The 72,089-nt window shown below is 33.8% G+C and overlaps 4 protein-coding genes across 4 annotated transcripts; 2 read left to right on the top strand and 2 right to left on the bottom strand.

Annotated features, from left to right (window-relative positions):
* Nucleotides 1–18,832: 18,832 nt before the first annotated feature.
* Nucleotides 18,833–20,279, bottom strand: LOC129316462 (F-box protein At2g02240-like). Its single transcript, XM_054960889.1, has 4 exons — nucleotides 20,145–20,279; nucleotides 20,013–20,063; nucleotides 19,591–19,709; nucleotides 18,833–19,404 (listed from the first exon to the last, which is right to left on the bottom strand). Exons 1-4 carry the CDS (start codon nucleotides 20,277–20,279, stop codon nucleotides 19,014–19,016), a joined length of 696 nt encoding a protein of 231 aa, XP_054816864.1. The 3' UTR covers nucleotides 18,833–19,013.
* A 1,629-nt stretch (nucleotides 20,280–21,908) lies between these two features.
* On the top strand, nucleotides 21,909–26,099 carry LOC129316461 (uncharacterized). The gene is made up of 3 exons (XM_054960888.1): nucleotides 21,909–22,247; nucleotides 25,557–25,661; nucleotides 25,740–26,099. Exons 1-3 carry the CDS (start codon nucleotides 21,909–21,911, stop codon nucleotides 26,097–26,099), a joined length of 804 nt encoding a protein of 267 aa, XP_054816863.1.
* A 36-nt stretch (nucleotides 26,100–26,135) lies between these two features.
* LOC129316460 (ubiquitin-like-specific protease 1A) lies at nucleotides 26,136–27,408 on the top strand. Its single transcript, XM_054960886.1, has 6 exons — nucleotides 26,136–26,275; nucleotides 26,348–26,429; nucleotides 26,503–26,820; nucleotides 26,910–27,013; nucleotides 27,102–27,192; nucleotides 27,277–27,408. Exons 1-6 carry the CDS (start codon nucleotides 26,136–26,138, stop codon nucleotides 27,406–27,408), a joined length of 867 nt encoding a protein of 288 aa, XP_054816861.1.
* A 3,315-nt stretch (nucleotides 27,409–30,723) lies between these two features.
* LOC129316459 (uncharacterized) lies at nucleotides 30,724–31,626 on the bottom strand. The gene is made up of 2 exons (XM_054960885.1): nucleotides 31,111–31,626; nucleotides 30,724–31,038 (listed from the first exon to the last, which is right to left on the bottom strand). Exons 1-2 carry the CDS (start codon nucleotides 31,624–31,626, stop codon nucleotides 30,724–30,726), a joined length of 831 nt encoding a protein of 276 aa, XP_054816860.1.
* Nucleotides 31,627–72,089: the final 40,463 nt, after the last annotated feature.

Raw genomic sequence — 72,089 nt, 5'->3', positions numbered from 1 at the left:
GAGTGTGAGTGTGTGTGTGTGTGTGTTTTTTTTTTTTTTTGGTTGGTACCAGCTAATTTTGCAAAGAAACAAAAAGAATTAAGCCATATTTTTTTTTTGTTTTTTGAGCTTTTAAGTATCAATTAGATTTGTTGCAGTTAATTTATAATTTTGGCAATTTTTAGATAAAAGTATAAATAATAATAATTTTGGAAGAATTGATTTGACATGTGAAATTAATTTGAGCTACGCCAAATTGTCATCTTGGATGAGATTCTTGATGGAAATATGCAAGACATGAGTGAAAAATAAATAGCTTAATGACACTGATGTGAAATAAGAAAGAGGAAAGGGGAGGAGAGAGAAGAGATAAAGGAGGAGGAAGATAAAACTATATTACTCTTATTCAAATACCAAAAACTAAATATAATAGAAGAATCTTAGAGCTATTTATAAAGTCTTAGAATTAATAAAAATAATAATAAATTTAAATCTAAATCAAATTATAATATAAAAGATGAAGATAAGGTATCTAGCTAGGCTAGATATCTTATTTTATTTGAAATAATACTTAAAAATAAAATAAATCTAAGATATTAAAGAAATAATAATAATTCCTAGATACTAAATCAAATCTTAATACTCTAAATCAAATCAATTACAATTCTCATCATTTTTCCCCCGGTTGAAAGAGCTCTCCACCAGAGAGATAAATAATTGGTAGTTGCTGAACAAAGTGGAGTCAATGGTGCAGAACTCCTCTACAGTGATCCATGTGGCATCTAAATTTGAATGACCCTTCCAATGGATAAGGTATCGTTGGATAGGACCTGCTTAAGTGAGAATCATCTGTTCGTCCATGACAGCATCAATTGTGTCGGTAGGTGGTGTAATAATATGCAATGATAGAATTGGGGCATGGTGGGGTTGTGTACCTGCAGAGTCATTAGAGAGCAAAAGGGGTGGCTCAAAAGTACCTCAGTAAGGAACAAGATCCTTGATATTAAATATTGGACTGATAGACATATTTGGAGGTAAATCTAACAAATTAGCATTGGGCCCTACTTTTTTTGCAATGCAAAAGGGGCCAGAAGCACGAGCATGTAACTTCTTCAGCGAATTTCTCGAGAAGCACTCTGGGCATATACGACCCATAACATAGTCTCCAACATCAAATTTGTAGGAATGATGGTGTGCATTGGCAATTAATTTATATGCATTATTACTCATTGCTAACTTACGCCTAATCTTAGCAAGAAGGTTGTGAAGGCGATGGGTAAAAGCTTCAGCTAATTCAGATATACAGGTCGTAAGAGGGATGGGTAAGATGTCAATGGGTTGTTTGGGGTTGTACCCTTAAACAATTTGAAATGAACTCTTACTAGTGGACCGATTGATTGAATTATTATAGGCAAACTTTGTGACTGGTAATACCAAATCCTAACTTCCCGATTTATCACCGACTAGACTCTTGAGCAAGTCACCTAAACTATGATTAGTTACTTCTGTTTGACCATCGGTTTGAGGATGAAAGGCAGAGGAGAACTTTTATTGGTATCAAAGAGCTTCCAAAGGTTTTTCTAAAATAACTAACAAATTTGACATCCTTATCCAAAACAATAAAAGTAGGTCACCTATGAAGACAAACAATCTCCTGAAAAAATAGCTTAGCAAGATGGGAGGCATCGGTAGTCTTGCTGCATAGTATGAAATGAGCCATTTTTTAGCACCGATCGATGACAACTAAAACCAAATCGTGCCCTCAAACTATCTTGGGCAAACCTAATACAAAGTCCATACTAATATCCTTTCAGGGTGCCTCAGGAATTGGTAAGGGCGAATACCACCTTGTATTTCTTTTTTTCACCTTAGCAGTATGGCATGTGTGACATTGAGCTAGGATTCTCACAACATCTCACTTGAGGGAGGGCCAATAAATCCTATCCTCTACTAAGGCTATAGTTTTTTGAATATCAAAATGCCCAGCTAAAAGCGCCAGCATGTAACTCTTAGATGAGAAAATCATGCATTGAAGTTCCAGAGATACATAGTCTAAAGCCTTAAAATAAGTACCCATCGAGGACCAAGAAGTCTGCATGTTCACAATGACGACTATCATTAACTTCTTGGTATATAAGTCCAAAGTTAGAGTAGGAGGTATAATCATCCTTCAGTCTCTCAAATCCTATAGCACTAGCAGTTAATGTGTTTAGAAGGTGGATTCTTCTGCTCAAGGCATCTACTACCTTGTTCTCAACTCTAGCTTGATGCTTTACAATGAAAGCAAATTCTTGCATAAATTCAACCCACTTAGTATGTTTGGCATTCAAGTGCCTTTGAGAGCTTAAGAATTTAAGTGCTTGGTGGTTTAAATATAGAAGAAATTGTTGAGGTAGGAGATAGTACTTCTAATGCTCAAGTGAATGAACAATGGCATAGAATTCCTTGTCATACGTTGAGTACTTTTGCCTTGCTTCATTGAGTTTTTCACTAAAGAATGCCATTAGGTGACCTTCCTAGCTAAGGACACCTCCAATTCCTACACCCAAGGCATCACAGGAAACCTTAAAGCACTTATGAAAATCAGATAGTGCAAGAATGGGGGCACCCAACAACTTCTCTTTGATGGTTTGGAAAGCTTTAGATGCAGCGGGATTCCAACTAAATGTCTCTTTCTTCAAGCAATCAATTTTGTGTGTCATAATGATACTAAAGTCTCGTATAAAGTACTTATAGAAGGATGCTAGGCTATAAAAGCTTCGTATTTCATGGAGGGTCCTCATTTCAGACCATTCTCAGATGGCCTTGACCTTATCTAGATCAGCGAATAGGCCATGTTTGGAAATAATGAATCCAAGAAAAGTGACTTGGCCTTATAGGAAGGAATATTTAAGGAGGTTAACATAAAATTGTTCCTCACATAGAATAAGGAGGACATGTCAAAGGTGGACCAAGTGGTCATCCCTAGATTTACTAAATATCAATATGTTATCAAAGTACACAACCATGAATTTTCCTAAGTAAGGTCAAAATATATGGGTCATAACTCTCATAAAGGTGCTAAGGCATTTGTTAAGCCAAAAGGCATAACTAACCACTCATATAATCCCTCTTGGATCTTGAATATAGTTTTCCACTCATCCTCAAGCCTAATTCGAATTTGGTGATACCCATTTCAAAGATCAATTTTGGAAAACCAAGTAGACCCAAAAACTAAGTCTAGTATGTCATCGAGCCTTAGGATTAGCTGATACTTAACGATTATCTTATTAATTGCTCGACTATCCACACACATCCTCAAAGAACCATCTTTCTTTGGGGTTAAGAGGGCAGGTACAGCACGGGGGCTAAGACCATATTGGATATAGCCTTTCTCGAGTAATCCATTAACTTATCGGTTTAGCTCATCTCTATTTGTTAGGTTCATCCTGTAGTGTGACAAATTAGGAAGTTGTAATATGGGAACTAGTCTATCGCATGTTGGATATCTCTCATGGGTGGCAATTCTGAAGGTAATTCCTTGGGTGCCACATCTTTAAATTCATTTAATAATTGGGATACTTCGATAGGTATGAGAGTTGGTGTGGGTTGGTTAATATCTTTTGAAACAATTACAAGGATAATGTTAGCATCCTTACTTTCTTGCACAAACTACTTCTCTTTTAGTAAGTGGAGGTTATGACATTTCAATTTTGAACCCTTAGAATTAGGAGAACTCTTGCTTCCTGTTTTTGGTTTGGCAAGGCATAAAAGAATAGTTTTGCCATCATGTTTGAATGTATGGGTATTTGCTTGACCATGAATAGTGAGATTATGGTCATAGATCCAAGGTCATCCTAATAAGATGTGCAACACATCTATGGAAACAACAGCACAAAGGACTTCCTCTTGATAGTCACCTAGATGAAGAGGCAATCAGCATTGTTGTATTATAAGCAAGGAAGTGTTATGAATCCAAGCAACATGGAAAGGTTTAGCAAGAGGCTCTGTATTAAGTCCAAGCCGAGTAACATCGCAACTGGAGATCACATTTTGCTCACTTCTACTGTTTATGACTAACTTGCATGACTTATCACTGCACTTCACGAATGTGTGGAAGATACTATTCCTTTTCCATGATTTATCAAGTGATGGAATAGCTAATAGACATCACATTACCCCAAGGTGACCTAAAGGAACTTCGTCGATAATAATTTCTTCATCCACATCAGTGGGGCTCTTGACAATGTCTACTACAATGTCGAGTGTGCACTCAGCTAATACCCTTTCTTCTTGAGATTCGAGGAATAGAGCACGTTGAGGGCATCTAGATGCTATATGGCCCCTAGAGTGACATTTGAAAAATCGATTGCAAAGCCACTAGGACTAGCAATGGACCCTAAGGATTCAGTATTTTGTGACACATTTGGCCTAATGAATTAGGAAGTTGATCATTAAGGAGTAAGGTTGCTAGGGTTACTCACAAGGCTACGATTATGGCATAGATCCATGGTTGAGAAATTGGTTCATTTTATAGATAGGTATTGAGACAAATTATCTATCTTTATAGATTTATGGTATGCTTCTTTGAGGGTATCTAGATAGTTTATCCTAAATTCATGTTATATATCTAGTCTAAGGTTGTTGATGGATCTTTCAATAGTTATCTAAGAAGTCTCAGACACGTTGTTCCTAATAAGGAGGTCATCGTATCATGACGTGTACTCAGATGCTATAGAGGTTTGGCTAAGGTTAAGTAGTTGATTGTACAGCTTGCTCTTATAGCTAGGTGGCACGTACTTCTCCTTTAGCTTCAGCTTTATCTCAGCCCATGTGTTTACAGGGAGTTGACCTAAGTACTCTAAATTATCTTGGACATTCTACCAGTATTTCTTAGCAGATCCTATAAGCTTTATTTTTGTGAAGTGAACACGCTGCATGTCACTCATGTTGTACCAGTCAAAATAGTCATCCATAGTAGCTAACTAATCTAAGAAGTCACTTGGGTTTAGCCTACCATCAAACTTTGGTGCTTTTACTTTAACCTTTCTAGTGATATCATCATTTCTTCTTTCTCATATGGTTAAGGATTAGTCAAAAGGTAAGATGGTCTAGTATTAGGATTGTTAAGACCTGTAAAAGATTGACAAGTGACCGTAATTGCAAGCCTTGTATCGACATTCCTACTATGCACCGGACCCTTATCATTGGGGTTGTCTATTAACCCATCTATATATTTTTTGGTCATTTGTCTTTTTAGTTCTTGAAAGGCATCCCATAATTCCTAATTTTTGCATTCAGAGTTATGCTAAAATGCCACAAGATTTCATTCTATTCCATCAAGCCTTTTAATAAGGTCAGTCAAGGTCCTGGTAAGGTCCTCAATAGAGAGTTGATAGGTGTGTTTGTCTAGGTCCATTTAGGATTTAAGGAAGCCTAGTTGAGATTTAATGGAATCAAGCTCTTATATAAAGAAGGATTGGTTATTGTAAAGGTCATGAATGGTCATGCAAGAGTAAAAGAAGACTAATGTGCAAGTTTAGGTAGTTCTATCCAAAAGGATAAAGGCTTCCAAATTGCCCTTACTAAAAGGTAAAGACCCTGTTTAACAAGTTTAATCCTATGGGAACTTAAAAAGTCCTCAAAAATTATACTTATTAAATAAGTAACAACTTGAGTGAAGGTTTCAATATGATATTAGAGGGTTTAAAAACCCTTCAGAAAAACCGTTACAAACTTTAACTAGCCTAGGGTAAAAGTTGGCCCGAGTACAAGGCCAAATGTGTGTGAGGAATATTTGTAATCCAAGAATGTGGAGTAGGCGTAAGTCAATAATGATAATGAAAATATAAATTAACTAAATAAAGAACAAAATAATGAAAAAAATTGCGCACATATGTAACTTCTTGTTTTTCCTTTATTCTTTTTTTGCTCTTTTTTTCTCTCTCTTTTTTTTGCTCTTTTTTTTTTTTTGCTTTTTTTGTGCTAAATAAAATTTAGACTACTAGAAAATGCTCAAAATAAATAAATATTCAAATTAAACCTCTAAAAATTCTAAAACTCACAATAAATAGAGGGTCAATTGAGGCTTACCAGTACAACTTAAGGAAGCCGATAAATAAGAATATTTACCCTAATGGTCTCGTGAAATGATTTGCAGCTTTGTAAAGATTTGAGAGAGTAGATTTCATGCACAGGAAAGGGAAGTGGAACCAGTAGGCTCTGGTACCAAATTGATGTGAAACAGGAAAGAAGAAAGGGGAGGAGAGAGAAAAGATAAAGGAGGAGGAAGAGAAAACTGTATTACTCTTATTCAAATGCCAAAAACTGAATATAATGGAAGAACCTTAGAGCTATTTATAAAGCCCTAGAATTAATAAAAATAATAATAAATCTAAATCTAAATTAAATCATAATATAAAAAAATGAAGATAAGGTATCTAGCTAAGCTAGATATCTTATTTTATTTGAGATAACACTTAAAGATAAAATAAATCTAAGATGCTAAAGAAATAATAGTAATCCTTAGATACTAAATCAAATCTTAATACTCTAAATCAAATCAAATACAATTCTTATTAGACAGGCTTATCAATTCTTAATTTCTCATTTTAATTCATTTTCTTATTTTTATTTTTTATTTGAATTATCATGCATCAAACATGCTTATAATTCAACCTTATTTTGATTTGTTAATTATTTTTTAATATTTAAATGAATTTTTATAAATATTTTATGATACTCACGTATATCCTTACATATACATACACCAACTTAGGATACTTATATGTGACGACGCGATTTAGTCACATTTTTCACTGGCCAAAACACGTCTTGAACATTTTATTTTCCCAATGTGTAGATTCAAATTGAGTTTGCTTTTGAGTTTTGACTTTTCAAAATAGCACATCTTCTCCATGTTCAGATTTTCTGCAATTTTCATCACCTTCTCGCTCTACATTTCAGTGCCATCCCTCCTTCATATCTCTACATCAGGGGGTGAGCCTACAGTCCAATCTAACCCATTTATTTAAAGTCAAGTTTTAGCTTTTTATTTAACATATTTAGTTAAATAGGCTAAACCTATATGTATATTATGTAATGTAATATATTATATATGTATATATTAGTCTCATCATTTGATTTTTAATGAATTCATATTCTTTCTTATTTATAGTTGTTTTCAATCAGATTAGATTTACAAATTGATTTTAATGTTATTATTTGATTATTGTATTGTATTGTATTGTAGTTGGTAAGTCCTTTTAATTATTATATATTGTAATTAATATTATATATATTTACTTTAATAATCTTTAAACATATTTGAGAGATTTGAAATTCATATGTAATCCTATTTAAAAAGCTTACTTTTTATCTATGCTTTTAAATAGACTTCTAAATCAGGTCAGGTTTTAGGTAGGTTTTTAAATACCTCCACAAACTACAGAATCATGTCATATCCCTCTCTAGGAACAAATCATGAGGTTCTAGCTTTGTTAACTAAAATAGTAAAAACATGGCTTTGATACCATGGTGGGCAAGAGATGGTTTTACATAAAAATTAAAATAGAAGAGATTTATAATTATTAAAACAAAAGGAAAATATAAACATATGATTTTATTATATGAAATAGGGTGAAGATAAAGAGTTCTTACAAGAGTTGAATAGCAAAAGAGAAGGGAAGTTTTGTAAGTGGTAGGAGAGGGAGGTAAACTAGAGAGAGAGAGGGTTTAGAAAAACCTATGCTTATAAAATAAAGAGTCTTTTGATTTTATAGCATATTAGATATATCATGGTTAATCGGTATATCATATTCAATCCTTGAATTCTAAAATGTTGGAATGAGCAATGAAGAAATTAGTCTGTAAGAGTATTCAATAACCACCGGTCCAACCATACAAACTTTGAGAGAGAAGCTCCACCTTCTCTCTAGTAATCTGGAGAGAAGGTTCATCTTCCTCTTTGCCTCTTCTGCTCATTCTTATACTTTTCTCAATGAATTCTAAGTCACCACTTGAACCAAACTTCATTTTTGCTGCAACAACAAACTATGATGAGAATTGGAATCCTCTTTCTTTGATAGAGGAAGCTAATTTACTGCTCAGGAATGTATCTAAATTAGATGAAGAAATAATTGATAAAGGCCCAAATATCCAACAACAGATCAAACTCTCAACCAAACATAAACTATACATCTGGACAAGTAAGCCAACCTCAACAATTTCTTCCTATGCATACTCAAGTAAAGTCTACTTAGGCAAATGCAAAAATCACAAACAGGGAAGATTTAATTAATGGCATCAAAGCATTCAAGGCTCCCATTTCTTATAAGGAATCCTTGATTGGCTACAACTGATGCTATGGAATCAATGAAGGAAGCGACACTTGCTATATAAATGATTGTCTAGCAAAAGAGCTTGAACAAGAGTGGTCACCTACTGAAGCTACCAAGCAATTGATGAATCAGTTTCCTAGTGCGCCTATATCAAATGAGGAGTGGAAGAAAATATGAAATCAATGAAGGAAGAGACACTCGCTATATAAATGATTCTCTAGCAAAAGAGCTTGAATAAGAGTGGTCACCTACTGAAGCTACCAAGCAATTGATGAATCAGTTTCCTAGTATGCCTATATCAAATGAGGAGTGGAAGAAAATATACACACGATGGATGGATGCTCTGGTTATCAATAACTTAGGTATACAACTAAATCCAAAATCTCTCAAACCCAGATTAGCAAGAATGTGGTAGCGAAGAGATTTTGAGTTGATTAATTTGGTAAATGGTTATTATATTGTCAAAATAAAGAATCAACCAGCCTATGAAAATATCCTTAATGGTGGCCCATGGACAAATTTTGATCATTGCATTTTGGTTCAATGTTGGTCCTTAAGTTTTAATCCTAATACCAACATATTGGGTAAAGTTGCACTATAGGTGAAATTTTATGGAGAATAGAAAATTGCATTGGCAAAACCTTGAAAACGGATGTCAACACTCTATTCGAACCTGGGTCTCAGAATAATACGAGAAATATTAAAAGGGGAAAGTCTATTAGGATCAATATAGAAGAGGATCTCTAGAAAAAACTCATTCCCAAAATACTCATAAGAGATCAAATCTACAACGTGGAGTATAAAAGGCTGAGTCTTATTTGTTTTGGATGTAGCTGTTATAGGCATAATAAAAACATTTTCCGTCAATGACCCACAAACTTTGGGTTTTCAAAAAACACAAAGGATGTAGAAAGAACATCAGGAAAATCAAACATGACTAGCAAGCAAAATCCAATCACAGAAAAAAATCCCACAGCTCATACATAAAAAATGATAGATAACGGCAAGTCCTCATCGAAATCCAATGTACCAATTAATATTTTTGGAAAGTGGATGACATTTTAGCGACCTTCCCATTCACGAATCGAGGATCTGCTTCTCAACACAGATCTAGATTTGACATCCTAGCTGATCTAGACCAAGAAGTAGATAGTAAGAAGGACTCTACAAATCTCAGAAATAGTGTATCTTATAAACCACCTACCAAGGTTGTCAGAAAGGTATGGAGGAAGGAAGAATTGTCAAGAAATAAAAGAAACAGACTGAGCGAGAATGAAGGTAAGGAGGAGACAACTAGAAATGAAACTAAGGAAGAGGAAAAGACTGACTCAAGCAAAAGGAAGATGAGAGCAAAAGATGGGCCTCAATTCATTTAGGATGGCCTAAACACGGTTAGTATGGACATAAATGTCCAAAATGCATCTCAAAGGCCTAGCAAACGTGTTCACAACATTGTCAAGGGAAATAGAAGAGAAGTGGGCCAATCAAAAAAGCCTATTAATGAGCTAAAGAAAAATCATGATCTGAATAAAAATAAAGCTAGAATTTCATACTCATCTAATCTAAAAATTTAGACTACCACGAATGTTAGAGAAGAATCGAATAATCATCCAATTTTATCTCACAACACAACTGGGCTTTTTGAAAAGAATAAGCCACTTGATCTTGAAAATTCTATCAGTGCAATCCTAAAAACTCAATTCTCCACTGATTCTCTCATGAAGGTTTAAAGTCAATCTTCACCAATTATTGGAGATTCTGATGATTTCATTAATGATATGAACTAAGATGACATAAATGAGGATGATCTTTTAGATGAGCACTATAGAATTCACCTTTAAAATGATGATCTTGAAGATGATGAGTTTAATGACGATGAATAAAAGAATCAATCATCCTTCCAAAAGCCTAACCTCCTTCTAGGTTTTCCAATTTCTTTTACTTATTTATGGATTTAATTTGCTGGAATTTAAAGGTACTTATGTTAAAAGTTTTCTCAGTTGTATAAGAGATATCACTGGAACTTATAATACTCAAATTCTTATTTTAATTGAAACTAGATCTAGTGGTACTAAAGCTGATAAAATTGTTACTATGTTTTTCTGAATGGATTCGTGTGGAAGCTACTAGTTATACTAGTGGCATTTGGCTCCTTTAGAATAACGATAAGGTTAATATAGAGTATATTTACTCTAATGTCCAACTTCTTCATTGTAAAGTCAAATGCTTATCAAATAATATCTCTTATATGTTATTTTGTGTCTATGGTGACCTAAACCCTTCTAATTGCACTCTGCTTTAGGATTCCATCAATACTCTTGCTAAAAATATATCTAATCCTTAGCTCATTGTTGGTAATTTTAATTCCTATCTTTCTTGTGGAGATAAAATTGAAGGAAATGGTCTTAATTGGAGGTCTATGAAGAAATTTAGACAATGCATCAATTCTTCAAACCTTCTTGATTTAGATTTCTCTGGAGAAAGATTTACCTGGGAAAAAGGAAACATTAAGGAAAGACTTGATTGGGCTTTTTGTAATACTAAGTGTAGACTCAAATTCAATCAAGCTAACACTTTCCATCTGCTCAAATATGAGTTCAAATTTTTAATAGAGATTGCCAAACCAACACCAAAAACCCCTTAAGTATCACGCTGCTTGGAGTTTTTAGGATTCTTTCTAACCTCTTATTAAGGAATCTTGGGGTACAAATAACTGGAATGAGGGAATGACAAACTTTGCAAAATTTACTGTCATTTGGAATAAAAACAATATTGGAAACATATCCTCCAAGAAGAGAAGGATCCTCCACCGACTGGAAGGTATTGATAGTAAAAGGAATCAAAGGGATGACTACTTCCTTATGAAACTTGAAAAATCTCTTTAGGAAAATTACAACAAAATCCTTCTCCAAGAAGAATTAATTTGGTTTCAAAAATCTAAATGCAAGTAGTTAAAATGAGGTGATCATAATACTAAATATTTTCATGCATTTGCTATCATAAAAAGGAAAAGGAATCAAATTCTTTCTCTCAAAGATGATGATGATACTTGGATTCAAGATCAAATTTCTCTTAAACATATGGCTACTTCTTATTTTGAAAATCTCTTTAAGGAAATTGATTATGATAAACCAAAACTTATCACTCAGAGAAACTTTCCCCTATCAAACGCTCAGCTTTTCTCTTTACATAGGGAGGTTACTGATGAAGAAATCAAAAATGCTTTTTTTAATATAGGAGCTTTCAAAGCTTCAGGTCCAGATAGTCTTAATGCTAGCTTCATACACACCTACTAGAAAGACCTTAAAGCTAGCATCTTCCAACTTGTTCAAAAGGTTTTCAGGGAACCGGATGCAATTGCTGAGATTAATGATACTTACATCACTCTTATCCCTAAAATTGATAACCCAACTAGCATGAAAGATTTTCATCCTATATCTCTTTGCAATGTGAGTTACAAAATCAGTACTAAAATTATCTTTAACTGACTTCGTGATTGTATGAGCTATTTTATTGGAGATAACTAATGTAACTTCATTTGGGGCCATCAAAGCAATGACAACATTATAGTTGCCCAAGAAATCATCCACTCTATGAATAATAAGACAAAAAAAAGGGTTTCATGGCTCTCAAGGTAGATCTTGAAAAGGCTTTTGATAGACTTTCATGGGATTTCATAGATGACACTCTCTAATATGTTAGGCTCGATTCTCATCTAAGAAGAATCATCAAAGCCGCTATCTCTACCACTTGAATGAAAGTTCTCTGGAATGGTAAACCCTCAGATGAATTCATTCCCACACATGACATTAGACAAGGGGACCCTCTTTCTCCTTATCTTTTTATCCTCTATATTGAACGTTTAAGCCACTGTGTTCATACTAGTATTAATAAAAATGATTGGAAACCTATTAAACTTACATCTACTGGCCCTCTCATTTCTCATTTATTTTTTGCTGATGTTCTTTTATTTTTTGTAGAGATGTCTCTTACTCAAGCTTTTATTATTCAGAACTGTCTCTCAAAATTCTGTAATGCTTTGGGGCAAAAAATAAATATCTCTAAATCTAAACTTTTTTGCTCTAGAAATGTCAATATTAAAAAGGCTACTCAAATTAGTGATGCTTTAGGAATTCCTTTTATTGAAAATCTTGAAAAATATCTGGGAATACCTCTGTTTCATGAGAAAATTATGAAACTCACCTTTGCTCCTTTACTTGATAAAGTTGCTTCCTGCCTTCCTAGTTGGAGAAGTCATTTTCTTAACATTGCTGGCAAATCGGTTCTCATTAATTCTATTCTCTCAGCTCTTCCTATTTACACCATGCAGACCATGTTCATTTCTAATAATGTTTTGGCTGAACTCAAAAAATGCTCGAGGAATTTTTTTTGAAACTCTTCTGATGGAACTAGAAAACCTCACCTTCTTTCTTGGGATTGTGTGACTAAGGATAAAAGAAATAGGGGTCTTGGACTCAAAAATCTCAAGAGTCAAAATATCGCTTATATTATGAAATTATGTTGAGGTCTTGTAAAATCTCACTTCACTAAATACAATTAACTAATATAGTTCATGGTAATCAAAGATTTAACTCAAAAAGGTGATTACCAAACTTTAGTTCAAATTCAAGGGATCCCAAGTTTTTTAAATAACAATGAGTTTAAAATAATCAAATCCTTTACATTAGAGTAAAAACAAGTTTCAAAAGCATGGGATACCTTAGAGGAGTGAAAGAATTCAAAGACGGTTGAAAAATGAAACATATGTTGTGATACAGGGTAATGCGCCATGACTCGTGTCACGCTACGCCACACTGTGTTGCTCTCTGCGCCATGCTCCATAATGTGTTGCACGAAAATTTAACTAATTCTACTGTTATTTTAACAGTAGAATCGAGGAACTTTTGACGTGCCCCGATTCTCCGTTCGACGTCTAATTGATGTGATCTAGGTGTCTACAAAAAGCTCTTTACATGAACTAGCTAATGGCATGAGTTTCATTTCTAAAACAAATCACACTAGAAAGTTAGACACCCAAACGTATTTTAACCACTTTTCACAATTTTCATACAAAATGAGTGTCCAAAACCTTTAACATGTGCTAAAAGCCTTTCCTAACACCTGGACCATATCCATTGGACTCAGGACTACCAGTACAGCACATCACAAGCACTAAAATCTTAGTATAACAAAAATTCACTCCTCAACCCCTTTTTACCAAAAACAAAGGGGGAGGCAAATTATCATTACTTTACACCCAAAACAATCAAAACATACTCAAATGTCTATTTTTACACTTATACTAGTATTTTAGCCCTATTTATATATATATATATATATATATCAACATACACGAAGACTCAAGACCTAAAATACGAATCTAACATTTTCAACAACAAAATAGTGCAAGTGTGATGGCATGCCTCCTAGAATTAGCCAACATATACTATTACACAAAATAAACTAAGCTAGTGGCATACAAAAAAGGAATATGCTAACTCCTAGCCTTTTGAGCGTTCTCCCTCTCTGTACTAGGTCTAGAGTCTAAAAAGTGTTAAATAGAAGGGGTGAGTCTAGCCACTCAGTAACCAAGGTAAAACCTACCATATGCAGTTATATATCAATCATAAACTAAGTACATGCATAAGAAACCAAGTATGTAAAACATGTTCACACATATCATAACTCATCATTTCATATTTAGTAACTTCTTTATCTCACATGTACTAGGTGCATTGTCACCATATTCTCAAATATGTGACATAACCCTTCACTCAGACAACTTGCCACAACTCAACACGTGTGACATGTTATATATTTATTTAGGTAATGATCAATCAACCTTATATCCTTCTTATTTCCTCAGACCAAAACTATAGGCTATAATACTAATTAGGGCTCTATCTGTGTGACTAGACTACCTAAGCTCACTAATCGTGAGGTGTAACCAGGCTAAAGATCACATGACTCACTCTCGGATGACGGCTTCCCCCATTCTCGAATCTCTAGAGTGTCTCATACCTTAAACTATTTTTCTTATTAAATCGGTGGAGATAGCTAGGTTTTAGTTTCTCGACAAATTATGGGACAGTCCTTCAACAAACTGTAGGACAAGACTATACTCCGATGCATTGGAGGGCAACCTAAATACCATATGGATTTTTCTCTACTCTCAATCCCTAGGTGAACTCCCGCCACTGATCATGCCATGATCAATACTTACTCGTTTTCACATTTTTATTTTCATTTACTCATTATCACCATAATCATGTTAGGCTCATGATCGTACGCTACCCAAGTATGTAAATTCTCATTATTTTCTCAACATTATTCACAAGCATGTTCATAGTTTAAAAGCCTCTTGATTTTAAATTTTGCATTTTAAGCCAAAAATAGCATTATGCACATACAAATTTTCATGCACTTATTAAAATTAATACATCGTTTCACATTGAAAATTAATTTCATGCATGGAACATTCACAGTTCATATTTTACAATCAATTAACAATCAATTAATATATAACTATCTAAAGTAGGGTTCCCTCAGTTACCTCAAACCTTTGAGAGGTTAAAAGTTTACCCCTTAATCTACTAGCTTCCAAGCTTGAATTTTCCAATTCAATAGGTGATGAAGAGCTAAACATTACAATCAACCAAGTTGAATTTCATCAACATCACTATCTCAAGCATTAAACCCTCAATCTTCACTTCTAAATTAACCAACATTCACTCTACAAGAATTGGAGCCCATCCTTTGGGTTTATTTATTACCTTTAGTCTCCAATAATATTAATGAACTATAAATTCTCATTAATACCATCACAATCTTCCAACCACCCATAATAAATGAAATTTTTGTATATTAATAGTGCTCAATTATCCAAGACACTAAAAATCTATTATACTAGATTTAAATACTCTAATCTACTCCCATTAACTCCATTTGAGTCAATAAATTTAGACCCATAACTCATATGGACCGAAAATTCACTTCTGCTATCAAACCCTAATTATAAACTTATAAATGTGGAAGAAATGGTGAGATTAATGAGTGTGGTACTTACCTTGTAGCCTCCAAAATACTCCTAATGTTGTCTACAAGCAAACCTTAACAAAGCTTGGTGCATCTTTTCCGTTCTCTCTTTTATTTCTCTTTGTTTTTCATATTAGTTTGCTTATTAATTTTTCAAATTTTACACCGTGTGCCGCGGTGCCTATCCTCACATGTCGCGGTATATGGTACAGAGTAGGAAGTTCTCGCCAGATGGCCTCGTGCACCGTGGCACACTGCGCACACATCGAGGTATGTGGCACAGAAGCTTTTTAGCTTGTTTTTCTCCACTTTTTGGTCCCTAAGTGACCCAATTTTACTTTAGACCTAATTTATACTTGAAATTCCAACTAAAAACAATTATTATTCTTCTCTGACCACACACCAAATTAACTTAATTATCTTTATTAATCTTAGTAAATCAGGGAATTAAAAATAGGATGTTACAGGTCTCATCACTCAACCTAAATGCCTTTAGGTTCAAATTCTTTGGGATAAATACAAACACAGCAAAACCACTATTCCAATGGTCTATAAACCAAGTTATTCATCTTACACATGGAGTAGTATTTGCAAAATTTGGTACAATTTCATGTCTTAAGTTGGATGGAAAGTGGGTAAGGGTAATCAAATATCTTTTTAGTATGACGAATGGGCTTCTCTCCCTGAACCTCTTGTCAAATATGCCCTCTCTAGTGCTAATTCTATTCTTCATGCCAAAATCTCTGATTTATGCACGCCTGCAGGAAGATGGAATTTCAACCTTCTTGGAGGCCAGTTTCATCATGATGTGATTAATCAAATTGCTCTTGCAAAACCTCCTAACCCTCATGGTGAAGATGATGTCCTTTGCTAGAGACCTTCCTTTGACAAAAATTTCTTTATAAAATCTACCAACAAAATGTTTGAATCTCAAAATGATCAAAACAATCCTAATATTTGGTCTAAAATTTAGAAGCGGCCTACTTATGAAAAAATCAAGTGTTTCCTCCAGAAAACTTCTTGGGATTGCCTACAGAGCAATATTATAATAGATGTTATAAATGATATGTGGCTTTTATCAAGAGTGAATATTTTGAATAAAGACAAACTTAGATATGAGGCTAAATAGTATCCTCCTGAAGTAGGGTGGGTTAGACTCGATATAGATGGTCTTGTTAACTCCTTTGGTGCTACGGCTTGTGGTGGAGTCATCTATGATGAAAAAGGAAATTGGATTATTAAATTTTCAAAATATCTTGGTTATCAACCTTGTACGATAGTCGAATTATTAGGCATTTTAAAAGGCCTTCAGCTTGGTTAGAATGCTAATCTTACAAAGATTAATTTACATACTAACTTTATGGAAGCCCTTACTTATTTAACATAACTTCTTTGATCATCATCTTTTAGCAGTTACCATCGAGAAAATTAGGGAGCTTACTATGAGAAACTGGACTGTCAATTTTGATCATATTTTTATAGAGGCAAACAAATGCACTGACTTAGTCGCACAGGAAACTTCTTATGAAAGCTATAACCTCTCTAACTACAACGAACCACTTATGGGATGTAGGATCATCTTGGATTCTGATATATCCTGACTCTTGTAATCCTTGCATATTTTTGTCCGTGTTTTTATTAAAAAAAAGAAGAAATATCATGGTTGAGTTGGCTTTTCTTAACTCTGATTAATTACTTTTCTTGAGACTAGTTAAATTTCTTTCTACTTTCAGTGCTTGGATTATTTCTTTCTTTTAGCAAGATTCCACCCATGACTTTCTTTTCTTTCTTCTTCCTTATCTTTTTTACCATATTTTTGTCCTTTTCTCCTTCATCTTTTCACTCATGACTATTTTTTCTTTTACTTGTTGACTAATGGCCACATTTGTTTTTTATTTTATTTCAATTACTTTTATTTGTTGGCAACTAGTTGATAATTTTCAAGATCGCCACCGAATGTATCATTATCATTTATGTCTTGTGTGGTGGATCTAAAGATGCTTGCAAAGCTTGGGATGCTACTTCTTCGATAAGAGAGGCTCATTGCTCTTTTATCTTGGCAGTTGCCAACTAGGTCATCAACTTGTTCTTTTTGCTAGAAAAGCTATTGATGCAGTAGCTGGTTCTTTAATTTGTTGTCAAATTGTCTTAACAGTGGGTTTAATCCACTCAAGAACTGCTTTTGGACTTGCAAATTGTTGGTTGCATTTATTCTATCATTTTACTCTAAATCTTCCGATCAAATGATTGTAGGACAAGGTGATTTTTCAATTATTATTGAAAAGTGCCAACTCATAACCTATGGTACTTTCATATGATTATTGTATTGAAAACTGGACCAAACCAATTGGTCATACCGATGAATTGGTCACTTAACTGATTCATTCTTCCAATTAAACTGTTAAGTACGCAATTCGAATTAACTCAGGTGACCTGGTTCTAAACTAGATTAACTTGGCCAACTCAATGGGCCAAACAGGTTAGATAGGTTGAAATAAAAAATAGGAACATGGATGCTAATTAAAGAACCAGAAGAAAGAAAAAGAGGAAGAGAAAAAGAAGAAGGAGAAGATGACGATGACTTGTAACTTAGAGATGAAATTTTAAATAGAAAAATTTGTAAGGAGGATAATCTAAGAGAAATATGGAGCCAAAAATAAAAAATCATCTCACATGGGGTTTGCGGTCTCCTGCTTCAATTTTGCCAATTGTTGCACACTAATGCCAAAAATAGAGATAATGAAAAAGAGACAGTGGACGGACGGCAAGTGGGTAACAAAAGGCAAAAGAAGAAGAGAAGGGATGATAATTTGAAAATGAATAGTAAAAAAGTTGAAAATAAGAAAGAACCTGCATGTTTTTCATAGATGAGACGTGGTATATGCAGACGTTAGGAAGATCATTTTGATTGACGTCCCCTCCCTATGAGCTTTTTGTCTTCTGTTTTTGTTTTCTTTATTTGTTTTGAAGAAATATCATTGCCAGTACACAAGGTGAAAAGTTCTTTTAATAAATATTTATTATTTTTTCACTACATTTTGTATCTTTATTAATATTTTGACTTTTTAACTTTTATTTTTAATAATTTGTTGAAATTTATATTATCATTTTTAGCTTTTCTTATTTAAAATATATAACCTAAAAATAAAAATATATTAATTTAATTATGACCAATTTGATTTTGAATAGACTCTTGATTGAACTATTAACTTTTTAATCTACTATCTTGATCAGTTCAATGACTGATTCAATTTTCAATATCTAAAATATGATAAAAAAAATAGAATAACTTTTCACTCTCTTTAAAGTTGGTTTTTTTTAAAACAACTAGATATGGTAATTAGATCACAAGCAAATTTGTGCATAGAACTTATTATACTTTGAAGACCAGAGTGCAATATCATGTGATTTGATCTGCTTTGAGTTAATGCTAGTTGATCTCAATATGAAAACAGCAAAATGATTAAACAATGCAGAGCTTTCTATGGTAATTCTGGAGCTTTAGAAAATGAACTCGAAGCATTAAATTTTTCCTAAACTTTAAATTCCTTCACATACATAGCAAACATAACTATTCGTTCCATTGCAATCCATTTTCCTTCTCATTCTTAGCATCATTCAAAATCCATGAAAATCACTCCACAAACGAACCAGGCTGAAATATGTATACAATTTTCTTCTTTATTCATTCCTTGTAGGCCTGAACTCAATTCCTTCAACTAAAATGCCTCTTTTAATATGACCTTCAGTCTGCCATGCTCTAAACTCCACTAGGCCATCATCATCACCATCTTCTTCAGTGAAAAATTCCCCCACCTTAATTTCCATCCATCCGTCTTCCCTCTGCGTAACATCAGATCCTGGAGGGTCAAGCACCACTTCCCGAGGCGGGGATTGATCTCCTTTAGTGAGACTGAAACTCACCGGTGCATCCGTAAATCCGAATCTGTTGCTTCCAAACTTGAAGATGAAGAACACATCATATGATGTTTTTGAGGACAGAAGCCTAATCTGTAAGTTGCCCTTCACTTCAAACCACCATACATGGTCGAGCTCTGCTACTTGGGGAAATCTACAAGATATATGTATATGTCACCAAACACTAAGCCCTCAACTACTATAACAAAATTCAAACCATCAACACAGACACAGACCCGCTATAACACAACTTGAACTTCGAAGAATCATTAGTACTTTATACTCTTATTGACCTGAATAAGTGCTATATAAATATAAAAGAAGAAAGAATAAAGAAAACCTGGATTCTGGAATTGGAATCCAACTCCGGTAGCGAGGCGTATCTCCCCAGATAATATGAAGCCCGCTTGCTCCTATCATGTAACACTTCTTGCCACTCTCTTTTTCCAAGAAGAATCTCTGTTCCATCCACATCAATCATCAATTAATAGCACTATTTTGCATAAAATAAAGTGATTTCAAATGAAATACAATACAAAGGAGTAAAGGACCGAAAATGCATTTTAGATAATCTGGATTAATAACCTTGTTAAAAAGGGGGGAAAGTAGCTCAAACTTTTTGAAATTAAAACTACTGATTCGTTTTTCCCCGAATAAAATCATTGTTACTCAGGGGGGAAAAAATGGAAGACGAAGGTTGCCCAAAAGTTCCGATCAAGCAAGACGAAAATAGAGAAAGTTAAAAGTGGGAACTGATCTTACCTTGGTTCCATCGGCTACAAGAACGGGGTGATCAGAGAGGTGAAGGTCTCGCTGTTTGTTGGGAAGAAATATCAAGTTGGGAAAAGATGAATGGGAGACCAAGTCTCGTCAATCGGACGGCAGGAAAACTACCCAAGTCTCATCGGAATCTGCACATTCCTTGAAGTACGAACAAACGGCAGATGTCCGGCTTGCATCCCTTGGAGTTAAGCGTGAAACGATTTCCCACAACAACGCCTTCGGCAAAACCCTCGTTATGTCCGTCATCATAATCTTCTTCTTATCCTCTCTCTTCCAATCTTTCTCACTCTAGATTTTTCACCAATGAAATGAAATTAGTGCGGTGTTTATATTCCCATCCACCTTTCCTTCTCCTTTGGCCACCCGGGGGGGGGGGGGGGGGAATCTACCTTTCCCTTCCGTGCGTACAAACTTCATTGGTACACATGCGCGTCAGCCGTGGCATTGACCCAAGAAAGAACTGCAACTATATATTCCTTTTTTTTTTTAAGTGCAAGCTAATTGTCCAAAGAAACAAAAAGAATTAAGCCATATTTTGGATATTTTGAACATTTTGGTATCAATTAAATTTATTAAAGTTAATTTATTATTTTAGAATTTTTTAGAAAAAAGTGTAAATAATAATTTTGAAAGAATTAATTTTATACGTGAGATTAATTTGAGCTACATAAAATTGGCATTTTGGATGAGATTCTTGATGAAAATATGCAAGACACGACTGAAAAAGAAATAGCTTAATGACAGGCTTATTAATTCCTAATTTCTCATTTTAGTTCTTTTTAATTTTTATTTTTCACTTAAATTATCATACATCATGCATACATATAATTTGACCTTAGTTTGATTCATTAACTATTTTTTCACTGATCAAATAGGCCTCGAACATTTTATTTTTTCAATGTGCAAATTCAATCACTTTTGAGTTTTGGCTTTTCAAAACAAAGCGTCTTTGCTGTGTTCGGATTTTATGCAATTTTCATCGCCTTCTCACTCCGCATTTAGCGCCATCTCTCCTTCATATCTCTTCATCTAGGGGTGCAAGTATCAGCCTTCACTCCAATCTAACTTATTCACTAAATAAGTTAAAGTTAAATTTAACTTTTTATTAAGTATATTTAGTTAAATAGATTAGGATTATTTTTAATTCATTTAACCAACAAGCTGGCTTATATATGTCTATATATATATATATTATGTAATATATTATACATATATCACTATCACTATTTAATTTTTAATCAATCCATTCAATTTTATTTATGATTGTTTTCAATCAGATTAGATTTACAAATTAATTTTAAAATTATTACTTTATTATTATATTATATTGTAGTTAGTAAGTCCTTTTAATCATTGTATATTATAATTGATATTATATATATTTACTTTAATAGCTCTAAAGTATATTTGAAACATTTAAAATTAATATGTAATTCTATTTTAAAAAAGCTTACTTTTATCTATGTTTTTAAATAGATTTTTAAATCAAGTCAAATTTTAAGTAGGTTTTTAAATAACTCCACACAATTACAGAACCATGACATGTCCCTCTCTAGGAACAAGCCATCAAGTTTTAGCTTTGTTGACTAGAACAATAAAAACATAGCTCTAATATCATAGCGGGCAAGAGATGGGTTTAAATAAGAATTAAAATAGAAGGGAATTATAAACATATAATTTTATTATATGAAACAGGGTGAAGATTGAAAGTGCTAACAAGAGTTCAAGAGCAAAGGAGAAGGGAATTTTTATAAGCGGGAGGGAGGGAGGGAGAGAGAGGGTTTTGAAAAATTTATGCCTGTAAAATAAAGAGTCTTCTGATTTTATATAGGAGATTAGAAATATCATGGCTGAGTTGGCTTTTCTTAAGGGAAAATGACAATAAAGTCTCAAAATATTAATTTTATACCAATTAAGTCCCAACAAATTCTAAAAGGCCAATCAAGTCCCAAGGTCCTTAAGTGGTATTTTGATGTCACAGGAAAAGACCGAAACACCCTTCTTCAAGTAAAAGCTCGTTTTCTTCTCTGCCCGAACGAGTCTCTGTGCGACGCGAAGCTCTATTCTCTGGGTCTGCACTCTTTGATCCATACGGTGAACGAGGGCTTGGTTGGGCCAGGGGAGAGTGATTTTTCTGGGGGCAGCACACGTAGCCGGCAACTGAGAGTTGAACACTTGAAGGAGAAGAGGGAAACGTTGGTGGCAGTGACAGAGGTGAGGGAAAATCGGTGGCGAGGGCCAAGATTTTGGCGATAACGACAATGGAGAGCCAGGGGCGAGGTCTTTTCCGTTAAGGTTCGGATTTATATGCCTAAATTGTATTTTTTTGCCTTTATTGTTTGTTGGGATTTGAAGACTTAGATCCCTGAGCTGGGCGTTCATTTTTTTCTGGTGGAAGCAGCTGAATCCCTTCCTCTTTCCTGCTCTGTTTCACGCTATTAGAGGTGTGTGTATATGCATGTTCAGTTTTTCTTTTTTCCTTCCTTTTCAGTTAATGAAGTCCTGCTTGTGTATGTGTATTGGCTGATTGGCTAAAAGTTTGGTCTGCTTTCTTCTCGTGTATGTAAAAGATTGAAGCTCTCCTCTTCCCCTTCATCGTAAACCACTTGCTGATCCACAATCATGTTATCTTAATCTCGCATAAGATATTGAACACTGTTTGATGAATTAAATTGCAAGAGCTTGGCAAACAAATGGTCAATGACAATGAAAACACAGACTGTACCTTTAACTATTATCAAGAACAAGACAATGCTGCCTACGGCATTTATTTAAGATAAACTTTTCCAATTTGACATAAATTTAGAATCAATGGCTATTTGACTCTGAATATTTCCATTGACATGTTTTACATGCCTAAAAAATACTAAAATATTGAAGTCATGAGAAGCAGGTAAACCTAAAATTTAAGGTCACTATTTTGTGCCAATGCACTTGCAAGTAAACGAGTCTATTCCAGTGCAGCTAAGTTTAGAATATTTGGACATCTCATTTGATCTGCAGACGACAATAGAGACTGCAGAATGAATGGTAAAAGCTTACTAGTGTTAATCTTTGATGTTATTCTATCATGATAATGAACTAAATTTGGTTAATAAAAGTAAAAGCTTGAGAGTTGTTGGAATTGCTTAGTTGTTCATCTCACAAATTTGTCCATGATAAATGCTCTCAAGGTATTTGTAGGAAGGCTTGAAAGAAGTTGATGAAAATGAGATTGTTTAATTTTCATAGTAGAACCTTGAGGAGTTATCTATGCTACCTAAGAAAGTTTATGTTTGTACATAAATTGTAAAGTTGATCTACCTATTAAAATTGTGCAACATCTAAAGGGAAATTGTTAGACAAAATGATAATTAAGATTTTTTTTAAAGTTTGTAAGAAGAGTTGTGTTAATGATGGTGGTTAAATGCTTACTAGTGTTGTTGATTATTTGGTAGAAGTTGTAGAAGGGTTATTGAAGATTAAGGGATTAATGATGTTAGAAATCGAATGCCTATGGGGATGATCAAGAAAAGAAACTTCCGTTCTATCGATTTGACCATGAAGAAATTTACCTGATCTGAGTAGACTTTGGGTAGTATGAATCCTCAATGATATTTGAAGGAATTGGGCACAATGGGCTGAATGACATGATTATAGTTGTTCTCTTTGGATATTACATTTGTGTGGAGCAATGATTTTCATTTCAGTGCACAATTTACTGATGCTTGGCTGTGCAAATCTGTTGTGCTTCTTCTTTGCAAATAATTTTTCAATCAATGGAAATGCTGACAATATTTAAGTTATCTTCACCAATGCATGCAAATATTTTAATGTTCAATGGGTGGAAATAAATTTTCAATCTGCTTCACTTCTTCTGGGCAATTCCATACAGATGTATCTGTATTAATCTGTTTTGTTTTTTCATGAGTAATTTAGTGAATTTATCTTCGTCTTTCTTCCTGGACCCAGCCTCTCCCCCCACCAACATAAAAAAAACCCCATTCCCTGTAACTTAAGGTGCGTTTTTGATGCCTGTTTCCTGTGAGTGGTTATCCTACTGAAGATCCTTTTTTGGATTAGGAATTTAATGCAAAAAGAAATAGTTTCGGGAATTTATTGCAAAAAGAGACATTTTTTTAGCTGTCAAAGAAAAGAAGGTAATTTTCTAGGTTTTGTTAGTGCAATCTTTATTGCCCAAAATTTGTTTGTGTTTTTCTCAATTTCTCTTTGCAAAAGTTCAGCTTCTCTCTTCTTGTGGACATGCATGTTTGTTGTGCCCTTTGACCATGAGCAAAGTTGTTAGGCTTTATTAATGAAATTCTGCTTGTTTCTGCTTACTTTCTTTCAATTTATTGGTTTAATTTTAACCAGTGTTTTTTTTTTGGGACTTGCATCGGTGATAATTAGGTGGGAAGCTTGTTTGTTAGGGCACAAAGAACCAAGAAACTATGGACAACAAGAAAGCTACAATAAAAAAGAAGTCTGGATACGACAACTTTAAGAAAGAGTTTCTTAAAAAAAATGAAGGAAGATTCAGTGGTCTTATAGAAGCCAATGACTCAATGAGAGAAAGTTGGCGAAAATTATCAAATGTTGAATAAGAAAGATATAGAAACATGGCTTCGTTAGATGGATGAGGCAAGGAATCAGCATCTTGTTCCACGGCAACAGTATCACTAACTTGTATTTATTTTAAATTAATGAGGTTTTTTAGTATGATTGTTATGCATTGTATGGTGTTATATTATTCTTCTTGATTTGTAGGTTTCATTTAATACGCGTTGCTCTCCTGGCCAGTTCAAGGAAGTTGTGGAATACATATCCAAACATAAAAAGTTATGTACAAAGGTCAAGAAAATGGGGTTCCAATCTCTCTTGGATTTTAAATTTAATAAACTACCCAGAGAGTTATGTGAACAAGTAATTGCTGCTTTTGACACACCAACCTCAACACTTAGAATTAGAGGGAAGAAATTAAGTGTTGACGAAAAGGATGTGCATACTATCTTAGGTGTGCCTTAGGGTGGGAAAGTTGTTTTTTTAAATGATGACAGCGAAGCATGTCAAGCATTAAAGAAGAATTATCTTGGCAAACCCTTCACTGAGTTGAAGAGTTTGGTAATATCCGGCAAGGCTGAAAAAAATTTTGAAACGGTGTTTTTGTTATTCACTTTAAGAACATTTCTTTGTCCCACAACAAGTACAACTGTTAGTATGAGGACTATTAAAAGTTTGAGAAATGTTCAAGAATATGATTGGTCATCTTTTGTGTTGTCGGAGCTTATTAGAGAAATTTCGACTTATGAGACAGCATTAAGGAGTGGACGAAAGAAGAAGAATGTAGGAGGATGCTTATTTTTCTTACTGGTATAGTCTATTTGAAATCCTTCTATATTTTGTTCCAGTTTATTTGTTATTGATTAGATTATAATTATCCTTGTGGTGCAAATATTTTACATGCACCACTTTCCATTAGGCCCAACACCGTCAATAGATGGTGGAACGCCTGTGATGCATTTGTGGAACCAACACATGGTGCAGAAACAGGTTAAGCTGGAAAAAGAAAGCATCCATGGTATTCTTTACGGTGGTCAGGCTAATGAAGTGTCTGAAGTTTTACCTCTACTTGCAACGATAACTCACCCGGTATATAAATGTTTATACTTTATTGTCTATGTTTTGGTTTTCACTTACTTAATAAGCTTGGTGTTGAAACTTGGTTAGGGTGTGAGGGAGATATATGAAGACTTTTTGCAATATGCTAATACATTTGCAAGTAAAGTGCTGAAGTTGCAACAAAGTCTTAACCAGCTTCAAATATCTAATAGTAAAGCTATCATGCGGGTTGGCGAACCAAGCGAAGAAGAAGTAGAGGAAGAGGACTATGGAGATAAAAATAAAGCTGAAGAAGATGATGAAGATGGAGACAAGGGTGAAGATGAAGCTAAAGATGCACATGAAGCTGGGGATGAAGATGGGGATGAGGATGAGGATGACGATGGACATGAAACTGCAGCTGGAGCTGGATCTAAAGAAGATGAAGATGAAGGCTCCAATAGTAAGGAAGAAAGTGATGAAAGATAAGATGGTAAGAAGAAGAGGAGAATAAATGAAAGCCCAATGGTTCGAAGGTCTGAGAGGAAAAGGGTTGAGGTAAATTGGTCACCTTTTTTGAAAGAACCAATACAAGGGAGAATTACAAAAGAACAACAGATATATGAATATTGCACTAGGCGGACCAATCAAGCAGAGGGTGAAGAGTAAGTAATGTGATATTACTTTTCGATAATCATGGTGCATTATGATTGATATAACAACACATTTTTTGGTAGGTGTGTTGTTGAGATGTACGATTACTACTTAACTAGGGTCGAATGCCAAAGTCTTGGTCCTAAAAAATGGATAAGTACAGCGGTATGTCTAATAGTTTTAATTCATTAGTTGCTTAATTGGATAGCACATTGAGTGTTGGATGTGATCCTTGTAGGTCATGAGCATGGTCGCAAAAGTGATGGTTGGTGAGCAACTTCACGAAGGGAAGGTACGGAGGTACATATTTGATTCAGAATTTATGGCCACCCTAAGGGATAAAAAGTTAAGATGGTCTGTCTTTGAGGATGCAAAGATGCTCATGCCCGATCAACTTGGATATAACCTTGGAAATTGTGATTACCTCTTCTTGCCTATGCTTGTGTTCAATCACTGGTTTTGTTATTGTGCTGATTTGAAAAATGATAAATTTTTCATCCTTGATTCATTGGCTGGGAAGTTATTTAAAGAGAAGAAGATGATGGCCGGATTTATGGTATGCTTTATTAGTTCTTTTACATAACTACTTTAGGTGACTTAAATTTTTACATGGGAATGGTTATCTAACTCTAGAACTATTTGTAGAGAACTAGCATAATTGAGTTGTTACAAGCATGTGACCCGGAGAAATATGGAGAGGATTTTCAGATGGAGATGATATTTAAAGAACTTCCCAAACAGAGTAATGTGTAAGTAACTATCTATGAAAACAAGTACCTTTTAATGTATTCATTTCTAGTAGACAATTTGCCTTATCTTAATTGCTCATATTTATAGAGATGATTGTGGGGTATATGTCATAAAGTACTGTACAGAATGGGATGGTAGAAGAAGAAAAGGAGGACTGACCATGGAGGACTTTTCAAACGTATGTATATGGGATCCATAATCTTTCTAATTTTTTTCTTCCAATTATCAATGTGAAACTTAAACTTTCTTTATGTTTTTTTAGGAACAACTAAGACAGTTTAGGGTGGACATGGTGTGGTGGCTGGTAAATCACATGAGAAATGAAGTAAGAAATGAAGTATTTGCCTCTGTCTCAGCAGCTAATCGACCAAAGAGGGCAAAAGAGTGTAGATGAATTTTTAGTCTGTGACATGTTTTCACCATTCTGATTTTGTAGAAATTGCCTCTTCTACAATTTTTTCCCTCACGTGTTTTAGCTGAAGGTTGACTATGTAATTTGTACAAGTGAGGACATGCTCAATTGAATTTGAAGCTATATCCAAATTTTAGGGCTTATAAGAATATTTTTACCAATATATTGCAGGGTGTATAAGAATAGAATTTTTGGCTGCAAAATTAGGTTGGCCTTTGTGGGATATGCTTGATTAATTTTGTATCTAAAACATGTTATTTGATCAAAATTTGGTCACATACATGCATTTTACCTAACTGAATTATGATTTTGTGTAAATAAGATTGCCAACACCTCCATTGGGATTTTATATCACAGGTACTAATTAATACTTATTATTTTTAACAAATTAAAATAACATGTATTTCCTGCCAATTGATACAGCCGGGTTGCTATTTATATTACTTTAATCATATGGTGATCCAATTCAATGTAACAAATGAATCATGCAATTTTCTAAATAAAACACTCGGTGTGACTATCAAGCAAGCTGAACAAGCAACCAAATCAATTATATATAGCCAATGTTGCAACTGTGTGTCAAAATTTTGGGTGGGGTAAGTAATGAATTCTCAACAAAGTAATTATTTTAGGACAAAGCTCCAGTAATTTACAAGTGAGAAACCAAATTTTGCAATACCCTTAGAAATAATTTGCAACTGGTACTCCAAATTTTGAATCGAAGAACTATTAAATTCGTTGAAGAGTTAAATCCTTTAGGACAAAGCTCCAGTAATTTACAAGTGAGAAACCAAATTTTGCAATGCCCTTAGAAACAATTTGCAACTGGTACTCCAAATTTTGGATCGAAGAACTATTAAATTCGTTGAAGAGTTAAATCCTTTAGGACAAAGCTCCAGTAATTTGCAAGTGAGAAACCAAATTTTGCAATTCCCTTAGAAACAATTTGCAACTAGTACTCCAAATTTTGGATCAAAGAACTATTAAATTCGTTGAAGAGTTAAATCCTTTAGGACAAAGCGCCAGTAATTTGCAAGTGAGAAACCAAATTTTGCAATTCCCTTAGAAACAATTTGCAACTGGTACTCCAAATTTTGGATCGAAGAACTATTAAATTCGTTGAAGAGTTAAATCCTTTAGGACAAAGCTCCAGTAATTTGCAAGTGAGAAACCAAATTTTGCAATGCCCTTAGAAATAATTTACAACTGGTACTCCAAATTTTGGATCGAAGAACTATTAAATTTGTTGAAGAGTTAACTCCTTTAGGACAAAGCTCCAGTTATTTGCAAGTGAGAAACCAAATTTTACAATGCCCTTAAAAACAATTTACAGCTGGTACTCCAAATTTTAGATCGAAGAACTATTAAATTCGTTGAAGAGTTAAATCCTTTAGGATAAAGTGCCAGTAATTTACAAGTGAGAAACCAAATTTTGCAATTTTCTTAGAAACAATTTGCAACTGGTACTCCAAATTTTGGATCGAAGAACTATTAAATTCGTTGAAGAGTTAAATCCTTTAGGACAAAGCTCCAGTAATTTGCAAGTGAGAAACCAAATTTTCCAATGCCCTTAGAAATAATTTGCAACTGGTACTCCAAATTTTGGATCGAAGAACTATTAAATTCGTTGAAGAGTTAACTCCTTTAGGACAAAGCTCCAGTTATTTGCAAGTGAGAAACCAAATTTTGCAATTCCCTTAGAAACAATTTGCAACTGGTACTCTAAATTTTGGATCGAAGAACTATTAAATTCGTTGAAGAGTTAACTCCTTTAGGACAAAGCTCCAGTAATTTGCAAGTGAAAAACCAAAGTTTGCAATGTCCTTAGAAACAATTTGCAACTGGTACTCTAAATTTTGGATCGAAGAACTATTAAATTCGTTGAAGAGTTAAATCCTTTAGGACAAAGCTCCAGTAATTTGCAAGTGAGAAACTAAATTTTGCAATGCCCTTAGAAACAATTTGCAACTGGTACTCTACATTTTAGAACGAAGAACTATTAAATTCGTTGGAGAGTTAAATCCTTTAGGACAAAGCTCCAGTAATTTGCTAGTGAGAATCCAAATTTTGCAATGTCCTTAGAAACAATTTGCAACTACTACTCGAAATTTTGGATCGAAGAACTATTGAATTCGTGGAAGTATTTTGCAATTTAGACACCAAATTTTGCAAATTCCTTACGAAAAATTGGCAACTCGTACATGAAATCTTGGATCGTCGAACTAGAAGATATGAACTGTTCATGTAAGAAACAAGTATTAATTCATCTAATGCATCTGCACATATCAGCTGTCCACATTCATAAAGACATGAACTTGGATTTACAAATGAAGGGTTGCTATGTACCAAAAAAACCCCTAATATAACCAATATATATCTACATAAACCTATACATGTCAACCAAATCCAAGTTGATTTAGTCTCATGTTATAGAAACATCAACTTGGATTTACAAATCAAGGGCTGCTATATGCCAAAAAAAACCCCTAAAACAACCATTATGTTTATGTTATAGAAACATCAACTTGCATTTACAAATCAAGGGCTGCTATATGCCAAAAAAAACCCCTAAAACAACCATTATGTTTATGTCACCCAAATCCAAGTTCATGTGGTAACCCATTTACAATAACATCAACTTGGATTTGGATTTCTACACCTCTTCCTCGTATGACCTGCTTCATGGCAGCGAGAACAATGATAAACCTTCTTTTGTTGATGTTGAGACTCGATCCTCACATGACGAGGTCTGCCAGCTGGTCGAGATGTTCTAGGAGGCAGCAAAAAGGTTTGGTTCATGAGCTGAGACACTGTCAAGGCATTTGGCTTTGGCATGTCATGGGTCTCAACAGGATGCATAATGCCACTGTATATTTTCTCTTGTGAGCTACGAAGATAACATTCCTCGACATAGCTATACACATTACCATGTACTTCTTTAATGGCTGCACAAGCATGTGGGCAAGGAATGCCAGACATTTGCCAAACTTTGCATGTGCATTCCCTTAGTATCAGATTCACACATACATCTCCACACAGTGTCTGAACCAATGCAATATGTGAGCCATGCAGTTGAACTATCATAACTTCTGCCCTCAAAATATTTTCCTTCAACTTTGCTTCAACATTGGGACCAACTATGCTTTTCCACTTACTCATGGCTGCCTTACTTGCAAAAAATTTCTTGCTCAACTTGTCTCTATGCTCATTTATAAGAACACATATATTATGCCTCCTCCCTTCAAGAATCCATGCATTGAATGATTCGGCCAAGTTAGTTGTTATCTTATCCCATCTTCAAAATGGGAACAACGATAGTGCCCACTGATCAACATCGCCTTGATTTTCAACCCATCTTGCTAATTGTGGAGAGAACATCCTCAAATTTTTCATGGCTATATGAAATTTGTGCTCATGCCTTGCATAGGCAATGTAATCAAGCAACTTTAGTGCCTCTTCTTTGCTGTTCCTTCCCATTCCCCTACAAACTTTATTAAACTCAGAGCTAAAATTCTCCTTAACATGTCGATAGCAAAATGCATGTCTATCACCATCAAATATGGCTCTAACAGCACCAATAATAGCATTATTTCTATCAAAAACAATAGTTACCTGTAGCGAACCAAGGATATCTTTAATATTTTAAAGAAACCAAGTCCAATCATCATGAGTTTCACTCCCAACTATTGCAAAAGCTAATGGAAACAACTCATTATCGGCATCGTATGTTGAAGTTGCCAGTAAGGTGCCTTGATAAGGACCACTGAGGAAACATCCATCCACATATAAAATAGGCCTAGCCCCAAGCAAGAATCCTTTAATGGAACAACCATATGCAATAAATAAACGTTCAAATCTATTGTTCTCAGAAGCCACCCATTTTGCTATAGTGTCAGCATCAGTCTCCATTAGTCTATTACACAACCAAGGAACAAGCATATATGATTGGTCAGGAAGCCCATTTATTTCCACCAATGCCCTCTCTTTCGCTCTTAAAGCTTGACGATAAGTTAGACTTATGCCATAGTCTCTATATATGTCAGCTTTGATTTCATTGGGTCTTTTTTCCACATTAGACCTTACTATGTCATCAATTATAGACGAAGTTAGTGTGCACCTTATACTGTAAGAAACTTCAAGGTCTTCTTGGGCAGAATGTAAGTGCTCATTCTTGAAAGTTGTTACACGAAGTAAGGGCATAGACTTCCTTAATGAATATGCTGTTATCTTCCATTGACATCCTTTTGCCTTTCAAATTGAAATTATTTTATTTGTGTTGTTCTTCACAAATTTATATTCAAACCTGTGTGCAATACTATACTTGTAGATTGCTTGTCTACAATCATCAGCACTTGCAAAAATCTGCCCAGGTCTTACTAGCAAATCCTTCCACTTTATTGCATTTAGCTTAGGCATTAGTGCTGGGATACTTTGTATTGCACATGGTAGAACTTCAAGATCTTGTGTAGCATGTGAATTCTCAACTGAACATCCTACTCTGCATTTTCATTCAAATCATGTTTATTACTACCATCCATATTTATATTAGCATAATATTAATTATGCAACTATTAAAAAAACTTACCCATCAATTGAATCTCTTGTGGCCTCTGTACTTTGCTGTATCTTCCCAATTATGCACACATGAGTAAAATTATCATTCAATTTCATTAATTGATTTATCCCTTCATCATCTTTAAGGTCTAAAAGGGCATTGCAATCAAATTTTACTTTGTACTTCAACTCTATTCCATTTAAATCACAATTTAAGCATGATGAAATCAATCTAACAAGTCCTTCAAGAGACATTCCTTCTCTAATCATTCTTCCATTATAGCTCCCCCCATCATAACGCATTATCCCATGCATATCTTTTACAATATCTCCACCAAAATGAAAATAACAAAAAATTTCCTTTACACAACTACTTTCCATCGTACCCAATAATATCAACCTACAAGAAACAAAATAAAATGTAATAATATATCACTTAGAAACAAGTTACATTTGACATAAGTGATTTTTGCATCAGTCAAACAGTGACAGCGTTCCATCTTAAAATATGGACACTCGATGATAATTTCTTACACTTTCAGTTGCAAAATGTCGAATCTTCATGCCAAATATTTTATAACGTCAAATAAAAAAATTCTTTCATGTTCAGTTGTAGAAAACCGTTCCATCTTTTTCCTTACGAAAGCCATTTTGTAAGAAATTAAACCTTCATGGAGTAAACCTTTTTGTTTAGATGAAAGGATTTGCAAAAAAAAAAAAAATACCTGTCTACACGCACTAGCACAAAACCTTAAGCTTTCTTGAGTCAATAATTAAGACAACTCCACCTCTTCCAAGCATAACTCTATTTCAGGAATGGGTACTCTTCAACGTACAACTCTACCTCTTACATGCACCTCTCATTAATGGCGGGAAAAAGACAAATCGGGAGGAAAATGTTGGAGATGATGAGTGTACATGTTATATTTACTCATAGGGGCATTTTTGTCATTTCTTTCGTAATTCTGATTGGGGAAAAATAACATGGGACTTGATTGGCCTTTTAGAATTTGTTGGGACTTAACTGGTATAAAATTAGTGTTTTGGGACTTAATTGTCATTTTCCCTTTTCTTAACTCTGATTACTTTTCTTACGATTTTTAAAATTTCTTTCTACTTTCGACGCTTGGATTATTTATTTATTTTTTTAGCAAGATTTTGCCCATAACTTTTTTTTTTCTTTTTCTTTTTTACAATTTTTTTTATCTTTTTCTCCTTTGTCGCTTTCACCTGTGACTTTTTTTCTTTTACTTTTTGACTAATGGCCACATTTGTTTGGATTTTATTTCAATTACTTTCATTTATTGGCAATTAGTTGATATTGATTAAATTTCTTTTTGTTTTCGGTGCTGGGGTTATGTATTTCTTTTGGCAAGATTCCTCCCGTGACTTTCTTTTCTGTTTTATTCTTTTTCTTTTTTTACCATATTTTTTTCTTTTTCACCCGTGACTTTTTTTTAACTTATGGCCACATTTGTTTGGATTTTATTTCAATTACTTTTATTTGTCAGCAACTAGTTGATGCTGATTAAATTTCTTTTTGCTTTCGGTGTGGGTTGTTTATTTCTTTTGGCAAGATTCTGCTCGTGACTTTCATTTCTGTCTTGTTCTTTTTCTTTTTTTACCATATTTTTGGTCTTTTTCACTCGTGACTATTTTTTCTTTTACTTTTTAACTAATGGCCACATTTATTTAGATTTTATTTTAATTACTTTTATTTGCTGGCAACTAGTTGATACTGATTAAATTTCTCGATGCTTGGATTACTTATTTATTTTGGCAAGATTCTGCCCATGACTTTCTTTTCTTTCTTCTTAGTTTTCTTTTTTTTACCATATCTTTGGTCTTTTTTTCCTTTGTCTTTTTCACCCGTGACAATTTTTTCTTTTACTTGTTGACTAATGGCCACATTTATTTGGATTTTATTTTAATTCCTTTATTTGTCAGCAACTAGTTGATAATCTTCAAGATTGGTGCTGAATATATCATTATCATTTATATCTTGTGTGGAGACTCTTCATCCGAAGTTGCTTGTGAAGCTTGGGATGCTACTTCTTGGATAAGAGAGGCTTATTCCTCTTTTGTCTTGGTAGTCGTCAACTAGGTCATCCTCTTCTTCTTTTTTGCTAGAAAAGCTATTGGTGTAGTGGCTTGTTCTTTAATTTACTATTGAATTGTCTTAACAGTGATTTTAATCCACTCGAGAATTGCTCTTGAACTTGCAGATTTTATGTTGCATTTATTCCACCATTTTACTCTAAATCTTCTGGTCAAATTATTGTAGGACATGGTAATTTTTCAATTATCATTGAAAAGCATCAACTCATAACCTATGGTACTCTCATATGATCATTGTATTGGAAACTAGACTGGACCTATCAGTCATACCGGTGAATCGGTCACCTAGCTAGTTCAGTCTTTTAGTTATACCATTAAGTGTGCAACCTGAATTAACTCGGGTGACCCAGTTATAAACTGAATTAGCTTGACCAACTCGATGGGCCAAACAGGTTTGATGGTTTGAAAGAAAAGCAGGAACATTGACGCTAAAGAACAAGAAGAAAGAAAAAGAGGAAGAGGAAGAAAGAAGATGATGATGACGATGATGACTTGTAACTTAGAGATGAAATATTGAACAGAAAAAAATGTAAATAAGATAATATAAGAGAAATATGGAGTAAAAAAATCATCTCACATAGGGTTCGCGGTTTCTTGCTTTAATTTCACCAGTTGTTGTAGACTAATGCAAAAAATAGAGATAATGAAGAAGAGATGGTGGACGGATGGCCAGTGGGTAAAAAAGGCAACAAAAAGAAGACAAGAGATGATAATTTGAAAATGAATAATAACAAAGTTGAAAATAAGAAAGAACCTGCAAATTTTTAAAAAAAATGAGATGTGATATATGTAGATATTGGGAAGATCATTTTGACTAACATCACCTCCCTATTAGCTTTTTTTCTCCTTTATTTGTTTTGAAGAAACACCATTGCTATTAGACGAGGTGAAAAGTTCTTTTAATAAATATTTATTTTTTAACTACATTTTATTCCTTTATTAAAACTGTTTTGACTTTTATTTTTAATAATTTGTTGGGATTTATATTGTCATTTTTAGCCTTTCTTACTTAAAATAAAGGAAATAGCACTACAAGTCTTAAAAAAGCAAAAAATGTACTGCAGGCCCAATACAATTTGACATTGTACTGTAAGTTTGAGGGCCCTTGTTGCAATTTTTCTTAGAAGCGAAAGTACAATTTTTTCTTGTGTGATTTAAAGACTCAAATCATGTACAACACAATATCTATGGATGCAAAACATAATATGTATGAATTCTCAACACAATGTCCATGTTTGTCTAATTGATCAGTAGGTTTAATAATATGTACAAGTAACGTAGATAATATACAACATAATGTCCATAGATGCACAACATGATATTCATGCATTCTCAACTGAATGTCCATACGTGACATGCATAGATATTGTGTTGAGAATTCATGAACATTGTGTTGAGAATCTATGAACATCGTGTCGTGCACCCGATGGATATTGTGTTATACATGCTTTATGTGACTTATATATTTTAATTAACCTATAGAACCACAAGATATGCATGGACATTATGTTAAAAATTCATGAAGATCGTGTTACATCTATGAACATTGTGTTGTACATGCTATATGTGAGTTGTATATTTTAACCTATAGATCAACTAGACACGTATGGATATTATATTGAGAATTTATAAACATTGTGTTGAGAATTCATAAACATTGTGTTGTGCTTTATGGATGAGGGTTTTGCATAGGTTGAGTTTTGAAAAGCTCTAAGTCGTATCAAACTTTTTAAAGAAACTAGAATATAGTTGAGTGCTTAAGTCATTAAATCCTAAGAGAGCAAACTTAAGTAACCAAAGACAATTCATAAACCATTTTCACAAGTTAAAAAACAATGTTGGTTTGATAAAAATCAAGAAGAGAAATATTTTTGGTTTTCCAAATTTCAAGTGAAAATGAATGGAAGTAAAATTGACTCAAACAAGAAAATGGGTGAATTCTCCAAGTTTTGAATCTATTCCACTATCATAGACTCCTTAATTCTATGAGTTTGGTCCTATTGTGACTCAATTGACAAAATTAAAAGCTTAATGACCACTAGGACTAGGTAAACATGGCTTAGACCAAGACATATAACCCTTAAACAATTGCCAAACTTTGATAAAAGTGCCAAATGGACAAGTAAAAGTGGTTTTATGCTGATCAAGAGGGTCAATACAAATTTGAAAATAACCACTATAACCATTTAAAAAGTAATAATGTGACTTCCCTCCCAACCTCTCTAACATCTAATCAATAAAAAGAAGGGAAAAGTGGTCTTTCTTAGTGGCATCATTTAACTTTCTATAGTTAATGCACACACGTCAACTATTTTAGACCCTAATAGGAATCAACTTATTATTTTCATTTTCAACAATTGTTATCCCACTCTTTTTAGGCACCGCTTGAACCGGAGAAACCCACTCACTATCACTAATTGGATAAATGATATATGCATTCAAAAGTTTAGTGATTTTCTTTTTCACCACATCAAGTATAAGAGGATTCAACCTCCTTTATGGCTGTCTAATAGCCTTAGCATCCTCATCTAGCATGATTCTATGAGTGCATGTGTGTGGACTAATCCCTGAAATGTCTCCTAGTGTCCAACCAATTGCCCTAATGTTCTTCCTAACCACATCAAGCAATAAAGACACCTCAATGCAAGAAAGTTTAAAAGAGACAATAATAGGAAGTTTATCACCATCTTTTAAGTAAGCATATTTCAAGTTTGAGGGCAATGGCATAAGGTCCAGTTGTGGAGGCTCCAAAATGCTAGGAGGGATCTTCTTCACTCATATTTTCTTAGCCAAGTCCCAATCCTCCTTGCTAGTCTCTATGGCTATACAACTTAAAGAATTTCTAGCATGCTTGTCATTGGAATGCTTCTCAAATTGGGCTTCATTTTGCATAGGTAAAACCATGGTTTTAACCTCTTTTTTCCCTGTTACAATACTTCACAAACTCCTCTCCAATGGTGGAGAGGGATCAGGTGCAAAAGAACAAGAAACATGGTCCAAATTTCACAAACATAAGAGCCTAACTCATTCAAGGTTCTAGGAGGCAAGAAAGATCACCAATGCGTTTAGGTGAGCTAGAGCCACCTTGTTTCACAACTTCAAAATCATCATTTAAATCAAAATAAGATGCATGAGAATGGCTAGAATCAATGCTCAAATTATCAAATTCATCCAAGGCAAGTAAATCACACAAAGAAGCAAGATGACATGAAACATGCTCTTTAGTGGAATTTTGTCTGTCTTGCTTTATGTCACCAATAGAAACAGCAATGGAATCAGTGGTAATATGCTCATGAGAGTCCAAAATATCATTCTCTTTAAGGCTAGCAAGTATAGAAACTATATCCATATAATTGGCACACACAACATCATCAATGCAAGCACAAGTCATAGATGACAATGTAGAAAAAATTTTAGTAGCAAAAAAATCTAATGAATGAGCAGGTGAAGAGGATAATGATAATGAAAACTCATCACTAGCATGCTCAATGGAATCCTCAAAAATTCTCACACAAAGCAAGTTATAATCAATACAAGAACTTTTCATGCTTTCAAAAATCAAACTCAATCTTATTATCAAGAAATTCCATAGTGAGTTTACCTTCCTTTATGTTGAGAATGGTACTAGATGTCATCATGAATAGTCTTCCAAGAATCAATGTCCCTTGACCTCCTTCTTGTATGTTAAGGACATAGAAGTTAGCTAGAAATACAAAGTCTTTCACCTTCACTAAAATATCCTCCAAGAATTCCTTTGGTCTTCTAATGCTCCTATCCGCCAATTGAAGTATGACTCCACAATCTTGAAGGCCTCCCATGTTAAGAGAAGAGTACATGTGAGTTGGTATGTCATTTATCACTACCCCAAGATCTATGAGAGCCTCTGGAACAATCACATTCCCAATTTGGCAAGGAATAGTACACTTGATAAGAAGTTGTGGCTTGAAAATTACACTCACACTAGGATTCATTTACATGGTGGCTAATGGGTTAAATCCCTTCTCATTTGTTCACAACTCTTTCAAGAATTTAGCACATTTAGGCATGCTCTTGATCATGTCTAGCAAAGGTATATTCACCTTAATCTTCTTCAACATCTCAATGACATCTTGCTTATCATCCTCTTGCTTGTTCTTCACAAATCTTGTCAAAGCATGAGGGAAAGGCATATCTTTGGAAATTGGATCCCTAATTTTGTATTATCTTGGTTTCTCCCTTCTCCCAAGTATTTCTTTCTCTTGTAGAGCTTCTTGCACCTTCGAAGTCTCATTAGAACCCTTTTCATTAATAATTTCATAGTGCTGTCCAGTTTTGGTTTCTTGACTTTGGTCTTGGTTTAGATCAACCTTTTGAGGTCTATAAGTATTTTCCTCAAAAATAGGTACTTGTACACTATAGTGAGCATCATGAGAATCCTTATCAAGAATTGAAGAGGTATTAGAAGCCTTAAAACCAGAATTCTTCTCATTAGGCCGAGACACTTCTTTAAGTCTTCTACTACTTCTCAATTCAATGGCACTAATATTCTTAGGATTGATCACAAGTTGTGTGGGAAGTGTGCCACTGTTTTGAGTTTGAGAAATACTATTATTGTTGCTCATTTTTTGCATGACAACTTCAGTTGAGTGCTGTCTTGTTTTTAAGTTGTCAAGTCTCTTGAAAAGAAGCTCAAATTAGTTGTGTAATTTACCAAATTTGGAATTAGCATTTGAGACATAGGTTTCCAGTCTTGAATTCATTTCTATCATGTTGTTCATCTTCTCCAAAAGTGAGAAAATCTTGTTATCATTGAAAGAGTCTTGGATGGGAACTATTTGATTGCTCCTTGAAGTAGAAACCTTTTGATTAGATCTATAATTCAAATTGGGGTGATTTCTCCAACTAGAGTTAGATGTATTCCCATATGGCTTAAATTGACCTTTTCCTCCCTGTTGTGGGTGATTGTATGGCCTTTGCTATTGATAAATAGTAGCAACATCTTCCCTCTCGTAAGCATGCATGCAATTTGAAGTAATATGCATGGTTAAGTGGCAAATGGCACAACTTGGAACTACCAATGCTCTTGACATGGAATCCACTTGAGGTTGTTTATAGGTGGCAAAAGACATCTTGAGGAAATCTAACTAAGAGTAAATGTCATCTAGTTGAGCATTAGGAATTGAAGCTTGATAGACCCCATTCACACCTCTTATGTTCTCCCTTATGTTGTACTGTTGATTATTGTTGTCCATCTTTTCCACCAATTCTCAAGCTTTATCGGGAGGCAAATCAAGTAAAGACCATTAGCAGCTAAATCTATAATTTCTTTATTATGAATTGAGAGTCCAACATGAAAGTACTTGATGAGAAACTCCTTGCCAACTGAAAGGTATGGATATCTTGCTAAAAGCTCAAGGTATCCCATCCAATATTCATTATTTGCTTCCTCAATTGAGAGTGTTTAGTTGCTGGAAAATATTTATCCAAGAAAAAAATGCTTCATTTTAGCCCATGAATTGATTGTCTTAGTGGCCAAAGTATTAAACCAAGTGATTGCCTTATCCTCCAAGGTGAAATAGAAGACTTCAACATCAAATTCTCCAAACTAGCCATAGGTGGCTTCATTGTCACACAAACTCTTTCAAGAATTTGGAGGTGTCTATTGAGATCTTCACCTGTAAGTCCATGAAATTTTGGTAAGGTATTGATTAGAGAAGGCTTAATTTCACAGTTAACATTTTCTTGCAAGTTCATATTTAAGCCACATACTCTAAATACATCTTTAGGTCCAACCATCTCCCTAATGCTTCTTTTAATAAGAATTTCTTTCTCATGATTATGCACATGTCCACTATTATTTGCATCATTGTTTGCATACTTTCTAAAACAAAAGATTTATCAATGAAACAAGTGGAGGAAGAATTAATGATATTCAAGTATTGCATTTTAAAGACAAGGAATTATTTTTTAATTTTCAAACAAGAGTTACAGGGCATGCAATGCTCTAAGATCAGCAAAAACAACAAACAAAAACACTCAAAAAGTTAAAAAAAAAAAATCACGCGAATCTGAAAATTTGGTAGAACAGAGCAAAACAGTAGCAGAAAATTTTTATTTATTTTTTCAAAAATTAAAATGAAGGAATTAAAGAAAATAAAAACTGAAAAAATGAATCTAAGATGCTAAAGAAAATTCAAAAACAAAAATCATGCAATTCGGATGAGTAGGGATTGAGAAATGCTCATTCAAAGTTGATCCACTTTTCTGAATCTGATAGTTAATATCAGTCTGGAGCTAGTGATATTTTGAGCTGCATAAAAACTGAATCCCAACTCAAATTCCACTGAAATTTTTACCTGAAACATATAACATAACAAGGATTATACTGCAAAAATTTCAGGTCAAAATTCTCTCTCAGTTGCTCCCAGAAATTCGCACAAACGCAGTGAACAAATCTGGAATTTCAGGACTACTTCCAGAGTACCTTATCAGAACTTTTCAGTCTTTTCACCAAGTTATTGGAAAAATCAGAGGATGAGCAAAACATACGAATCGGAGCTAACACAATGATGAATGAAATAAGATAAGAATCAAGTAAATTGGACAAGTAGAGTGAAAGTTGTGTACACTTGAATTTGACACAAAATTCTAGATTTCTGTAACATCTATTCCAGAACCTTGCTGTCTTGCAACAGATATCCAGAGCAGCTTTTGAGTCCAAAATTTTCACTCTCAATGTGAAATCAAAGCTAAGATGTTTAGCTTTCTAAAAAATCAAGTCCCAAGCAAAAATCCTTTTCAATTATTCACAATTCAATTTTAAAATCAGGTCAAATTTTGTGAAACACAACAATCTGCAGCTTGATTTTAGCTCTGAAAATTCCAACGAAAATCACTGAAAAATCACCAAAAAAAAATAATGGTGAATGAAATGAAATTGATTGGTTATGTTGCTCCCTAACAATGGTGCCACTTGAAAAGCTCTAAGTTGTATCAAACTTTTCAAAAAAACTAGGATGTAGTTGAGTACATCCTAGGTCATTAAATCCTAAGAGAGCAAACATAAGCAACCAAAGAAAATTCATAAATCATTTTCACAAGTTAAAAAACAATGTTGGTTTGACAAAAATCAAGAAGAGACTTATTTTTGGTTTTCTAAATTTTAAGTGAAAATGAATGGAAGTAAAATTGACTCAAACAAGGAAATGGGTGAATTCTCCAAGTTTTGAATCTATTCCACCATCATAGACTCCTTAATTCTATGAGTTTGGTCCCTATATGATTCAATTGACAAAATTAAAAGCTTAATGACCACTAGGACTAGGTAAATGTGGCTTAGACCAAGACATATAACCCCTAAACAATTGCCAAACTTTGATAAAACAAATCAAATTGAATTTATACTTTTCTAAAGCCTTACCCTAACACTTAGAATAATTAAATTTAGACAATCAACTCATCATTAAGACCTAATAGAAGCTGAATGAATCAAAAATATCAAGCAAGACTCAAAAGGAATTCAAATTCAGCAAGTAATAACCATTAAAGCATAAACTCAAACACTTGAGGTGCATAAATTCAATGGAAAATGTAACCAAAGTCTGATCCTTAACAAGGTAAATGACATCGAATTAATTCATTCAATCTAACTAGAATCAATGAACTAAATTCAAACTCATAACAAAAACTATAATCAGATTTGAGCAATCAACATAACTGAAACCAAGAGAATGTGAAGCTCAAATGAAATTTCATCATCTTGGAGAATCCTTGAAGATTTAGCCTCTCATCTCACTCTCCATAGCTACTGACTGAAGGAGAGGTCCATGAGAACTGCCATGACGAGCCGAACTGTGAGATTGGAATCTGGACTGAGAGGTATATGTGTGTGATGAGTTGAGAGCTGAAGAGCGTTCATGTGTGGTGGACTGACAAGCGAGAGGTGAGTGTGTGTGATGATGATCAAATCTGCCCAGCTCAGCAATTCGTCCGCCTGAGGTGACTGAAAATGAGTGATGACTCTCCTAGATGAACTCCCCAACCTCTATCTCGCATTCTCTTCTTTCTATTTTCTTTCTTCTCCCTTTTTTCCCATTCCAGTTCTACGTTACCTTCCCTTTGAAAAGTCAAAAAAATAATTTAAAATAAAATTGACCAAATTACCAAATTAGCCCTCAAATGCTTAAAAAATGCAAAATAAACAAAACTAAATTAATCTAATGAAATTGAACCAAATAAAATCCTAAAAATGAGAATAAAAATTGCCCAAGTAATAAAATGTGTCACGGAATTGAAATTTCACATTAAAAATAATTAATTTCAATAAAATGTGCAAAATGACCAAAATACCCTTAATGCCAAAACTAAATACAGATGAGCCTATGATTAAATCCAATGCTAAAATTATACATATAAGTGTTTAAACCAATAAAATATGGTCGTAAATGTAAAATAAAGTGTGCAATATATGTGATTCATCAAGTTTTCAAATCACATAAAGGCAAAATTCTACTTTTGCTCTCAAGAAAAATTTCAACGAGGGCCCTTAAACCTGCATTGTAATTTTTTGCTTTTTTAGGGCCTACAGTGAGATTCTCCCTTTAAAATATCTAACCTAAAAGTAAAAACATATTAATTTAATTATGACTAGTTTGACTTAATGTTGACCCTCGATTGAACTATTAACCCTTATTCTACTTTCTTTAGTGGTTAAATGACCGATTCGATTTTCAATACCTTGCATTGATAAAAGAAAAAAATTTCTTTTCATTTTCTTTAAAGCTAGTTTTTTGTTTAAAACATTCATATCCTTCCACCATCTTCAGAAGGAGTATTTTCTTTACTGGTCTAAAGATATAGAACCATTCAAGAAATCATTTTGGAAAATCATTTAGGCAATCTTGATTGAACTAGAAAAATCAAGAATGTCTATGATATTTGTAATATAAAATTTATACCACACCTCTTTATAATCAAATTAATTATAAACTTAGTCATGGTAATTTATTGAAAAATTCTTGGCTGTATAAGGTGTGTAACCCCATGTAGTCAGAGTTAATACCTTGTGGATTTTTATTTGACTATAAAAACCTCCTTCTATTCCTTGATGATTAATCATGATGGATTTTGTACCCACCAAGATTACTTCATAATATCTTTTGTCTTTTTTCATATTAATTGGAATATAATTCCATATTCCTTTCTTTAGATGAGGCTGAAATATTGCCTGTATAGTATGAGGTACACTCTCTCCTTGGAATTTTGGCTTTATCACACAAACTATCATTATATATTCTTTAGGGACATATGGGCTTAATGCATATTTAGACGTTTCTATAGGATCTTTATTTGTTTGGATGTTAACAGCTTGTTGGTATGTTTGTATAGGTTCAAGAGATTGAAAAATATAGTCCTCTATTCTCAAAGGTCTATTTTTTTACTTTTGACGATGGGTTGGCTGTATTGGCTAATTCGCTTTGGCTTTTCTTTCTCTTTTGAAATTGTGGCTTTAGTCATGTTGAAAAGTTTTTCTCTGAAAGAATTCTCTTGTTAGAAAATCTGGAAGAGAATTATTTTTTCCTTTCATAAACTATTTTTTGAAATCAAAACAAGATAGAATTGCGTGCTATCTAGCAAAAATCTATTTTGAAACCAAATTTTTAACATCTTTTTGTAAAATTTTTTTACTGCTTTGTAATCTACTTTTATTAAGAACTTTTTATTCATCAAATCATCTTGAAATTTGGAAAAACACAAGACAATAGATAAGATTTTTTTTGATAGTGTAATACTGTTGTTGAGCCTTTGTCCACACTCTTGATTGGAATTGACTATTTTTTCCTTATCTCCATCTAATTGTTTTAGGATTCTTCTGTATCCTATTTCTGATGCATCTATCTATACTATTTTAAAGGCTAGAGGATTAGCTATCCCTTGACAAGGTAGACTTGTTATTTTACCACTTATTATTTTTGTCATTTTTTGTATCTATTCTAGAGGGTTCCTCTATAATCTTTTAAAAACTATGGCTATCTTTATTATTATTTAGGTAAAGGTACAAATTTAGCCTTCAACTATTTTTCTAAGAACACTACATAGCCTATACTAATATTGTGGTGCGAAATAAATTCTCAACTCTATAAAACAGAGCATCCAACAGCCTCCGTTAACTTTTATTTGATATATGTTAACTTTCCATGTGGAGCTCATAACTTTTTTTTTTGAAAATGTCATATGGAACTCCACCTTAGCAAACAAAGGTGCAAATTTAGCCATAAACTATTTTTCCAGGAGCACTGGATAGCCTCTATTATAAAAAATGGACCATCTAGCACCTCCTCATCAATTTTAACTAAACGTCATTCATTTTCAAACTTATGAGACCTAGAATGTGTCAATCTTTTCAATCTTTTTACCTTCGTTCTCAGTCTCAGCTTAAGAAGAAGAGGCTCAAAGAATTTTTATCTAAAGACATTCACGAGGATTACACCAACGAAGTAGAAGACGAAGAGGATGACGGTCAGGTTTCATTTAAATAAGAACTCTTTGATAAGAACTCATGAATGTTTTCAAATAAGAACTCTTTGAACCTCATTTTCTTGAGATGAAATTGAAAATGAAGGTAAGAAGATTGAAAAGATTGACAAGTCGTGGGTCCCATAAGTCTGAAAATAAAGGGTGTTTGGTCAAAATTGATTGGAAAATGCTGGATGGTCTATTTTTTATAGTAGAGGCTACCCACTACTTCTCGAAAAATAGTTCATGGCTAAATTTTTAGTAGAACCTAGTTCTCAAAGAAGTCTTTTCATGCCAACCAAACAATCCAAACTTTGGGTTCCACTTCCACTTCCACTTCCCAGCCTCTAATTCCTTTCTACTAAATGTGCCATTGTAGTATAAGCTACCCAGTGCTTTGGGGAAAATAGTTGAGGGCTAAATTCATTCCTTTATCCTTGGAAGGAAATCTACCACGTAATTCAAACGTCCCTAAAATCTTTGTAACTAATTTTTATTTATAATCTTGTTTTGGAATTTATTTGCTAATTCTATAATTCTATTATTTAGAGTTATCTTTCCTTGATATATTTCTATCCCTAAAAATTCTACTAGTCTATTTGCCTAAATTATTTCATAAAATTGTTGGATATGTTTACAGTGTTTGATGTATGGTTGCCCTTATTAATCTCTAATTAACTCCAAAAATTGAGGTAATAAAGGGAATAGCCCAAATGAATTATCAAGTTTATGATTTTTTTTTTTCAAGTGGGAAGCTAAAGTTTTCTTAATTTAAAATACTCCAGCATACTTTTATTATAACCTCTTCCCATATCAAACTATATTCTCACCATTAATCTAGTATAAGAAGGGGTTAATGAAATCATCACACCATATAATATATAACTAAAGAAACATTTAGTTCAAAACCATTTGAAATCAATCTCATATCAAACAATGCATGTCGGAAGACAATTCTGTACATTTATCACACTCAACACAAGATTTGAAATAAAAGAAAGAAGACCAGAAAAAGGGCCATGAGCCACAGTGTGTACCAAATGTGCTGCATTCTATAGCACAGAGCCATAGGCTCTCTTTTTGTGTCATGTGCCGCAACGCATATGCCATTTACTACTGTCATATGACAGTTCACAAAAGTGAATTTTTGGTGTGTGCCATTTTCATATACGACATTCGATCAGAGTGATTCAATCACCCTATAAAGTTTATTTTATAAGCTAACTAATGTGACAAGCTTGGACACAATCCAAATGTCCAAACTAGATTTGGATACTTGGGTATAAACAACTACTTTTCTCGAAAATTTCATTCACCAAAGTGTTCAAATGACATTCTTTGTCTCATTAGGCTGTTTCAAGCCTAGAACTAAGTCCGTAAGGACCATATACACCTGATTGACCAACAATACAATCATATATACACATATATCAAGATTTGGCCACTAAATCGCCCATTTCAAAGCTATGGGGCCTATTTTTCATAAATTTTCATGCGGACATTCACTTGGCCATTCAAGCCACAATTTCACCACAAATTTACCACTATTAACATAATCACATTTACATATAAAGCAATCTTAGCCCACAATCACATTTCACCCCATTTCCACACAACTGGGCTAAGATTCTCACTGCTAACATATTTTACCACAAAATATTCACACGGATCCTATGGCAACTTATTCATTTACTAATGTATAAAAAATAAATTCATTACACAAGCTCTTCATCTCACAATGGTAGCACTATTATGCCAGTCTAGAATATTCCTTTTACTCAGCTTACTGCTCTGACTTGTAAAAATGTAACCCCGAGGTGAGATAATAATCTTAGTAACAGAATAACTTGCTACTACTAACTATCATAGGAAACTATAAGCAAGTATTATGTATACATAATTAAATAAAGCATATCACATAAATTCACTTCATAGTCTCTTATTAGGCTAATGCATACTCATTGACTTGAGCACACCTTCAGTTGTAGAATTACCTAACTAAAGGTGTTCTGTCCCCCTTCTAAACTACAGTTTACCCCTATAACACACAATGATCAAGGTGTTATTACTTCGACATTGCATCTCACATATGTTAAGGAGATCTAATCTCCAACATTGCATCCTACATGGGCACTAAGGAGATGATCTCTAACACCATACCTTAATAGGTACTAAGGAGATGAAATCCTCCAACATCACACCTTGTTAGGCACTGAGGAGAATAATGCCATATGGACTTTTCATTACTTCTTCCTATGGGTGAACTCCTACATCCTATAATCATACTCACATACCAATAAGTGGGTTATCTTCCAAATTGATATATATATAGCTATATAGTCACATATTTCCACAAAAACCATTTCTTTAAAATCTATTTCCTTGAAATTCTTTTCATGCACAAACATTTATTTTCTCAAAACATGTGTCGTTCAAAGTAATTTCATGTTATAGCTATAATATTCATAAACAGTTACAATAAATAATCACAAGAGAGAGTTATTTAATTACCTCAACCCTTCTTTCACAAGAAAAGGTTACCTATAGATTTCTCATATGTGTAATGTCACCATGCCCTTTTCCTTTATCAAGGTACACGTATACACCACAATCTATGAATAATTAGCACTATTAATCAATTAACCAAATTGACCACAAATACTAACTGTTGAATCATATGTTTTGATGATTGCAAAATGAAGAGAAGAGGTGTGTTATATGTGCAGATACATAAAGAAGTATGGATGAATACAAAACCCTAAGAGCATGAAAAATCAAGAGAAGAGGAAGAAGATTTATAGGATAAGTTATTTAATTCTCTTAGCTTCAATGTGAAAACTTTGAGAGCTTAATTACTTGTTACCAATATTAAAATGAATGCATCTTCTTAGGCTCATAAGATTTATTTATATATCTTAGGACTTGTCTTTATCAATTCAAGCTTAATAGTAATGTCATTCTAGCTTGAATTGGATTAGAAAAGTTGATCTTTTCTTTGTATAATGATTCAAGCATGATTCAGTATGGTCCCATGCGTGATTTATCAACTTAGACGCACTGATTGATGTTTCATGCTTGAATCAGTAGTGATCCAAATGTGATTTGTCACCAGTGTTTGTGTGATACCTTAATGAATCTTCTGTGCTCCAATTCACACAAGTTACCCTTAATTTTCACTTTGTGTTCCTTTACATATTGTGAAGTGTCATTTCACACCTTACTGAGATAGTATTCATGCGTGTTTTATCACTTAGTCTTTTGAACACATTTTAGTTATGTGAGTCTTAAGCCATTTCAAGCCTATTTTATCTTGTATACTTGTATTATTTGTCACTTATTGCTCTGAATCTTTTCAATCATGTAATCCTTATTTGAATATACTTTAGTTTCATTATGTTTTTCCAGAATGGCTTAGTTTTACAACTAGCCACTTCACGTGTGTGTAATAGAGTGTTCCAAGAATGATTTGTCTTTTAGAATGATTTTGATTTTGTGACCAGTCATTCCACATGTGATAGTTAGTTGGTTTCGCATGAGTTTTGTCACACAAAATTAGCTTTGGCATTTTTCCAATGAATTCACGTGTGAGAGCCTGAGGGTCATACTCTTGTTTTGTCACATAAAATGGTTTGCATATTTATATCCTCTAAAACATGTGTGAGACACCTTGATGTTCATGCTTGAATTGTTACATATGGTTGATTGGAATTTTCCTAACTCCATTTCAAGTGTGAATCTTATGGTTGTATGTAAGGAATGTCACCAACGGCTACAATTACTGTTTGGCTGTTCTAACAGTTTATTAATTACCAAAACTATATATGTGATGCAATTTAGGTCTAGGATGATATTTTTTTATCTTTAATTGAACTATTCATTATTTGAATATTCTTAAAAGCTTTCAAGGTTATACACCAAAGTCTTGCATTCATTATTTATCATTCTTGATAAAGTTTATGAAAAAGCTCCCATAAGTTTATAAGCTTTCAATTGTAATCAATCTACTCTTTCAAAAGAGTTCTTCTTTGAAAGTTTTATATTTTAGCTGAAATCTTAAAAAGGAGTTTTTTGAGTGACTTGGAACAACTTATTAGTTATAGTAAGATTTATTGTTGAATTAAGACTAGTAAGTCTTGGGAGTTGTACTATGATTGTGAGCACCCATTGAAGCATGTAAGTTTAGTTGGAAATCTCAAGTGTGATCTTGAGGACTGGATGTAGGTCAAGATTTTAGGTTGAACCAGGATAAATCTCTTGTGTCTAATCTTTTCCTTCCTTACTTCTATCCTCCTTACTATTTATTTCATCAAAAATTTTTAGTATCACCTAATTCACCCCCTGGATACCAGCCAATCTAATATTTGCTATCAAAGCTTGGACTCTTGATCAAAGACTTAATAGTCTAAGAGAATCCTATGGCTGGTTTTGGTCCTAAGGGTGTTGAGATTAATAGGCCTCCAAGATTTAATGGTAAAAACTACACTTTTTAGAAGAGCAAAATGAGATTGTTTTTTATACATTAGATCTTGATCTATGATTGTCAAAAATGGTCCTTATATTCCCATGAAAATAGTGGAAAGAGAGATAGGGAGAAAAGTAAGGAATGAATTCACTAAAAAAGAAGAGAAGCTGGCGCTATTGAATTCCAAAGAAAGATTAATTATAGCAAGTACCTTGAGTCAACAAGAATACTTCTGTGTTAGCAATCTTGAGATAACAAAAGAGATGTGGGATGCTCTCAAGATAGCACATGAAAGCACGCAAGGAGTCAAGAAAATAAGATGAGTACATTAACTCAAGAGTACGAGCTTTTTAAGATGAAGCCTGGAGAAAGCATTATTGAAATGCAAGTTAGATATACACACATGATGAATGAGCTTTTTGCATTTAGAAAGACTTACACATAAAAGGAACAAGCTAAAAAAATCATGAGAAGACTCCCTGCTGAATGGCAACCCGAAATCACTGCTATTGAGGAAGCAAAAAGTGATTCTATGAGATCAATGGCTATATTGTTTGGAAGCCTTGCTGAACATGAAGGGAGATTATTAATTCTAATAGAGGATGCCAAAAAGAAGAAGAAATGACTATCACTAAAACTATCATAAGAAAATTTTGATTCCAAAACTAGTGACAGTGAAGACTCTAATAAAGAAATAGCCATGTTTGTTAAGAAGTTTGGCAACTTCTTTGGGAAGAAGTTCAACAAGAAATTTTTGAAGAAGAAAGACAAGGAGATTATGTGCTTTAAATGCAAAAATTTAGGCCACATCAAAGCAGATTATCCCCTAAAGTAAGAGAGCAAGAATTATAAATATAACAAGAAGAAATTCAAAGCTTATCTATATTTAATATGGGGCGACAGTGATAAAGAATTCGTAGAAGAAGAAGAAAATCTCTGTCTAATAGTAAAAAGCAACATAGATCAAGTTAATGATTCTAATTCAGACTCTAAATTTGACTTTACTTTTGAAATACTAAAAGTTAATCCTTTTTGCTTATGAAAAATCTTGCTCAAACTAAAAAAAAGCTTTCCATTTTAAAAAAGGAAAATTTATTTCTAAAAACTAAAAATGAAGCTTTGAAAAAGAAAGTAAACATTTTGAAAAATGAAAATCAATGTGTTAATTGTTTACTTCATATATATGATAAAGAAGATTTGAAAAATACTCTTGGCAAATTTGTTAAAGGAAGAGAAAATTTGAATAATATTTTGAATCAACAAAAAAGTATTTTTCATAAAGCTAGAGTGGGTTATAAACATAAGCAAAAACAAAAATAGTATGATTAAAAAAACATGACTAATGACAATTCATGTTCATAGTAGAAACTAAAGATGGTGTGACTGTCACCTTTGGAAACAATGAAAAGGGTAGAATTCGCTATATAGGTAAGGTTGATAAGAATTCTTCCAACTCTCTATACATAGATAATGTTTATTTGGTTGATAGTTTAGGACATAACCTTCCAAGCATAAGTCAATTATGTGATAAAGGTTATGAGGTTATATTTAATGCCATAAGAATTGCATGCACGTTTAAGTTGTGATTTATGGGAAATTATGTAGTGATTCATAGCTCTTCTGTGTGAATATATGGTGAAATGAGCATTTAGGGCTAAGATTTAATTGTAAGCATATTGTAAATATGCTAGTGGTAAATATTAAGTGAATTTATAATTATATTATGGTGAAAATAGTTAACTGAATGTTTTTACAAAGTTTATATTTATAGAAATGGGTTGTTGAATGTCCAAATTGTGATATATATGTATATTTTCTATATAACTTGGTCAATCAAGTGTAATAGGTCTTTTTGGACTTAGTTCAAGGCCTAGAATGGTCTAATGAGACAATATGAAAGATTTGTGCGCTTGGGTGTGCTAAATTTTTATAAAACGTGACTTTTTACACCTGAGTGTCTAGATTTTGATCGAACTATTAGATCATATCTAAACTTATCTCATTAGTTAGCTTATAAGATAAGCTTCGTGTGGGCATTAAATCACTCTAATTGGATATCATATGTGAAAACAATGCACACCAGAAGTTCATCATTTGTGTTATCAAATGACAATAGAAGAAATGGGTTTGTACGCCATGACGCATTACACATCATTTCGTGACACATGGTATAGAGAAGGTCAGACCTTGTGGCTCTGTACCATATGCCACGGTGCATGTGGTGCACGCCATAGCACATTGCCCATAATTAAACCTTATTTCTTCATTTCAAAGCCATACAATGATTTATTTCCACTGTGTATGGTTTGATGTGCTAAGATTTTGATGATCTTACAAAATAAGTCTTGAGCCAAGCTTTTAAAATAAAATAGTTGAATGTATAGTTTGGTACATTTGAGTAGTGATTGTGTTAATCATTTCTTATATCTAATAGATATAAAGGTGGTTTACATTTTAGTATCAGTTTCTCATTTTTTGAGACATGATTCTTATGAATTCTTATTGCATTCATCTATAGATATGGCAACTTATACTTGTTCGTTGCATAACTCTTTCCCTTATGCTTACTTGTCCTTCTCATTTTCGTCCTTAGGAGGGGAGAAAATAGTATACATTATGAGGAGAGACACTCATATTAGAATTGTTATATCTAGATAGATGAATTAGGAAGAGCAGGAGCTAAAAGTTTAACCAATTCAGCCACAATGAGATAGAAGGGATGAATTGTTAGAAGAATTGAGGAATATGATGGTAGATATAAGGCAAACGGTTCAAGATCATGATACAATCCTAAGAGGTAGAGAACAAGATGAGATAGTTGAGGCTCAAGGTATTTCAGTACAGGAGGAATCATAGAGCAAACCTAGACAATCTTATGGTTTGGGTAGCCGGTAAGAAGTTACTGGCATAGATCTATCAATCAATCATTCTTGGAAGACCTTTATCTGATTCAACCCATTGATGTTTAATGGCAGCATGAAAGAGGATGAAGCAGGATTATGGATTGAGTGCTTGGAAATTATCTTTAAAGTAGTGGTTTCTATAGTTGAGTAGAAAGTTATCCTGGCCACAGTGCAGCTAGTTGAGACTGTAAAGAGGTGGTAGGAGTCTGTGAGATAGACCGGTGGTGTTGGGATGAGTTTAAGAAGATGTTCTTTAACTAGGACTTCCTAATCTCATTCAGAATAAAGAAAGAAGAAGAATTTCATGCATTTAGGCAGGGAGACTTAGATGAGGAGGAATTTATCAAAAGGTTCAATGACTTGTTAGTTTGTTCCATGTACCTGTAGCATAGTAATGACACCAATTGAAAGGATGAGAGATTGTTAGAAAAGATGAGGCTCGAGTATTGTCAACAGATTGCTCTGTTTAATGTGACTACTTACGAAGACATATGTCATAAGTTGAGAATAACTACCAGAAAGGGCATAGAGGCAGATGCAGAGAAGAGATGAGATAGTATGGGGAGATTTTCATCTCCTTTAGGTCTAACAAGTGAAGTCTCTAAGAAGCCTAGGTATAACTCATGCAGTTGCAATTCTTTTAGAAGGATGGGATTTGTCAAAGGATCCTAGTCTCAATCTGTGAGAGGGGATCAATGCAAAGAAGTGCAGGTATGAGAATTGGGTCTCCATAATACTCGAGGAAAGCATCTAATGTTCCAGTATCGACTTCAAGTACAGGAAGGTCACCCTAGTGCAACATTTACGGCTAATCTCATCCAAGAAGATGTTGAGCTTGCTTTAAGTATGGCAAATCGGGATATTTAGCAAGGTAATGCTTGAAAGGCAGAGTTGAGGGTACTGAATAGCGATCTACAATCCTTGGCCGAGTATTTATTTTCACATAGGAAGAGGCAAAAGCATTTCCTAACTTAATTTGAGGTATGATTTTTTTTTGTGCTCACCAAGTAAAGGCACTGTTTGATTCTGGTGCCACACATTCCTTTGTGTCTGAGGAGTGTGTGGATAGAATGAATTTATCTTTTCAAGAGTTATTGTCTTATAAAAGTGACAATGCCTTTGGGATCTACCAATATCATGAGTAGAGCATGTCAAGGTATATAGATTTGATTTAGGGCAGAATTTTCAAGATTGATTTGATTTGTATCCTTATGAAAGCAATAAATGTGATTATTAGCATGGATTGACTAGCAGGAAATAATGCTATACTTGATTGTGCCAGAAAGATAATTTCATTGCTAGTATGGTCTAGAATAGTAGATTCTTTAGAGCAGTCTAAGTTTTTGTCGGTAGTTAGTGGCAAGAAATAGATCTGACAGGGCTATGAGGCGTAGATGGTATTCTTTACCTCTAGTACCTTATATGATGGTGGAATTGAGAAGATTGGGATAGTGAATGAGTTCCTAAAGGTATTATCAGAGGAAATGACTAGATTACCTCTTGAAAGAGAAGTGGAATTCTTAATTGATTTAGTTCTTAGAACTAATATCAAAGGCCCCGTATCAAATGTTGCCATCAGAATTAGCTGAATTAAAGAAGCAAATCGAATACTTATTAGACAAGGGAGTTAAGACCAAGTGTATCCTTATAAGGATCATCAGTGTTATTTGTAAGAAAAAAGGACTGTAGTTTGCATCTTTGTATTGACTACCGATAGTTGAATATGCTGACTGTGAAGAACAAGTATCCCTTACTAAGGATTGATGATCTTTTAGATCAACTAACTGGTGCCTTAGTCTTTTCTAAGATAGACTTGAGGTTAGGGTACCATTAGTTGAAAGTTAGTATAGAGGATGTACTCAAGATAGCTTTCAAAACTTGGTATGGACATTATGAATTTTTGGTTATGCCATTTGGTTTGACCAATGTACCTATAATGTTCATGAATTATATGAACCATATATTCAGGCCATATTTAGATCAGTTCATTGTGGTATTTATCAATGACATTCTAATCTATTCTGAAAATGAGGAGCAACATGCAAGGAATTCGAGAATGGTGCTTTTGATTTTAAAGGACAAGAAGTTGTCTACCAAGCTTAGTAAGTGAATGTTTTGGTTGAGAGAATTTTGACTTTTGGGACACGCGGTGTCTAGAGAGGGGATTTTTGTAGATCCACATAAGGTTGATGCAATGTTAAAGTGGGAACATCTTAGTTCAATTATGGAGATACATAGTTTTATGGGATTAGTAAGGTATTATCGATGATATATTCAGGTATTCCCCTAGATAGTGTAACATCCTAAATTTCTAATCCTACGTTAATGACTGATTCAGAATAAATTAGTGATTTAATGTGGGATTAAGGTTCTAAGTGGTGAAGTATTATATTAACTCATTCGGATGTTATGTGAACAGATATGAGTAGAAGAGTAGAGTAAAGCAAAGTGTGTGAGCATAGTGAGAATTTCCCTCATTATGCCATGTGTTGCGATGAGGGATAGATGTGCCATGGTCGCAAGGAGAAAAAAATCAAATTAATAGGGATGTGTTCAGCTCGTGAAACAGAAGGGAGAAATGTGGGAGGAGAGTCTAGTGTGAAGAAGAGAAAAGGCAGTGCTAGGGCAACCATAATCAAGAGCAAGGATGGTGTTTCTGACTTGTTACTTATCGATTAAGTCACGTAATATCTTAACCTCCGAATCTACCCTATTTTCTCTTAGTTTTAACTAGTGAGAAATTGAATTTAGAAGTTTTAAAGAGCTAATTTCTTACCCTATAGTAATAGAAAGGTTCTTCAGAACTAAACTAGTGCTTTGTGACTGCTTGGAGTTGAAACGATAAAGTTTTGAAGTTGTAGGCAAGAATTGCCCTAATCTACAGAGAGAGTAGTGAGAGAAATTGGCTAGATAATGTTAAAGCTTAAAATGAGTGGTAATTAGTGGTAATGTGCGTAATTGAGTGTGAAATGTGGATTTAATAGCGATTAAGTGCTTAAATGTGATAATTGGCACTTTTGTCAATAGAGAAATTGACTTTAGGTTGCTAATTTTGTGTAGATTCTAGTGTGTGACGCATGAATTATGAGAAAGGAGCTTGAATAGAATTGAAGTTACACGGGTAACCCTTTATATTGAACAGAAGGGTTGAGGTAACCATATAGTTTATTATATTTATTAACTATTATAATTGTGTAGAAGTGAATACTAAATGATAAATTATGAATTTATGAGTTTTATGCATGATTGTTATTGACATGGTTTTAGCATGAACTTTAGATTGTGAAATGAATTTGAAAAGTTATTGATTTCAATAGATATATACATATATGGTATGGAAGTATATATGTTGTGGAATTGTGTATAAGTACTGGAAATTGTGAAAGAGTATGATCATAGGGGGTGGGAGTTCACCCAGGATATATGAGGATATGTGTGTGTGGAGATATGTGAGTGAAAAATTTATATGGTCTAGCTAGCACCATGGGACATCCAGTGCAGCATTATACAGGCTATTACCATAGGTAATCCAGCACAGCATATTATGGGATTGTTACTATAGGATATCCGACCAGTCTGGCAACTCCCTAATGCCTGTTAGGGTGCAATTAGGAGTCAACAACACCTCTATCATAAGTGTGTGAAGAGGAAAAACTATAGTCTATAGGTTGGTTAGATTACCTTTGGCCAGGTGTTTCTACTACCAAAAGTGTGCTCGAGTAGACAAATGGTTAATCCAGGAGAGCTTTTGGTTTCATGTCGGGGGGCATTGGAGGTTCAGTGGCTATATAGTCATGCTAGTGTGTATTTATGTGGAATTTCTTTGAAAATATGAATCACTTCATATTTTGATATATACATGATATTACCTTAGTTTTTATTACTTTGGCATGGTTATTTTTAGTAATAGACATTTAATGAACTATATTTGGTTATTGAGATTTTTATCTCACCTTTGGTTATTTACATTTTTTAGGCTCTAATACTAGTGGTTTGAAAGGAAAAGATATTGGTTAAGTTGATATCGCTCATTAAGCCTTTGTAAGAATTTGGTGTAATAAAATTGTTGTTAGTAGTTGTAAATATGTATACGTTGCCACAAGATCCAAACATGTGCATATGGTGGTGAATGTTGTGTTTTATGACTTTGAGCTCCTTAGTCCTTGTATATGTGTAAATGATGAAATGACTAGTTAGGTTAGTGGATGAATGTAATTGTGTGTGAATACAAGATGTGTGGAGATTATATGTGATGAATTGGCCTTGTATAGGATTAAAGAAGTAACAATGTGATTTTGACCCATAGTGTGAAATGGGTGGTTTACTAGCCAAATATGTGTATGCATGATATATCGTGCATGTGTATGGTCAATCAGGTGTGTATTGTCTATTTGGACTTAGTCAAGGCCCAAAAAGTGGCCAATGACAATTGGTTTCAAATTGAGACACTTAAGTAGCAAAATTTTGGCAAAAATTAAATGTACTTGTGTGTCCCATTTTTATAGAAATATTGGATTGAGTTGAAACTAATGTTATTAGTTAGATTTTGAAACAAGCTTCATGTGGGCACTTGAACCATCCCAATCGAACATCGTATGTGAAAATGGCATGCATCTGAATTTTGTATCAGAAACTGCCATTTGACAACAAATTTAGATGTGTGTGCCACGATACGTCATGGCACAGAGCAAGCGACTGTGGCCTCTGTGCCACATGCTACGGAGCATGTGGAACGAGGCGTAGCGCACAGTGTAAAATTTCACCTTCTTTTTCCAAGTTTGCACATGTTTTCTTGATCTTTAACGCACAAAGATAAAGTGCTTCCACTATGTATGTATTTGTGTAGGGTTTTATAACCCAAGTAATTTATAAAATGATTTCTGAAAATCTTTTATTGGGATCCCAATGCTTTTAATGTTTATAACTTAAATGATTTCAAAGTGATTAGATTGATTGTAGTGGAGCATATGGTAATGTCAGTGAGGGTATTACAGAGAGCTTCTCCTTTGACTAAGTTGACATGGAAGGATCAGCCTTATATTTGGGATGACTAGTGTGAAGTGGCATTTCAGAAGCTAAAAGAGAGATTAATCACAGAGCCAGTATTGATTATCACTAAACTGAGGTTGCCTTATAAGGTATATACTGATGTATCGTTGAAAGGCTTGAGATGTTTCTTGATGTAAGACAGTTGGGTAGTGGCATATGCTTCTCGATAGTTGAGATTGCATGAAGAGAATTATGTTACCCATGACATAGAGCTTGCAGCCGTGGTATTTGCTGTGAAGATTTGGCACCATTATCTTTATGGTGTAGTATTCAAGGAGTTTAGCAACCAAAAGAGTTTGAAATACTTGGTGGATCAGAAGGAGCTAAACATGAGGTAAAAGAGATGGATGGAGCTTCTTAAAGATTATAAATTTGAATTGAAATACCATCCAGGCAAAGCTAATGTGGTTGCTGATGTATTGAGCTAGAAGATGTTGGCAAGTCTAATGGTAAGGGAGCATATATTAATGGAATCCTTTGTTGAGTCACAGTAGGATGCACCACTAAAGGCGTTAGTTAGTGCCTATTTCATGGAGATTAGTAATGATTTCTAGAAGGAATTGAGAATGACACAACTAAAAGATGAGTATGGGATTAGAGAAGAAATTTAAGCGAATCAAGCTAGAGACTTTAGTTTTAATGATGAAAAATTTGTAGTCTATGGGGATAGGATTTGTGTGCCTAATGATGTAAATCTAAGAAAGATTATCTTAAATGACGCTTACTGTAGTAAATACACAATCCATCCGGGAGTTGCGAAGATGTATTAGGATATAAGGCGGTATTGGTGGTGGCCTAGTATGAAGAGAGACATTTAGGTGTTTGTCTTTTTAAAAGGTAAAGATAGAGCACCAAAGACCGACAGGGATGTTGCAATCGCTGGATATCCCTAAATGGAAATATGATAGTATATCTATGGACTTCACAACTAGGTTTCCAAGAACTCAATTAGGGTATGATGCCATTTGAGTGATTGTTGATAGGCTCATGAAGTTGACTTATTTTCTAGCAATTCAGATCAACAATTCTCTGGAAAAGTTGGCAGAGGTCTATATCTGAGAAGTTGTGAGGTTGCATGGTATGCCAAAGTATATATTGTCTAATAAAGATTCGAGGTTTACATCTAAGTTTTGGCTTTGCAATGAGCTATGGGTATTGAATTGAGATTTAGTATAACATATCATTCATAGTCGAATAGGTAGACAGAGCATACTATACAAACTCTGAAGGACATGTTGAGCATGTGTATTGGAGTTGAAGGGTATTTGGGATAGCTATCCTTCTTTAGCTGAATTTTCTTATAACAATAGTTACCATTCCAGTATTCAAGTGACACCATATGAGGTGTTATATAGGAGTAAGTATAGATTGCCTCTATGTTGGACAGAATTAAGTGAGAGGAATATTTTGGGACCAGATATTGTGGACTAGACAACTCAAAAGATTGAATTTATTAGGAAAAAGTTGCTAATGGCTCAGAGAAGACAATAGAGTTACATGGATAGGTGTAGAAGGCCGTTAGAGTTTTGGGTGGGAGACTATGTATTTCTAAAGGTTATACCAGTCATAGGAATCGGGTGATCGATGAGAGCTAAGAAGTTGACTCCTCAATTCATTAGTCCATTTGAGATTCTGAAAAGAATTAGACCAGTGGCTTATAAAGTTGCTTTACCGCCATAGTTGTCTGGTATGCACGATGTGTTTCATGTGTCGCAACTCAAAAAGTATGAACCAGACCTCTCACATGTGATAGAACAAAAGAGATTAAGCTCTAATAGAATTTGACCTATAAGTTTAAGCCAGAGTAGATCGTAGATATGAAAGAAAAATAGCTGAAGAATAAAACTATATAGTTAGTGAAATTTTTCTAGTGAGGCATGATTCCTGGTGACGCTTCCTGGGAGACAGAAGATAAAATGAGGTAACAGTATTCTCATCTGTTTACATAAGTATGTGTTTTAGTGTTTTATGAATTTTGGGGGAAAAATTCTTAAAAGGAGGGGAGAACTATAACATCTTAATTTTCTAATCTTATGATTAGAAAATTAGCAGTTAGTAAATGATTAGAGATTTGGATGATTGCTTGATAATTAGACTCATTAGGATGTTAGATAAACATATATGAATGGAGGAACCGTGTCCTGAAACAAAGCGTGTATGCAAGGTGAGGATTTTTCTTACTGTGCCACATGCCACAACTGAAGCTGCCTACACCATGGTGCATTACATAAAAAATGACTTAGCAAGTCGTGAATTGGCATGAGAGTTTAGAAGGAAAAGGAGAAGAGAGGAAGGGTTTGGCTACTAGGGTAAGGGATTTTTGAGCATTAGAAGGCATCTCCAATCAGTAACTTATTAGGTAAGTTTCATATAGCCCTTACCTCTAATTCTACTATAATTTCTCTTGGTATGATTTATAGAGAAATTGAATCAGGAAAATTTCAGGGGTTAGTTTCTTGCCTTATAGTAATAAAAAGTTTTTAAAAGTTAAATTAGAGTTTTGTGACTGGTTTAGGGTTGAATGATAAAGCTGTGAACCTATAAGCTCAATTTGGCCTTAATTTAATGGAAATTTAGAGTGGAAATAGTGTAAAAGCAAAAATGGGACTATTTAAAGTGATGTAAAGTGGCAATTGAATGATAATGAACTTAGATTGGCTAAGTGGAAAGAAATAGATAGCTAGTTATAGCATTAACTGATAATAAAGTATTTTTTGGTCAATTGGACCAATTGACTAATAGTGCCAATTATGTGTAGATTGGCATAATTCAAGTGCAAAGTGATAAGAGAATGTGGTAAAGATGAATTAGTGATTGAGAAGTACCACGGGTAATCTTTCTTGTGACAGAAGAGTTAAGGTAATTGAATAACTTCCTATGTTTGACTATCAATTGCAACTATATGAAAGTATGCTATCTAGTGCATGAGATTGTTTTAGACTGAGCATGTTTTGCAACATTGCATGAATGTTACATGAAAACAAAGTTTTACCCATTAACAAGTACAAATGTGTGATATTGGAGAATTATATCTCCTTAGTACCTATTAAGGTATGATATTAGAGATTATCTCCTAAGTACCTATTGAGATGCGGTATTGGAGATTTGAACTCCTTAGTATTGATGCGATGTGGTGTTTGAGTCAACGACACCCCATTGTGTGTATTGGGAGAAACTATACTCTGAAAGTGAGATAGAACACCTTTAGTTGAGTCATTCTACCACTAAAGGTGAGCTCAGTGCCAATGAGAGTGTATATTAATCTAATACAAGCATATGATTTCAAGTCAGGGTGATTTGAAGGTTCGGTTGGTAATGACCATGCTATATGCTAGAAAAGTGGTGAATTGTGGTGAATAAAGTTGTAAAAGAGGCAAAATGATATGTTGATGTGATTTAAAGTAAAACATATGTTATATGCTATGTTTACCTGTGTAATATGCTATACTTATTTATGGTTGCATATGATAGTCAATAGTAGAGAGTTATTCTATTATTGAGATTTTTGTCTCACCCTCGTGGTTACATTTTTATATGTTAGAGTAGTGATCAAAGTAAGGGGAAAGAATCAAGGCCAGTATAATGGTACCATAGCCATGGAAATTCTTGAGTTTGTGTAATGAACTAATTTATGGTTGCATAGTGGTGCACGTTTAAGTTGTGATTTGTGAGAAATTGTATAGTGGTTTTGTAAATCATAGTACTTTTGTGTGAATATATGGTAAAATGAGCATCTGGGGCTAAGATTTAGTTGTGAGCATATTGTAAATATGCTAGCGGTAAATATGAAGTGAATTTGTGGTGATTTTGTGATGAAAATAGTTAAATGAATATTTTTGTGAAGTTTGTGTTTGTGGAAATAGATCATTGAATGGCCAAATTGTGATATATGTGTGAATTTTCTATATAGCTTGGTCAATCAAGTATATTAGGTGCTTTTGGACTTGGATCAAGGCCTAAAATAGTCTAATAAGACAATATGAGTGATTTGTGCACTAAATTTGTATAAAAATTGATTTTTTTACACTTGGGTGTCTAAATTTTAATTGGACAGTAGGATCGTGTCCAAACTTATCTCATTAATTAGCTTATGAGATATGCTTCATATAGGTGCTTGAATCACTCTGATCAGATGTCATATGTGGAATGGTGCATGGTAAAATTTTGTCATTTATGCTATTAAATGATAGCAACAAAAATAAGCTTGTGCATGGCGGCGCATGGTACAGAGAAGGTCAGAGCTTATGGCTTTGTACCACATGTCATGATGCACGTGGTGCACGCCATGGCTCATTGCCCATAATCTGACCTTATTTCTTTATTTCAAAGGCATGCAATGATTGATATGAATGCATATGATTTATTTTTGTCGTGTATGGCTTTGATATGTTAAGATTTTGATGACTTTGCAAAACAAGTCTTAGGCTCAACTTTTCAAAATAAAGCATGAAGGTTGAAGCTTTCCTTACGTGAATTGTGCTTCTAAGTGTCTTTTTCTTTTGTCTTGGACATATCATGCATAAGACTCATTGGTGACCACGCATTAATTAGCTGGAGCCAATCACATGTAAAGACTCTTCTTCACCACGCGTGATTGGCTCGTGCTATTTATATCTCTCATGTCTAATCTTCCATTTGACATGTGCTTCAATATTTTGAAATCTAACCGTTACAACTGTAAATCTTTTGTAACTGATTTCCTAATTCTTCTCTAGCTATTATAGCATTCAAAAATTTTACCCATCCTTCTTAAACACTTTTTTGCATCTTAATTTCATCCAAACTCCTCTTGATTCCTCAACCTAATCTTTCTTTTCAATATCTTTGAAATGGCTCGTACTAATGACATTAAGAAGAAGGCAAGTTTTGAAGTGACTAAGAAGAGAAAATTCACTGAAGCCTTAATTCAAAGAGGCAATAAATCACCTGCTCAACCATCTAAGAGGAGCAAAACTCCAAGAATCACTAGAAAGCCTATGACAACATTAGAACCTATATCTTCAAGTCATCAAGAAGATGAATTAACCAGGCTAGCTAGAGAATTGTCCAAGCATGGCAACAATATGCCTCCTAGTGATATTTATGAGGCAAGCATAAGAGAAGGTAAGCTGCTTAGTTCAGAACATTAGACTTGGTACGATCGATTCTTCTCTTCTAGAGTGGTGGTTAGTGGACACTTCACCAAGTATGATTCCTTTATCAAAGGTCACAACTTTAATATTGATGAATGCTTGAGTAACTACAAAGAACTACTGGAGCTCAATATCAATTATTCCCTAGAGGTCATCAAAGCATTCTACGTAAGCTTTGGCTAGGATAGAAACAAGAAAACTTATAGAGCTCAAGTAAAAGGTTATCCCATATTCTTCATTGCCAAGATCTTAGCAAATATTTTTGGGGATTAAAGTAAGAGTCTTGGAGCTGCAAGAATATGATCAAGCTACATAAAAGAATGCTCTAAGGTTTTGTTCTGTGGAGGAGAAATACAAGACAATAATGATGACTAAGGAAGTACTAGAAGAAGTATTAAAGCTTGGATTCTCCTTTAGACTAATAAATTTTCCCTTCAAGCATCAGATGTTAGCATATGTTATGGGGGGATTCTTTGTCAAGAAAAGAACCACTTTCAACACATGCAGCGAGTTTGAAGCTGAGCTGTTGACAAGGTTGACAAAAAAGCAAAAGATTAATTTGTGTCACTACATATTGACTAAGATGCTCTACATGTCCAAAATGGACTTTAAGAAGTAGAAGGAGAAGAAGGATAGAAATCTCTACTTCCCCAATATCATCTCTACCATCCTAAAGAGGTTTAGGATTATTCACATTGAAGGAACTACTATAAAACCTAAAGAGTTTAAGGACACTACTCGCTTCACGATGAGGTTCAAGCTGGTTGGGAATGATTTTATCCCAAGAGAAGAGAATGAGCAAATTGACCTAACAGAAGCAAAAAAGGGAAGAAAGATGAAGAAGAAAGCTATAACTAATGGAGCCTCTACCTCTCAAGCCTTGCCACAAATGCCTACTCCTCAAGGTGATATGTCAAATTCCTTCTTATACAATATTTTAAATGGAATTAAGGGGAAGTTGGATCAAGCTATGGTACATTTGAAGAATGACATCAAGGGCCTTGGTAATATGATGCTTTATCTAGATGGAAAATTAGATAGAATCATGGATTACTTTAAAATTTTTGAAGCCTAAAGAGGAGAAATAAGGAGGGCAGATTAAGATGGTCCTTCTAGATTTAGAGAAGGCTCTGTACACACTATCAGTTCTACTTCAACTTCCCAAACCAAATTTGTTACACCTCCCTTACCTTTTGAAATGCCTTCACCACATGACCCTTCCTCATATGAGCAAGAAAAACTCCTCTTCTAGCAAGACCAAGGATCCTCCATCCATTACTAAATAGAGAATCAACCACAAGACTCCACTCACTAAAATGAGTCTCAAATTGATTCCTAAAGCCATCAAGGCACATCTAAAACAATTCATCCTTTTGATGGCCTCCTTGTTCCTAACCTTCCTTTATCACTAAAATCCACAGGCACTTTAACCTTTAAGGAATTATATGAAGATATAACGACCATGAGTGTTACCAAATTAGTTAGTAAACTCACTAAACATGCTAGAGAGCTAGCTATACCCTCGTCCACACCTATGCTTATGACTTCTCCAGCCCTCTCCTTTGCCGAATTTATAATCAAAACCTTCCAAAAGAAGAAATCCATCCTAAAACACAAACAAACTAAGCCTTCCCTTTGACCAGAACACCTACAAGTTAAGGAGACATTATTGAGGAGCTTGAAGATCAAGGAACTGGAGATCAGCCTCAACAGTAAGACCAAGAGAAACTAGCTACTGAGGGTCAGTATACAATGTATTTAGAAGACCAACTTGAATTTAAAAGAGCTACTGATGGCTAGAAGATAGACTGGACCTTATTCCTCCTATAGTTCAAAATGACTCGTCTATATGGGCCATAGTTCCTTCTACTCAAACCTTCAACCATGACTTTCTATTTGATAAAGAAGTCTTTAAAGCCTATCTCAAATCTAGAGTTCACTCTCTCCTTGAAAGGCTTGCATCTTTTTGATGATACCAAAATGGGAGAGATACTAGAGATATTAGGCTTAAGGGGGGGTTTGTACTAGGATTTCATAGACTATAGGGAGAATTTTCTTTGTTTTTAGAGGAATAAGTTACAAGTTTTGTGTAATCATTGATATGTTATTCTGACACTACTTATATCTTGCTATTTATCAATGAAATATTTTGATTCAATTCATTTATGACTTTTATTGGCTACTGAGATTTTGCTCACCCATGGTTATTTATATTTTTTAGGTTCTGGCACTAGTGGTTCAAAGGGGAAGGACATTGGCTGAGTTGATATCTCTCATTAAAGCCTTTGTAAGAATTTCATGTAATGAATTTGTGTATTATTAGTTATGAACTTGTGTATAAGTTACTATAGGAATTAATTACATATGCATAATGTTGTGAATATTGTGTTTGGTGGTTTTGATAATCTAGCCCATAGTGTGTGTATATGTGTGAATGTAATGGAAATGATAGTATGGGCTAGTAGATGAATGATAATGTGCGTGGAAATGACAAATGTGAGATTTGTACATGGAATTGGCCTTGAGTATGAATGAAAATGAGAAAAAGAAATTTAGCCCAAATTATGTGTCATGGGCAATTTATAGGCTAATTGTGTGCATGTGTGTTATATTGTATATATGATTGGTCAATCAGGTGTTGTTTGTCTATTTAAACATGGTCAAGGCCCTATAAGTGGCCAATGACTTTTGGTTTCAATTGGTAATGCTAAAGTGGCAAATTTTCACTTAAAATGGTCAAAATGCACTTAAGTGTCCAATTTTCAAATGGGATATCGGATTTAAATGAAATAGTGTCATTAGTTAGATTTTGAAACAATCTTCATGTGGATGCTTGAACCACCCTAATTAGATATCGGATGCGAAAACGGCACACTTTCAAAGTTCATATCAGAATCTAAAATTCGATAGCAGACTCCAATATGTACGTTGCGATGTATATGACAATGGAGGGCAACATGCCACGATGTATGGTATAGAGAGTGATGCTGAGGTCTTTATGCCAGATGCAGCGTGCAGCATGTGGCACAAGCCACTCTACGTGGACTTGCTTTAATTTAATTAGGTTGAAATGTATATGTCTTCTTGTCAATTTTGAGATGCTATCTTATGATGCTTCCATTTTATGCTATTTTAAATAATGAAAATGATTTTCAAAAGTTTTATATTGGGATCCAAACATTTGAAAAAAGATTTTTATTTTAATTAGTAGATTATGTAGAGGATCGTATCGTAATGTCATTAAGGGCATTACATAACTTAGTATTATTTTGCTAGGGTAGTGACAAACTTTAGTCAATGGGTCCTTTTGCACTTGGTTCTAGATCTAGAGTGGTCTAAGAAGATAAAGTGTGAGATTTGAATGCTTTGGGTGCTTTATTTTTTAAGAAAAATGACTTTCTTCACTTAAGTGTCTAAATTAATATTGGACCATTAGTTTGTGTCCAAACTTATCTCATTAGATAGCTTATCAAATAAGCTTCATGTGGGCGCTTGAATCACTTCGATTAGACATCGTATGTGGAAATGGCGCATGTCAGAAGTTCACATCTATGAATTATCATATGATAGTAAAATATGTCATGTGCGCCATGGCGTACAGCGACATGTCGTGGTGCATGACATAGGGAGGGAGTTTGTGGCTCTATACTGCATGCCATGACACATATGGCACATGTCGTGCGATACATGGTCCCTTTTCTGAAGTTGTGATTTTGTTTTGTTTTCACGCAATAAGGGCTATGTGAGTAGCCTATTGGCTTTTGTTGTGTAATGTGATGACGCTTTTGAATAATTTCAAATGGTTTGAAAGAAATTCTAGGATCCTAAACTTTTTTAAGAAATTGATATTTTCTTTATGTGTCTATAATTATTTGTGGTGAATGAGATAGTCTCTTCTAATGGCATGTTGATATTATGAGAAGTTACAATCCTTGTTCAGTTTTCAAGATTCTGTGTTAGCACCTGTGCTATTTAATAGCACTGGTACTATTGTTTAACACTTGAACAATTTTCACTTCAAAATAATCCTTCTAAGTTCTTTAACACCTGTGCTATTTCATAGCATTAGTACTATTCTCTACTTGATAGTCAAAGAATTCATTAGAATCACTTTAACATTCATGCTATTTTCTTAGCACCTATGCTATCATTCTTCCTTGAGAAAATCATTTTATTTCGTTAAAATAAAAAAGATCATTATCATTTATGAAGAGCTTTATACTAGTATTAATAAAGTAACATCTATGCTATTTTCATTGTGCTGTCATTGTTTCTCTTTACAGTGCCAATACTAATTTAATAGCACCAGTACTATGATGGAGTTTCATACTCTATTTTATGTTCTCAATCTTAAACTCTTCAAAATTCATTTTTTTGTCATTCTTTTCATCTCCAATCAATTATGTTCACACTATAACCTTCCTAAAATCATTCTATACACCATCATTGATGGGTTCAATCACTTTGAACTTTATTCTTGATTTATAATGCCTGTGCTAAAATGTTACATCAGTATGTGTAACATCCATAATTTTTAAATTTGGAATAAATTGATAATTAAAGAGAATTAGTTAAAAAAATAATTAATTAATTTAATTGTCTTCGGGTTGTTAATTGGCTTTTTAGGTCTTATATGACTCTAAATTGAATTAGGATGGAAGTTAGATCAAATCAGGTTGTATCGAGGGGAGCAAAAGTGAGTTTTTGCTCTTTGTGTCATGAGCTATGGCACACGGCATATCCCTGAAACCTTAAATTGTGAAAATCATCAGAAAAAATGCAAAATTATGGAGGAAAACCTAGCGCTCAAAGGAGACAAATTTGAGCATTGCTAAGGCTTTAATTTGAGGGAATTTGGAAGCTAAATTGGACTTTCAAACTCTTGAGTAAGTTTCTCACTTCTCTCTTTTACCTCTACATCTCATTTTTGATGGAATTTGAAAGTGGGTAAACTTTCTTTGAATTGATTAAGCTATGAATCTATGTTTTAAAGACTTTAATTAACTCTAAAGGTTTGATTTAAGATTTTTAACCTTGGATAAGTGGTAATATGAAGCTTAGGTGTTGTTGGAATGAATTAGATCAAGCTCTAATTAAATGATAGGGTTTTGAAGTGTGTGTTAGATCATGTGTTTTAATGATTACAAAACCAAGAGAAGAGATATTTGTTATATGTACAGATATAAAGAAGCATGGATGAAGATAAAACCTTAAAAGCATGAAGAATCAGAGAAGATGAAGAAGTTTAGGATAAGTAATTTTAAATTCTCTCAGATACAATATGAAAACTTAGAGAGCTCAATCACTTTTCTTAATTATTAAATGGATGCATCATATGTCTCTTTTACATACATTAAGACTCATCTAAGTATGTTAAAGCTTGCAAACTTTGACCCTCTTGCACATGATTTTTCATAAAAAATGTTTGCATAGTTAAGAGGTAGAATCACGAGTGATTCTGCAAGTCATTCATGAGTTTTTGCATGTTAGACATATTGACTATTAGATCATGTAAGTGTGAAGAAGTGGTTCATGTGTGATTAAGCACTTGTGTGGTATGTTGCCCTATGCTTTGTCTCTGCATGCAAAACCATGTGTGAAATGCTTTAGTGTTCATACAAGTTTTAGCACCTAAGCTTTATTAAAATTGAACTAAGTGCAAAACTACACGCGAGACTGATGGTGCCACTTGTGATTTGTCACTTGCTAAATAATCACACATTATTTTTGTTGAGTCTTAAAATCTCTCAAGCCAATCTAAAATTATTTATATGTATGATCATTGATTCACAAATTCATGTCGCTTGATCATGTAAAACCTTACTTGAGCTGTGCTAAGTTCCACGTGTGAATATGCATCAAACAAGTTTATACATCAGCACTGTAATTTCACGCATGATATGTTTTTAGTTCCACACAAGTTTTGATCACACTAAATGGCCTTGGCATTCTGCGAGCCATTTTACACACAAGAGAGAGTAAGGGTTCCACATGTGATTTATCACACAGAACTAATAATAGTTCTTGATATGCAAAGCGACGCATGAGAGCAAGTGGTACACTCGCACGTTATAACACTTTGTTATGTTAGTATATTCATAAGTGAAAAACCACGCAAGAGAGCGATGACGTACCATATTGATTAGGCACACAAAACTGAATGACTATTCATGAGTGTTAAACTATATGAGAGAGCAATGAGTATCATGTGTGATTAAGCACACATAAGTAAATGATCTTTTAAAAGTGTAAAACCACGTGTGAGAGGACAAGATGTTCATGCATGATCTGTCATATTCAACTTTGTGAAACTTCCTTAATGCAAAAACATGCGTGATTATGCCATTCACTCATAAGAAAATGTACTAACAGATAGAATTACTATTCCAACAGTCTGTCAACTTCCAAAAACTATGTAAGTGATTCATTTTGAACTAGAATAAGAACTATTGATCTTTGAGCAAACATATTATCATTTGTGCATTAAAAAAGCTTTCAAATTGTGATTTTACATATTGCATTCATTCATTATTCTTGAAAAGAATTATGAAAATCTCTCAAAGATTTATAAACTGTCATGTTTATTCTCATCTACTCTTTTAGAGAGTTTTCTGTAAAAGCCTTTATTATCTTCTTAGAAATCTTAAAAAGGAATTTTTTAAGTGTTGTAACAACTTGCTAGATTGTAGCAACATGTGTTAAGTAGAGCAAGACAGGGTTAGTCTTAAGAGTTGTACTGTGATGGCAAGACCCACTGAAGCTTGTGTCTTTAGTTAAAATTCTTAAGTGTAATCTTGAAGATTGGATGTAGGCCAAGTTTGTGGCTAAACTAATATAAATCTTGAGAGTGTCATCTTCTTCCTTCACTATTTACCTCTTTACTCTTTTCAAGTTTCAAAAAGTTTTAAATGTCACCCAATTCACCCTTTTCTTGGGTACAACCTTATCCTAATAGTGTGACAAGTTAAGATATCAAGAGATATGTTGTGATAGAGTTAGAAGGAAGCTTGAGGGGATTGTGAGAACCAGTTGTAACCTTGATAACTTCTTTGTTGATAGTAGGAGTAAAAAGTGGGTGAATTAGGGTGATATAGATAGTTAATCGTGTTTGAGTTAATTGAAAATTAATATATAGTATTTGTTGTTGTAGATTGTGGTGTGGGGAAAACTTGCTGTGACCTATGAGGAGGTTTAATACCATAGGGAACCCTTTTAGTAACAAAAAGGTTGAGGTAACTAGATAATTTATATTATTTATTATCTTTGTAAAAGTTATTTGCAAGTTGATTTTATATAATTGGTTATCTATATATTTTTTTCATAAAAGTTAAGTATTTTAGAAAGCGTATAGTAGTGAAATGTAAAACTTTGAGCTTGTGAAATAAGTGTTTAATTTGTGCATTATGCTTGTTTTAAAAGTTTGATATGCATGGTCTAGTAGAGATATGTAGTGAAATATGGCATGTTAGAAGGTGGAAGGTCACCCTGGTGGAGTTAGTAGAGAAAAAGTCCATATGGCACTAGTAGCACCTTGGGAATCTAGGTGTAGCTTACATTTCTTCTTACTGCTTGAAGGGGGTGTGGTGTTGGAGAGTTACTCTCCTTAGTACCCAAAAAGGTGCAGAGTTGGAGACTATACTCCTTAGCATCTATAGGGTATGGTGTTGGAGTAATGATATCCCAATTACTTGTAATAAGAGGAACCTGTAGTCTAAAAGTGGTTTAGGACACCTTGGCCAAGTAGTCCTACAATAGATGGTGAGCTTAAGGACCATACATGTGGTTTGGTTCCGTGAAATAGCCTACCAGTTCGATAGGGAGTAATGAAGGATCAGATGATTAGCGATCATGCATTGTAATTGTGGTGATTTGTATATGTTGTGTTTATTATGCACATTTTAAAGCTTGTTTATAACTTGACATATTAATTAATAATGTAGATTATCTTAGTTACTGAGATTTTTATCTCACCTAGTGGTTATTATTTTATAGGTTCTACTGTCGAGATTAAGCGAGGGAAGGAATCGAGTAAGGATTAGCTAAGTAGCTACATGTACTGTAATGCTCGATTTTATTTTGGAGTTGTGTATATAAACTTAAAGATATCATATTTTAAGTTGCCAACTTGGAATGCATATTATTTTGATTGGTAGCATTTGTATTATATTATGTTATGTTGTATTTTAGCCCTATTTTGTATATGTGTTGAATATGGGTTGATTTTTGTTGTGAAGGGCTAAAATACTATTAAAAATGTAAAGAATGTTGTATATACGTAGTGATGATGTAAACTTAGTGGGTTATGTGGCAATAAAGAGGCCAAATGGTGTGTGTGTGTGTTGTGATTTTACAATTTTGGCTGTATTGGATGAAACAGGCATTAAGTGGCTGAATTTTGTGTTTAATGTGGTATCATGTATTTAAATGGTCAATCAAGTGTATATTAGTCCATTGAACTTAGTCCTCAAGTGTATATTGGTCCACTAAACTTGGTTTAAGCCTCAAAATAGGTTAATGGTATAAGTTTTGAGTTTTGGATACTTGGATGCTTGAAAATTGTTTTACAATTTGACTTTTTGCATCCGAGTGTTTAAAATTATCATACGGTGTTAGATCATAATAAAACTTTACCATTAGTTATCTTATTGAATAAGTTTCATGTAGGCACTTGAATTATTCCAATTAGACCTTAGATGAGAAAATGAAGTGCATTCAAATTTCACCCTGAAAAGCTTTCATGCACCACTACAAAATTAGCTAAATATGACACCTCATACTTGTTGTTTATTTAAAAAAAGTGACAAATAAATAGCGGCAGAGAATATTTGATGCTTATTTTAAATAAGTGTCAAATATATAAATAACTATTTGACAATTATTTAAAATAACAATCAAATAAATACATATTTTTATTTTTAAAAAAATAAAATATTTATTTGATGCTTGTTATTAGATAACTGTCAAATATTCAAATCAATTACTTGACACTTATTTGTAAACAGACATCAAATGAATATTACTTGATACTTTTATATCTAATTGACAAATTTTACCCTTTTAATCCTCTCTATTAAAGCTATTCTTCAGTTCTCCTCAATCCCTTACTCTTGAGCTTGATAGCACCTCCCCCTCCCCTCACCCTTCCTAAGCCTATCCCCTCCTTCTAACTTCCTTCTTTCGCCACCCTACCACTATCGCACCATTATCTCTCCCTCTCTAAGACAATCGACATTGCTTAGTGTTTTCTAGAATGTGTTAAGAGGGTAAGATTAGGGTTTGTGTTCATCCACACGTACCTTCTCCACACTCTATGTTCCTGCCACTAAGACAACTCCCCTCTTCGCTTGTTTGATCTTCCATCACAAATCATAGCCATTAAAGCCAAGGGATTTTTCATGTGATCTACGCTAATATAGATTGTCAGCTCTATCCTTCTTCTCCTCTAGAGCATTGCTCCCACTTTAAGCAATAACACAGTTGGGGTTTTAAGAGTGATCATTATCTAGGGACTATAGCTTCGACTTTATTATCTTTACTGTTTGGGCTTAATTTGTGTAAAGTTGGTAAATTTTTGTTGTTTAATGCAACTAAGAGGTACTCTTGATATTGCAAGTGCTTTGATTTTAGTTTACTGACTTGGTTTATTTTTCTTCCCTATTATGTCACTTTATGCTTTAGAATTCTTTGAATTGCTAGCTTTCTTGGAGTTATAAATGTTTAGGTTATTATTACCATGTGATTTAGGTGTTCATCCAATCTGATATTCCTTTCACTATGTAATTTATAGTTTTTGAATTTTGGAAGTTTCTGTGTGATATAGTTCTAGTGTCTTTCTTTGTTTACATGAAGATGGTAATTTTCATTCAATATATATTTTATCAAAGAAATCAAGCTCAAATTTTAAAGGTTGGTAAGCTACTATTTCTTTAATTTGATATTGTAATCTATTAA

Source organism: Prosopis cineraria, unplaced genomic scaffold (genome assembly GCF_029017545.1).
Source record: "Prosopis cineraria cultivar Desert tree isolate PC_DT_omini unplaced genomic scaffold, ASM2901754v1 PC7, whole genome shotgun sequence".
In the NCBI taxonomy this organism is placed as follows: Eukaryota; Viridiplantae; Streptophyta; class Magnoliopsida; order Fabales; family Fabaceae; genus Prosopis; species Prosopis cineraria.
This window is presented reverse-complemented; position numbering and strand designations above follow the sequence as displayed.

Bases quoted from the DNA above. Each gene is read 5' to 3' on its own strand.
- LOC129316459 (XM_054960885.1), bottom strand. From the start codon at position 31,626: ATGCCCTTACTTCGTGTAACAACTTTCAAGAATGAGCACTTACATTCT. The intron at 31,039-31,110 runs GTTGGGAGTGAA...GGTTCGCTACAG, and splicing joins TTCCATTAGCTTTTGCAATA to GTAACTATTGTTTTTGATAG.
- LOC129316462 (XM_054960889.1), bottom strand. From the start codon at position 20,279: ATGACGGACATAACGAGGGTTTTGCCGAAGGCGTTGTTGTGGGAAATC. The intron at 20,064-20,144 runs GTAGTTTTCCTG...CCCAACAAACAG, and splicing joins CAGATTCCGATGAGACTTGG to CGAGACCTTCACCTCTCTGA. The intron at 19,405-19,590 runs GTTTTCTTTATT...TATATCTTGTAG, and splicing joins ATTCCAATTCCAGAATCCAG to ATTTCCCCAAGTAGCAGAGC.
- LOC129316461 (XM_054960888.1), top strand. From the start codon at position 21,909: ATGACAATAAAGTCTCAAAATATTAATTTTATACCAATTAAGTCCCAA. The intron at 22,248-25,556 runs GTGAGGGAAAAT...CACATGGTGCAG, and splicing joins CGTTGGTGGCAGTGACAGAG to AAACAGGTTAAGCTGGAAAA. The intron at 25,662-25,739 runs GTATATAAATGT...AAACTTGGTTAG, and splicing joins TTGCAACGATAACTCACCCG to GGTGTGAGGGAGATATATGA.
- LOC129316460 (XM_054960886.1), top strand. From the start codon at position 26,136: ATGGTTCGAAGGTCTGAGAGGAAAAGGGTTGAGGTAAATTGGTCACCT. The intron at 26,821-26,909 runs GTATGCTTTATT...AACTATTTGTAG, and splicing joins AGATGATGGCCGGATTTATG to AGAACTAGCATAATTGAGTT. The intron at 27,014-27,101 runs GTAAGTAACTAT...TCATATTTATAG, and splicing joins CTTCCCAAACAGAGTAATGT to AGATGATTGTGGGGTATATG.